Below are 72,089 nucleotides of genomic sequence, written 5' to 3' on the forward strand. Positions count from 1 at the left end.
ACTTACCGAGACAAGCAACTAAATGCAAAGCAGTCAATCTGTGAATCTGATTAATTCAAGGTACGTCAATGCACCGGTGCTGATAAAACGTTTATTCTCTCCACCCACAATTTGGACCAATAAATAGGGTCTACATTAGACCACCAGCTCTAGACTCCTGGCTTTGAAAAGAGCCACTGCTTGAGCTTCCTTCTCCTTAAAGAAGCCAAATCGTCCAGAAGACCACTCCACCTAAAGGCACCGGCTGCTCTTCTTCTTCCAGGAACTAAAAATGAGGTGGTTTCTGCTCTTCTCTGAATGGCTTGTGGACTGGGCTCGTGTACATACTGGTACCTGTTTTGGCAGGACGAAGTGAACTGTGCAAGGGGACCATCAGCCCTCCAGGCCCACTAGTTATAGATGAAAAGAGAAAAAACAGAGTGCTTCGAAAAGGTAAGCAAGCTTTATTTCAGAGGGATTAAATTTTAAAACAACTTGAATGCAAACGTGTAATACTAATTCTCCATTTCTTAATGTACAGAATTTGATGAGTTTGAAGTACCCAAAAACCTAGACGTTATTGTGATTGGAAGTGGTATCGGCGGTTTGACCGCAGCGGCAGTTTTAGCCAAACTAGGAAAGAAAGTCCTGGTGTTGGAGGAAGACAAGCAGGCAGGAGGCCTGTGTAAGACCTTCACTGAAAAAGGCTTTGAGTTTGACTGTGGTAAGATGCCTTCAGCAATGTTCATGGTGCTAAATGATTGCTTGAAGAAATACTGAATGTATTTTAATAACTGCATTGCAATTTTGTCATAAAGGCTTCCATTATTTGGGGCAACTTCATGAGAATGGCTTCTTGAAAGTTGCATTGGATCTGATCTCTGATGGCCAGGTGCATTTTTGCTGAGCAGGGTTCCCATGTGGACACCATTTGTTATTGGTAAAGGCACAACAACATAAAGAATACACTATCTACAGTGGCAAGAAGCAGATGGAGACTCATCTTAAAAAAAAGCAGTTTACCCCAATGATACTAAGGCGGTAGAGGAGCTTTTCAAAATCATGAAGGTGCTTATTCAATGATTTTTTGTAAATATCACTGAGTATGGCCATTAAAAACACTATGAATTATATATGAATATCTCAATTTTTGTCCTGATAGATCTGTTCAAAAAAGATCCATCTGCTGTGTATGCTGAAGATGGTCCCACTGTGGTTTGCTCGCTTCATTCTGTGTAGTGGAATCGCAGACTTGATCTCTCCAATTTTTAGATACTCCCGCACCAGTACAACAGAAGTGGTCAAGTCTTTCACCAGCAATCAAGACCTTCTCACTGTGTTCTCTCAAACATTTTATGGTGAGAGAATAAATGTCTATTGTGTTCCCAACTTATTTTAATGTTGAGTACATTTTTTGAGAAGTTTTAACTGGAATCACTGTTTTCCTCCTGAAGGTGTCCCACCAAAAAACGCCAGCTGCATGATCGATGCCCTCTTCCTGCACCACTCCAAGCGTGGCCGGTACTATCCTAAAGGTGGTGCCAGTGAGATCCCATATCACATCATCCAGGTTTTGGAGAAGCATGGAGGGAAAGTCCTGGTCAATGCTCCTGTATCTAGCATTCTAGTTGATGGAAAGCAAAATGTTTATGGTGAGTTTGTGGTCTGATCTGGAGAAAACAATAGATATTCAATAGCCCTAGTGGAACCCAAAATGGGTTCTCCATTACATATTGGCATTCTTAAAATGCATTGTTTTTTTGTCTGACCAGGAGTGGCTGTGAAGACAGCGGGTGAAGATGTTGAAGTTCGGGCTCCTGTGATCATTTCAAATGTTGGCATGTTCACCACCTTCAAGAAGCTTCTGCCTCCAGAGATTCAGGCAAATGCGGGTAAGCAAGTGAACACCTTCTACGTATATATGTGGTACTATGAATCAAGATATGAACTCAAAAGCCCATTAGTGGTCATATGATGGTGTACATCTCTTGCCATTTACAGACGTCAAGGGCTATCTTCATACTTTGAAACCAGGCAAAGGATTTTTCCAGGTGTTTGCAGGCTTTAATGCCACCAAAGAAGAACTGGGCATATCTTCAACCAACATGCGACTCTATAAGAGCAACAACATGGATGAAATGTAGGTGCACAAGTCCATCTTTCACTCTTCAATGCTGTTAAAGTGCTTATGTTAACAGTGATGAGAATAAACCGTAATAAGTGTTATATAATGATTAGGATGGAAGAATACTTTGCTTCAGACAAGGAGGAGCGCACCTGAAAACATCCCCATGATGTACGTCTCCTTTCCCTCTGCAAAGGATCCCATCTCACCTCGATTACCCCGCTTCCCAGGTTTCTCATATGTCCTTTGCTCTATTCTTAAGTTTTATACAGTCAGGACAAGGACTCAAAATTATTTGCCTAAATCTATTTGCATTTTTAGGACAGTCACGTATGGTGATCCACACTATGGTCAATTCAAAGTGGTTTGGACAGTGGAACAACATCAGTGAGACTGAAAGAGGACAAGAATATGAAAAAATACAAGATGAGATTTGCTTATCATCTCTTTGATTGGGCTTGTGTCCACTTCCCGTCCCCAAACTGAAAGAGAAGGTAAATTAGTCATGTATCATATTTGAGTGCTGCTTAATAACTGAACAGTAATAAAGTTTAAAAAGCAGAAAATATGTAAAAATTGATCTGTTTTTAGTTGGTGTTGCTGCATGCAGTCACTCCCATAAATATGCATGGGTTGGGGGCCACACATGGATCCATGCTGTCTGCAGAGCACAGTCTGGAGAGATACCAGCCTCTGAACATTGCCATGACCAGATGCAACACTCCTGTCAAGAACCTCTACCTGTCAGGTAATACTCTGAGTTTGAGTGATAAGACATTTCCTGAAGCACAGCAAAATGTAGGAAGTTGGTTTATTGGATTAGCTGCCATTATTAAGAAATATTTTGACTGTTAATGTTGTGATTGACCAGTCATAATTATCAGAAATATAACAGAAAAACCTTATAATAATATTAAATATTTAAGTGGTGTATTAAAGATAGTAGTATGATTTGCCTGGTCTACTTACAAATGTATTTTTTTGTGTTTCATCTCAGGGCAAGATGTTTTCTCTGCTGGTTACTCTGGTGCTTTACATGGTGGACTTCTCTGTGCTTCAAGTGTTTGTGAATCACTGTGTTTACCCTGACCTTCTGCTCCTCCAAAAGAAACTGAAGAGGCAGGGAGTCAAGAAACTAGACTGAAAAAAAAAAACTGAAAATGTCAAGATCTACTGAGATGGATATATCAGTCTTTAATCTATTTCATTCCCATTTTAATGTGTTTTTAAAATGTAAAAACAGCAACACAAACAGTGAAGGTTTTATCACTATTATTATCTTGAAGTAAATACCCTTATATGTTCAGCGATGTAACTGCTTGCTTGCTTGCTTGCTTTGAGTAAGGACCAAATGCTGTTAAACAAAAATAAGTTGAAGTACAAAGCTTGATCAAAAACATTTTGTTTTGATGTAAATTTGTCCAATGTGCTGCTGTTTCCCCTTGCATTAAAAATGTACTAATGATCAAACAGACAGTTTTTTGCCATTTTGTGTACCTGTGATCAATAAATGGACTGTTGGCTTGCCATCATCAATTTGCAGCCACCTGCAAACACATTATTTTTAATTAAATAATATGTATACTCACATATACCAAAGCAACAGAAATATCTGCAATGCAATATCCCCATACCCCAGCACACAAAAAGAAATATGCCTACTGATGTAACATTATGTAAAAAAAAAAAAAAAAAATTTAAATACTGATGCACTGACTCAGTTAAGGTCGTTTCACACTGAGTGCGATGCGAAAAAGTGAGGTGAATGAATCGCCGACGAACGTTGCTTTCAGCTGTGCTCACACTAGCATGTTGCCAGGGGCTAGCGATGAGGTTGCTAGTGGGCATTCTCCATGGCATTATCACTACTGGTTGCCTTTACAGCGAATCAGGTTTCTTGCTGCTAAATACAACATTTTGGGGGCAAAAGACTAAATATAATATATATGTATAAATCCGTACATACAAACAAAAATGAATGAGAAACAGAACCTACTTTTTTTCCGTTTGCAGATCATTTATCAACAGCTGAGAGGAGATCACATGAGCTCTGCTGTCTTCTTTCCTATTGGCTGTCACTTTCACTTTGTGTATTTGGTGTAATGCAATGTGTTTATGCGGTTTAAGGTTCAAAAGACATTAGTTTCCACATATTTTTTCACGCACATGCATGAAAATCACATAATCAGATCACATAATTCAGTGGAGAATTAACCGAAATTATATTAAGAATAGGGGAGAATAAATCTGTTCTCAGATACCAAAGATAACAAGAACTCGGCATCCACTCTCTTCTCTGTGAGAATAAATCTGTTCTCAGGGTGTTTGGTTTTACACTGGTTTTAGAAACAGCCCACTCTTTGGCTTTTTGTTTGCAACAGGCAGGCTGCTTCACGCAAATGATCTAAGCTCAAATCTGACTGGACGGCCCGTTTCATTGCGGAGCGACCGCGGAAAAAAATCGACACACAGGACGAAAAAAAATAATCTTTGCTTTTTCGCACCGCGAATGATTCTCAGAGTTTTCACTTAACCTCCTTTTTGAAACGGGCCCCAGGGGGTGTATTCCAGAAAGCATGGTTTAACTTAGCGTCAGCTAACCCTGAACTTTACGGTTGATTAACCCCAAACCCTTGCTTACTCGAGGTACGTGGTTCCAAAAACGCGACGCGTCCGCGGAGAAAGTTCATTCAACCTCAGAGTATGTTCCTGGTTAAGACTCAAGACATTCTCAACAGAGCGACGAATCATCGAGTCACTATGGACCGAACGCTAGAGTAAAAAGCGTGCCTTGCTGTTTCTTTCTTCTTCTTTTGTTCAGTGTTCCATTTTTACATGCTCAGTGCATATCGTCACCTAATTGATGGCTGTGCAATCATCTTTCTTTTTTCTGTTTACTCTTTAATCCTTGAGAATAAGAATTATATTGTTTGTTTTAAACTTATTACATATTAAGTCATATCAGATATGAAATTTTATCATAAAAACATTATTGTGAAAATGCCGATCCATGTGTGAGATGACAATATAAAATGTAATAAATATATATTATATAGTAAATTAACACATTACCTTGTCATAATAGTGTTTTATAATTTATACAGATGATATGCCAATAATATATATATATATATATATACTATATGATATATAGTAGGCTATAATATTGTGCGCTGGTCATGCACATTGAAGGCTCGTCGGTAGACTTGCTCATACCCCCCCCCCGCTAATAGCACTGAAGGGTGAACTAACCCTGAAACATAACCTGCTCCAGAACATGTTATCTTCCAGAGAGCAAGTTACTATGGTTACTGTTGTGCATACCCTGAAAGTCCCCTCTGATTTTGGAACCGAAAGGCTGAGATTGATTCACTTGCTTATCCTCAAACATACCAACCTGGGTGTCACATAACCTACTTTTTGGAATACCCCCCCAGGTCAAGCTGATTTGATTAGTATACTTCACCACAAGCCTGCACTCCCACATTTTATCATTTATGCAAACACAAAGTAAATCATACAGATACCCCGCACATGACATGCAAAAATAAAATAAAAATAAAAATAATAAAAATTGTGCACACAATTTACTTATTTGATCCCTCAATGTACTAAAATGTGCACACGATTACTATTGCATTCCCTCGATTTGCTAATTTGTTCCCTCGATTTGCTAAATTGTGTGCACGATTTAGCAAATCGAGGGAACAAATTAATAAATCGTGTGCACAATTTATAAATCGAGGGTATGAAATAGTAAATTGAGGGAATGAAATAGTAATCGTGGTGCACGTTTTAGTACATTGAGGGAACGAATAAGTAAATTGCGCACATGATTTAGTCTACTATTTTTTCCTGCATGCCATGTGCGGGGCTCTGTAAAATCATTATAAAGCACCTACTGCAAACAATCAGTCTGCTAAACTGATTGAGTCAAGTCACACCAATAGTAGTCAAGCAAGTTAATTATCTCCACCCACAATTTAGACTAATAAATAAATCCTTAACTCAATCACTAGCTTTAAACTCTTGGTGGCAGTCTTTAGAAAGAACAGCTCCTTGAGATTTTAATACCTTGTTGCAGGTTGTAGCGTTCAATAGCCAATCTTTAAACTGAAAACATCAGCTGATCGGTTTTCTAGCAATTGAAGATGTGGTGGTTTCTGATTTTCATAGAATGGCTTTTGGGATTGGGCACGTGGCACATACTGGTATTTGTTTGGCAGGAGAAGTGGCGTGTGCAAGGGGACCATCAGCCCTCCAGGCCCACTAGTTGTAGACCAACAGAAAAAGGACAGACTTCTTCGGAAGGTACGTAAGCTTCCCGGATTGGGAACCACAGAGTTAATGAGCTGAATCGGATGTTAAATGAGGGAGACATACAAAATATGCAGTGGCTGGGTGTCCCCCAGGACCGATCTGAGAAGCACTGGTGCAAGTAAACAATATCTGTTGCTAACAAGTTTTACTTTGTTCATAGGTTTGGTGAATTTGAAGTACCTAAGAACTTGGACGTCATTGTGATTGGCAGTGGTATTGGTGGTTGACCGCAGCGGTGATTTGGGCAAACTAGGAAGAAAAGTCCTGGTTTCTGGAACAAGATAACAGGCTGGAGGCTTGTGTAAGACCTTTAACTGAAAAAAGGCTTTGAGTTTTTGACTGTGGTAAGATGCTCTCACCTGACTCATTGAGCTGCATTAATGATCAAAACCTGAATCTCTATACCTACTCAAAGAACGTTTGTTGTCACAGGCTTCCATTATGTTGGACAACTTCATGAGAATGGCTTCCTGAAAGTTGCATTGGAATCTGATCTCTGATGGCCAGGGGGTGCACTTTGCGGAGCAGGGTTCCCATGTGGACCCGGTGGTTTATTGGTACACAGGAAGCCCGCGTAAAGAATACACTATCTACAATGGTAAGAAGCAGATGGAGGCTCATCTGAAGAAACAGTTTCCCAATGATACTAAAGCAGTGGAGGAGCTCTTCAAATCATGAAGGGATTGTGTGCTTGAAAGCTTGTGATTATTGCACAATTAGTGTATGGCCTTTAATGTCCTTTTAAAACGGTCTCTTTTCTCCTTAGATCTGTTCCAAGAAGATCCATATGCCTCGTGTATGCTGAAGATGTTTCCGCTCTGGTTTGCTCGCTTCAGATAGTGGGAGTGGAATTGCTGATTTAATATCCCCAATTTTTAGATACTCCCCACGCCAGTACAACAGATGTAGGTCAGTCTCCTACCAGCAACCTGGACCTCCTCACAGTGTTTTCTCAAATATTTTATGGTAAGAATGCCTTATTCCTGTTTCCAACAACTTTTGCAATCAGTGTGTTTGTGGGTTTACCTAGAACTTCCGGTTTCTCCAAGTTGTCCCACCCCAAAACTCCAGTTTGCATGATTTGATGCCCTCTTCCTGCACCACTCCAAGCGTGGTGTGTACTATCCTAAGGGTGGTGACCAGTGAGATACCATACACCATCATCCGGTTTTGGAAAAGCATGGAGGGAAAAAAGTCCTTGTCAATGCTCCTGTGTCCAGCGTTCTAGTTGATAAAAACGAAAATGCATATGGTGAGTTTCCTGTATATGAGCTAGGTTTGTAATTTTTAACACACTGCAGTCCATAGCACATCCACTACCTTGCAGACGCATAGTTTTATCACTGTGTTCTCTTTGACCAGGAGTGACGGGTGAAAAGTGGAGGTCAAGACTTTGAAGTTCGGCTCCTGTGATCATTTCTAACGCTGGGGCATGTTTACACTACTATCAAGAAGCTTCTGCCTCCTGAGATCCAGGCAAATCCAACGTAAGTGCTGACGCGCAATGTTTTCATACAAGCAATACAAGGTATTTCACTAACTTAAACTCAAAACTGCAGTATGGCTAAGATTTCTGGGGTAACCTGTGCATCTCCGCTTCTCCCAGAGGTCCAAGACTATATTCATAACTCTGAAACCCAGAAACGGTGTTTTTCAGGTGTTTGCAGGCTTTAATGCAACTACGGAAGGACCTGGGGCATTTCCTCAAACCAACATGCGACTCTATAAGAGCAACAAACATGGATGAAAATGTAGGCATCCACATCAATAACTTTTCTGTGTTTTAAAGTGCATCTCTGTGCACAATTTTACTCTTATTTTAGGATGGCATATAGTACTTTGGGGATTCGGGACAAGGAAGCTGCAACCTGAAACAACATCCCCATGATGTATGTTTCCTTCCCCTCTGCCTAAGGATCCCACCCTCATGCACTCGTTTCCCAGGTTAAATTTCACGACACAGCTGTGGTACGTGGCGGCCTAAAACCATCAGCCTAAATGAAGCGCAACTAAAGTGTTTTTGTGGGTGGTTTTGCAATCTTAAGGCGCGAGTCACACTTATGGTGATCCGATACCCATGGGTCAAAAATCCAAAGTGGTTCGAACGAGTGGAATTCAATGTCAAATGAGACTGAAATTAATGAAGAGTATGAAAGCATACAAGATGAGATTTTGCTAAAATCATGTCCTCGGTTTGAATGGGACTTGTGTTCCACTTCCCCAAACTGAAAATAAGAGTAAGGTGAACTTTATCAGTTTCTATTTGAGTGCTGGCTTGATGAGGCAGTCTGGGGGCAAAAAAGTGTTATACCATAGTTACTTGTGACTTTCTGATAGGTAGCAATGTTGCATGCAGATCACTGCTCCATCAATACTGCATGGGCTGGAGGGCCGCGTATGGATCCATGCTGTCTGCAGGAGGCACAGTGCTGGACCGATGACCAGCCTCCTAGAACAGTTGCCATGACGCAGGTGTTCAGGCACTCCTGTCAAGATACGTCTCTATCTGTCAGGTAATACGGAGTTTAAAGTATACGTCTTGTTTTTTTGAGGTTTACCCTTAGCTATAGAAGAGATCATCGTTTCCTCTCAGGGCAAGAGATGTTTTCTCTGTGTGGGTTACTTCGGGTGCTGGCTACATGGTGGCACTGTCGTTTGATGCTTGCAGCGGTTATTGGATCATTGTCCCGTATGTTGACCTGCCTGCTCCAACTAAAAGAAACTGTGAAGAGTAAGGGGTCAAGGAACTAGAGTGAGAATGAGGGATTATATTTGGGCACTCTTGCATGGGGTCATTCTTTTGCTTTATTGTTGCACATTTGTTCCTTTGGCAACTTGTGTGGGAAGTCAACAGAAATTTGAATACATTGGCATTGGGGGGGCCTACAGGCGTTACTTGTAAGTATTTGTGAACTTGTCTGCCATATTGCCAGAGCTAGAACTCGAACTTGTGGTTGACTTGATCAAGTGGTTGGCAATGTAAATACGTGGCACGCTTTGCATTGGGGATTAAATGAGCGTCTGACAGTTTAGACAAGCAGTTTTGCCACAAATTGGCCAAAAGAGATGGTAGGTGTAGGATCGAATATCCGTCTGCAATCAATGTCGTAACTTTAACTGATTTGACCTTAATCCAGTTAACCCCAGCCTATTTCCTATTTTGCCAAAACCAACAGTGCCAGTGACAGTCTAGATCTATTAATATTCTTTCACTGCGGTGATTCAGGTCAGTTTAAACTCACTTTGGACACTGATCACAAACAATCCCAACATGGACTGGGGCAGATAATGTAGGATGTTTATAAGTTTCATATAGGAGCTAAATTTCACCCAAACGAGCCGTCCCCCTCCCCCCAAAAATCAGCATTATTCACACCTCAAGGAAGTTAATTAAGAAGCTACTTTCATTTTAGACTCCACATTTCTGTTTTGCACTTGACCATTCCAAACCAGTCCACATGCACTATTAGCATGACGTCCTGACACCTACTGGCTGTTTTAAATTTTTTTTTTTTTTTTTTTTTTTTTTTTTTTTTCAAATAGTATATCTGCAACATCTTGTATATCAAAGCATTATTTCTGCAGTTGTAAATGCAGGTTGAATGCATTCATGTCCTGCATTAAACTGCAGTGTAAATCCATCTAAATGCCACTTCTGATGAAGCTTCTGTTTCCTCTGAATTAAAAGAGGAATTTTGTTGATTATGGATTTAATTTGCCTAGTAAAGCAACCGGGCCAAATTGTCTTTCTAACTGCATTACTTTAAAAAAAACACCTGTTTTGAAGATTTATAGGCTTTATCCCAGGGGTGTCAACTCAGTTTTGCCTTCCCTGGTAGAGTTTTATTCAACAACACCCAAGTCATAGTTTTTCAAAAACCGTAAATGATTAGATTAGCTGGATCTGATGTGTTTAATTGGGATTTATATCTAAACTGTGGGCAGGGTGTGGCCCTCCAGAACTGAGTTTGACACCGCTTGTTCATCCCATTCCCAGTAAGTAATTTTACTCTGAGTAAATTTTCAATTAGCTATTTTATACTTGGGTAGTATTTTTAGTTCTTGGTATTTTTACCTGTACTTCAAGTATCATTACAAGAATGCAATTTTACTTTTGAGTAGAGTATTTTTGTACTCTTCAAATCTCTGGTACAGAAAATCCCTTAAAACTTTAGCTCTTTAAATGTCTCAGACTCATTGGTTGGATACAGCTGTCTATGGTTTGTCACTAGATGGCAGGGTCATTATGAGGTGCCTGCATCTGCTTTATAACTATAGTTTTTCAAGGACTTTTCAGCCCCAGCCAGACTATGTGTGAAGTTTACACTTGGGAAATTTACGGCCATCTTGTTTTTATCCAACCCTTTTTGTGCACAGATAACACTAGCATAATGCAACTCTAGAATGTGCTGGTGCATTGTGTTCGTCCTTCATTTTGATCAGGATATGTTGTGGAAACTGGTTGTCACCGTGAAAATTAGTTTGCAGTGAGTTGGAATCTAGAAGAAAATGCAGGAGAAAAACAGATGTGCTAGTTAAACACCTGTGTGGTGCTGAAAAGCTTGTGGTAAATGTTTGCTGGTGCAGCAAAATCAGAGGAAATCACTGGCCTAGAGCGTTTAGCTATGACGTATGGACTCATCGGCTGGTCAAATTTAAGTGGTCTTTAGAGGGTTTTGACCTTGACCTTCTCATCTAATAAAACGTAAAACAAATAAAAAGCAGACGAGTCGCACTAGTGCAAAACTTGCTGTGGTTGGGTTGAGGTTTGAAATGCAGAAGGCTCAAGGTTTCCAAGTAAAAATTCTTAATAATCCCTTTTATTAGTTTTTTAATGTGCTTGCGCAGTTATTTAAATTCCCTGTTTAAAAAAAAGGTTTGTTTTGGAAATAAATATTGGTCAATAGGCTAAAAGGAAACTTGTTAAATTTATATTTAATTTAAAACTTGTAGCGTCACTTTTTTTCTCTCTCTCTCTCTGGCAATCACAACCAAGGCCAATGGAAAATCCTATTGGGTTTTTGACAATGGAACCTGATCTCTATACAAAAAATATCACTTCAGTACACTGGTCTTCCTTAGTGCTTATTCTTTGTATGCAGAAATATGCATACAATGCACAGTATACATTTATTATCCCATGTAGCACTTGATTTTCTCGAAGAAAAAAACATCGCTTTTTCACAATGGTAAAACCGAAAGTCAGGTGATTTCACTGCATTGTGAGTGTTCTGTATTCTATAGTCACTACTTATAGCCGAGCTGAAATAGTTGAAAGCATTTTCTGCCTGTTTCATCTCACTGTATGCATTTGTTTGTTTTGTGGCCAGTCTTCGTCCGCTTTTTTGTTCTTGCCACCCTTTGTTGTCAAGGTGTGTGAGAACAGATCAGACTGCAGTAAGTAGTGTGTATGAGTGCAAGCATGCATGAATAGTTTGGCTAAGGTGCGTAAGCAAAGCTATTAAAAAAGTCTGATGCTGTCTAAAATAGCTCCAATGCGTCAAATAAACACGGCGGACCTTCACGGACAGGTATTAGACTTCTAGTGTCCAGCTCTCGACGCAGGGAAGCTGTTGTAGATAAGCGAGCATCGTAATCCCATCTCAAAAAGAGAGGGTAATGGAGCCCTTCTGCACAAATCCAGATTTTAATATCTTTAAACAAAATACTGCAGTATGACTTGACCGTTGTTTAGTCATGCTCTTAATTACCAGGATGGCGGGCTCCTCGCTGCATATTTCAGTTAGCTGCCATGGATTACGTAGGTGTGGAGTATTCGGTTTTGTGAAACTTCTGTGCTCTGCTTTATTTTTTTGGGGGGGGGGGGGTTTTTTTTTTTGCTGTTCTAATGCAGATGGTGGCTGTTTCCCTGTAGCTACTGACAAAGAGGATATAATGACGCCGTTTCTGCCATTCTCCCCTCATCAGTTCGTCTCTCTCGCTCCAGCACACACACTGTTGTCCCACACAATACAAAACATCACTCTGATCTGGTGGCTTTCTGTCTCCTTCATACATAGCCTTCATCCTCTGCTCTGCATCAGTTTGCCTTCTAGCTTACAAATAATACTTTCTTCACTGGCATCACACGCGCCTCTCAACGCACTTTCGGCCATAGAGGAATGGGCCGAATCAGCAACCCGGAGATATTGTTACACCTATATCTAATTGTTTCTCGTAGTTGCAGCTTTTGTGGAAAAAAAGGGACAAATGATAAGCCAAAGGCAGCACAGGGTACTGCATGGGTGGGTCTTTTGTGTGTGTGTGTGTTGTGTGTGTGTGTGTGTGTGGTGTGTGTGTGGGTTGTGTGTGTGGTGTGTGTGTGTGGTGAGAAATAGTACTTTCTCTTATAACTAGTTTATCATAAATAAATCCACCGAATTGAAGTAAAGGCACGGTTGTCTCTGTGGTGCTATGCAACCGATTGGCTCTGTTTGTGTTGAATTATCCCACAAAATAACAGGCCCTTAGCACCGCGAGCCTCTATTGGTGAGCTATGGAAAAATGACTATTTACTGCCAAGCCTAAAGCAAGCTTTATTATTTTTTTGCGATAATTTGAGCAAATAAAGGTTCTTTATTGGGCATCTGGTTTCATGAAGGATGTGATTTCAGTTATTTGGGTATCACATCTATTTTGCTCACTAAAAACTCTTTTATGTTATATTTTAGCTAGCTGATATTGTTGGAACTTGGAGTCGTTGCCTTGGTCAGGTTAGTTTAAGTCTTTCTTTTTTTTATTTTGGGGTTTGGTGGATTGAGTATCAAAGCAATTTATTTATGTTTTGAGCTACAAAAATCTTATACTACCCTTAGATGTGCATCTTGGCACATTGATGGAGGAAAGGCATACTTCAAAAGGTATCTCCTGTATTATACAACACGAGTCGGAAGATGCTGAAATTGATTCTGTTGATATGTGCTACAACGCCATCTGTGGAATCTGGTCAGAAATGCTTCTATGGTGCATCCTTTGGTCTTGCTTAGATATTATCATTAGAATTGAAGGACAGGATTAGGAAATTCATTTTCCTCCATGTTGAGATGAATGCGTATACTGGCTATGGGACGTGCATCTTGGGCAGGAGGGCCTAGTGTACCTCAAGAGGGGCTTTTCAGTTTGAGTTTTGCCGTCATTTAGAAGAGATAATTTAACACAATATGAAGAAGAGTCTCAAATGTCTGATAATCAGGTTAGTGCAGATGCTTGCTTCTATTTAGCTATTTTTCAAACTCGTTCATACAAAAAATTCTAACAGACCACTAGACGCTTAAGTAACATGTTAGTTTGATAAGTGACTTTTTGTGGTCTTTGTTTTAGTTTGTTTTTTCTTGAAATAACAATGTCATTTTGTGGCCAGGTTTAAATTAGGTTTGGAATTCTATCGATTCTGATCTGTCTGTCTGTCATTCTAATTCTATATATGTCAGTCTATGACAAATCATCGCTTTTGAGGCCTGTTGAAAACAAGCAAGGCTTTGTCTACAGTACTCTCATTCAAGGTTCGGTCTTGACTAACTTTTGTATAACTTACCACAGTGCATGATCTTAATTGAGGTCTCAAATCATATGTTTATGAGGGCTGTGATTAAAACCTAACATCTACAGAGTGAAACTCTCTCGTAGGGCTGGAAATTTGGATCCTAACTCGTCTACTTACATTTTGTAATAATTGGCGTAAATATATTTCACTGTTGCTATATCCACCACCCTGCTACTGGGCTTATTATCCTTCAGGGCTTCCAGAATGGATTATCATCAAGCTCGCCGACTTAGCGTTGTTTTTGACTTGAACAGGAATTAGAAAATGCAATGTAGGATACTGGTGTTCTGCGAGCTATTATCCTTTCTCTTTTAATCAGCAAATCAAGATGCGGACTTATATAATATATTCTTTCTTTTCTCTTTTAGTGCTTTGTTGTTATGTCATAATATTTTCATACTAGGTTATTGTAAAAAGCGTGTCCAAAGCATCGGCACAATAAAACAAAATATATGGCAATGAATAACTGTCTGTTTCTTTTTAAAATGATAGTAAATGCATGTGCATTATCTAGAAATTTACATGTTAATGTGTATATGTCATGCTTGGAAACAGATTTAGGGATTTATGTAGCAGTATACTCATTAGTACTTTTACTACAACCAGGGCACATTTATGTTACACAATTTTGTACAGGCATATAAAATTTGATTGCAAGTTTTTTTTCCAGTGTTCATTGATGAACATACTGTAAAAGAAAGAAAAATAAAGCTTTAGATAAAGAAACAATGTACCAAAGTAATGGATTCTAGCATTCCTATTATAGATACTATGTGGGCAGCGGTTTTTTCTTAAACTGATTCATTATTGTCTTGTAGGTTTCTACACTTATTGTTATGTTCATTGTTAACATTCTAGCAGTGTTTTTTTTCCACATATTTCCTGCTATCTTGAAGGAGTTGCATTTTAAAAGAATGAGTTCACGTTAAAATTAAATGTTTTCACGGCGCTAATCGCATCAAAGTGGCAGATGAGGTTTTTTTCATTCATCAGAACAATCTGAGAAATTTGTTCACTTATCATAATTTGGGTTCAACAAAATGGATACTCTGCCGTAAATGGGTGGGGTCAGCTTTCAGAATGAGAGTCGCAAACAGCTGATAAAAAACATCGCCAACAATCCACGGATGTCAATCAATCAACATCTTGTGAAGATGAAAAGGCTGTGCTTTGTAAGAAACAAATCCGCCTCTTTAAATATGTTCTTATTCCTAGTAAGTCAATGGTGGAGCCTTGAATCAGGAGAGAAAAATTGCTCCATAAGATCAAAATGCTGCATAACAAATGTTAAACATCGAACATTAAACACATAGTTTTCAAGCGTTAGAGAAGACATTCAATATTGATGTACTAGCAGTCGTGTGGTATTACTTGTGGTTATTATGATGTTTTTAAATTCAGCTGTTGGACTCATTCTGATGCCACATCTTGATGTGCCTGACAGGCAATTTTGCATTTTTGGGGTGAATTATTCCGATTTTCCTATTTTGTTATTATTTTGTTTCTCTAATTTTTTTATATATAATTTTTATTATTTATGTTGTTTGTTTTTTTTTTGTTTATATTTTGGTTTTTGTGATTGGTCTTTTTAGGGTTCTGTGTTGCATTATTTGCCTAAGTATGCTGGTTGTAGCTTTCGTAAATCTCCTTCTCACTGGGTCCATGGAGCTTGCACTGGTGGCATTTTTTATTCAATTTTTTTGTTTTCTAATATTGTTTTCTTTTTGTTTTTTTCTTGGAAAGTATTTATGAACCATCAGACAGGGTGATTCTGAAGCATGGGTACTTAGTAACGTTTATTATCCAACTGTGCATAACCTCAATGTTTGCCTTTCTCGGAAATCTTTTGTATTTAGTGGGGCATTAATAATTCTTTTTTTCATCATGTTTTTTCAGCCGTACACCACACGTGAAATGGTCTTCACTCTATCATCACGCGCCCCGCTCATGATTGTTTTTCCTATTTTAATGGACTGCTTGCAAACTTTACCTTGGAGTCGTGTAACCCGCCGTGCTGGATTTCTTTTTGTTGGAGCGTGGCGCTGTTGTCTCTGGCCTAGAAGCATTCTCCGGATGAACAAGCATCCTGTCTGGCCGGCAGTGTGCGTGTTTGTCGCGCGGTTAATCTTTCTGAATTGACCATCACCATTAGTCCCCATTCGCAGTTCCCCGCCCTGATTGGTCTCCTCAGCAAACAAGTCAAGACATTTCGCGTCAGGTGCTCGCTTAACATAGGAATTCACATTAAATATTGCTGCAAGGTTCGTTAACACACAGGGACGTTTCTAATTATAATTAGTAGAAACAAAGGATTAGTTTCATAGGTCGCTAGAAAATGTGGAGGTTTTCCTCTCTCTTTCGAATGCACTGTGTTGACGAGAAGCTTCTCTTGTTTATTGCCCAGATGACTGTTTCCTTTAATTCTGTGTATTGTAATTGATTGCTCCCGATATGCAGTTATTTTGGAACTAATTGATGGAAAAATAGCTAGTGTACTTTAGTGTCCTTGTCCGGAGGGGGGTGGGCTATATTGATAGACCAATGATAACCCTGGTGCATTCAGTAGTAGCTGAGACTTGTAAAGTGCATTGTGAGTGCTTCTTGTACGCTGACATGGGGCTGAGATGGATAACCGATGTGTAGAAAACTCGCATATGAGTCACGTGAAAGGCTGAATATGGTGGCTAAAGGAAAGAAGATGGCCATTTCGGTTAGTCACCATTTGTGTAGGCAGAACTTTCAACTGTGTTTATGTATTGTATATGAGCATTTTTCTGATTGCTAAGTATCTAAAATTTATTTTTGTCTGATTTTGTTTATTTAAAATATTTGAAGACTCATTGGGCCTTTCAAGCAAAAACGAATGAGAGTGGTGAATGTATGGACCAAAATATGAACAAACAATGAACCTTCTTTGCATTCTTCATTCTCTTCATGCCTTCATTGTACAAAGCATTTTCTTTTTTGATTGGGTTTCTTTTTTTGGAATTCATCTTACTTCTTAATTTGAAATGCCTTTAATAAAGAATTTGTTATTAAAAACACAACTTTTCACTTCACAAGATGTTTAACAACTGATGTACTGGAGTGATGTGGATCACTTGTGGATATATTGTGGTGTTTTTTATCAGCTGTTTGGACTCTAAATTCTGGCGGCAACCCATTCACTGCAGAGGATAGTGAAAGTGATGTAATGCTACATTTCTCCAAATCTGTTCTGATGAAGAAACAAACTCATCTTCATCTTGGATGGCCTGAGGGTGAGTAAATCAGTAAATGTTCATTTTTGGATGAACTATTCCTTTAATATGCTTCTAACTGCCTCCAGCAAAACTGTACTCAGTGTCTTTCATAACCATTGACCGTTCTTGTGATTCATTTCTTCACAAAATTATACAAGCACTTTTGATAAAAACCTTTGTTTGCCAGGAAAGCCCTGATAAAATCCCGGTTCTGTCCTTGCTCCTAAAGCTGTGTTACGCCAGCCAATCAGATTGGATGCTTGCCAGATCACCAGACAGAGTCACGAAGTACTGTAGGCGGCTCTGCTTATAGGCTAGACTATGTGACAAGCATCGCACGAGAGCAAAACCCAATACACACCACCCCAGCTCCAAACAGCCCAAAGAAAAACCCCCGGACAAAAATTTACCCCCACAAGGCCCTCACAGGCTGAAGCCGCTAAGCTTCACCGGGAAAAATGGTGCTGCTAAACAGGTCCACACAAAGAAAAAAAGTTTAAAACTGACTTTTTGGCAAAAGGGGGAAAAAGGGGAAAGAGGGGAAAGGGAAACATTCCCATTCCCCTTCGGGGCCCTGTTTAGGTGAAAATGGTCACACTTAATTTGAACTGGGGGACATGTACAGTTTGATTGGACTGAAAACGGGCCTGGGCCTAAAATAAAAACCCAGTTTTCCTGTATTTTTCAGTTTTTAAATGGTTTAAAAGGGCCTTTTAGACTTCAACATTTCCTTATAACACACCCCAAACACGCAAACCTATGTTACTAGGGTTAATATTTTTTTTTGTCGGATTCCTTTTTTTAATAAAAAGTAATAAATATTGATTTTTAAAAAAGTTTTTTTTTAAAAAATATCCCTCCATTCAATATATTTTTTAAAAAAAATTTTGGGGGGGCGTTAATTTTTTTTTATATAACAAAAAATATTTTTTAATTCGGGAAAGGTTTTTAAAATTGAAAAAAAGTAAAATTTAAAGACTTTTATAAAAAAAAATTTTAAAAAATGCTGTTTTCTTTTGAACTTTTTATTCATAAAAATTCCTAAAAAAAGTATCAAGTATTTTCCAAAGAAATTTAAACGGGAAACCCTTTTTTTACAAACATTGAATAAATCCCCATTTTTTGATTGATTTAGAAGGATCATATATGACTGAAGATTTGAAAATGGCTGGAGATAGGGCTGATGAAAATTCAGCTTTGCCTCAGTGGGAAAAAATAAAATTTTAAAGTATTAAAATAGAACACAGTTGTTTGAAAATTTTAAAATGGGAGCCAAATTTTACTGTTTTTTTATTTTGAAACAAAAAAATGCAGGGGGTTGGTGATCATAAAAGGGAAAAATTAAAACATTTTTTTTTGGGTTACAACCCCTTTTTAACCAGTGTATACAGGGTTAATGGTTTTTTTGGGTTTATTTTTTTTTTTTTTTTTTTTAAAATTTATTTTAAATTTAGGGCCCTTTCTTCCCTGAAAATTTTTGAGATTTTAAAAACTGGTAAATTGGGACTTTATTTTTTACTTTTAAATTTTTTTTTTTTAACTTTCAAATTTTTTTTAAAAAATTTTTTTATATTTATTGCACCCTTTTCACAAACTAAAATACCATATTTTTTTTAAAATGCTAAAAACAGGTTTTTTTTTAAAAAAAATAAAAAAATTAAAAAACCCAAAAAAAAAAAAAAATTGGGAAACCCGTCCAGGCTTAGTCGGGGGGCAAAAGCCAAAGGTGTCCTTTTAAAAAAAATGCCTGGGCCCAAAAGAGCGCAGGGAAAAAAAAAACTTTTTCCCTTTTTTCATTCCTTGTCTCTTTTTCATGTCCCTTGGGGGGCTTGTTACTGGGGAAAGATAAACTCCCATCAGAGATTTTTTTAAATTTTCAATTTTTAAATTTCTGAAGCAGCTTCATGTGATCGCAGCATATTTTTTGGGACCAAATTTCATCCTTTTCCCCACCGCAAAAAAATTTTTTTTCTCTTAAAAAGTTTCGAAAAACATTGGAGGTATCTTTGCCTCTTTTGGCAGGAAAAGAAGGGCTGTTTTTTTAATAAATTTTTTTCCATTAAAATAATAGGGGGCCCCGGACCCAAAATTTAGTTTAATTTGGGTGGGTAAATTTGTAGCAAAAGGGCCAAAAAACATTGTTTTGGGGCAAAAATTTTAGATTTTTTTTTTCCATGGCAAAAATCAATTTGATATTAAATAAAGAAAAAACCGTTTCCCTGAAGATAAATTTTTTAAATTTTTTTTACCAAAATTATCAAAACCCCCCAATTTTTTTATTAGTAAAAATACATTGCTAAGAACTTTATTTTTGGGGACAATTTAAAGGGATTTTTCTCAATATTTAGATTTTTTTGCAACCCTCAGCTCCAGATTTTCAAAATTTGTCCACCATCTCGGCAAATATTGTCATAGATCCTAAAAAAACAGAACTCAAGGAAAGATTATTTATTTCAGCTTTCAGATGACGTATAAATCTCAATTTTGAAAATTTTGCGACTTAAGGTTTGTGTCCAGGCACATATATTATATTAAATTATATTATCCTTAGATTATATTATTTATATTATATTATAATTATATTATATTAAAATTAATATGATAATTATTTATATTATTATATTTATTATATTATATTATTTATGCGGGCAGGCTTAATTTGCTGCAGCTTCAATCTTTTTAGTATTTTTACTGTATCTTCCACCATCATACGTCTGTGACGTACAGCTATTAAAATTATTCAAATAAAACTGCCAGTTTCCTGACGATTTTTTGGGGGCATTTTTTCAACATTTCTGGCTGTGTTTTTATTTTTCAACACATCTGGTGGCTCCTTCAGCTTCCTTGTGGCATTATGGAGTAGCGCAAGATGGTCCACTTGGCTGCGCACGTCATTGCAATAGCTCGAGTGGATGGCCATTAGATCATCCACTGTACTGCATACCTAACCGTTTTCATGACAATACTGCAGCATTCATGCTTCTCAGTTGACATGCTTTTTGCATATACTATATACAGCAAAGTTCACGTTCTGTGGATCGGTTACCACTTTTTGTTGCATGGGACGAAATCCTAGTTTTGTGTAAAAAGGTATGGTGAGAAACAGAGATCTCGAGATTGTAGAATGCCTCCTTTCACTCTTCAGAGGGACTACCAAACTCAGATTGATAAATGTTTGCATGGGAAAATGGATTAAAAACTCTTAAATGGAGAGCGGCTTTGGCCCTGCTTTCTATTATGCTGGAAATGCTATGCTGAACTAGTCCTCATCACTTTAGTACATTTCAGTGCTCTCCCAAGGGTCGCGTCATTTCCCTCGTAAGCCCACTGTTCTCTTGCTGTCTGTCTTTCTCTCTCTTTCTCTCAGGGATGTTTTTTTGTCCAGCAGTGATTTGGCATAATTCCAAGTGGGTGTGTAATCCCTCTGTTCGACTCTTTCTCTTTTTATAGTGCCATTGTTTGTTTGATTTATGGAGAGGTCAGCTGTAGTGTAAAGCAGGCCCTTTATATTTTCCTCTTCCTGTAGTTTATATTACCTGGGCCTGCAGTTTGCTTTGAACTGCATGCGTAGGAGGAGTGGCTGATGGAAGGCAGAAAGTGGCACCGGCAGGCCACAGATCTGGCATTAAATGAATTGACATTTCGTTGAGAACAGATTCCAAGAGGTGTTTAGAGTAGTTTTGTTTCATTGAAGTATGTTGCCTTTGTTATCGTGGAATGTGAAAAGCTTTTAGTAATTGGTGTTAATGAGGGGTGTATATAGGTGGTGATATTAAGAAAAAAACTGTAAATATCTGTACAGAGAAATCAGAGCAGACTTAAAAAATATTTGAGGCCATGCAAATATGTAGATGAGTTGTTTTTCTTCATCAAAAACACATGGAGGCATTACATCATTTTGCTGCTCAGCAATGGATGCTCTGGCGGTGAATGGGTGGCCAGCAGAATGATAGTGCGTAAAACAGCTTGATAAAAACATCACAATAATCCCCAAGTTATCAAAAGGACGGCAGTCCATCATTTAAACATATTGTGAAGTAAATAGCTGTGTGTTTGTAGTAAATGCAATAAAACATTGAAATGTCTTTTTTACTTCAAAACTGTTGCTTTTAAGATATCCATAATAGTGCTTGTCCTCCCCCAGTGAAAAAGTCATCTCTGATCAGTAGAGAAATATGCACAGATTCAACCACAATTCCCAATCAGTTCTAAACATATAACAGTATGATGGTGAATTTTAGCAAAAACAGGGGATGGACTTTTTTTATTTTATTTTTTTATTACCCAGAGGCAGCAGCTTTAATGGTACTGTTTTTGGTTGAAATTGATGGTTTACTAGTTCCTCACTGTGGCTTAAAGCTAGGATTTTATTTTATGTTTTTGTTTGTGTTGCCCCCCCCCTACAAACATGCATGTGTTTACGACTGAATTGCATTAATTGATGTACTGGCGTCGTGTGGATTAGAGATGTAATGCTTGTAATTTCTCCATACATCTATTCTTGGATGGAGTAGATTTTCAGTAAGATTTTTCCCTTTTTGGGCAAACTATTTATTTAAATTGTTTTATTATAAACTATACATACAAGACCTTATTCAGAACGGGGTAAGAATAAAGTAAGAACTTGTGAACTTAAGAAGTTGTGTAATTTCAATGCAAAAGAAAAGAAATTCCTGTGCAAAGGTGTGAGGCAAAATCCCATTTTTAAATTAAAAGATTCCAAAGATCTTTTTATACTAATAACATTACTTGATTTATTGTATCACAATAAGACGCAGGAACCCGTTTTAAGAAACTAATATTATGTTTGGTTCTGTCTTAATTTGAAATGTCTATACGGATGATTTCCCGGCTTGGAAGGTGCGTCCATTTCGGCAAATGCCTTCTTTGCTGACTCAGCAGCTTCCTTTCCTCACGGCGCAATGTTGGGGACTGGCTCCAAGCGTGTAATTGCATCTGTTTCAGTCAGTAATCAGAATATTGCCAGTAAACACACACTTTAAATTGTTTGTCTGGTGTTTACAACGCACACTGTATCGCTCTGAATAGAAGGATTTGAAATCTGTGCTGGGCATAACACAATCTGGGGAGGACAAGCTGCCAGCAGTTGAGGCAGTGCTTTGAATCATGCATGTGCTAGAGGTCGTTCCTATGCTTCATTTCTATGGGCATGGACACTGCCCCCTCCAACCGCATATGGGCCGATGTCTTCTTGACAGGTGACATTTTTGGCTAGTGAAAGGGGAAAGGCATGTTCTCATTAATGAGCTCAGACAAAAAGTTTTGTGTCCTAGACTAGTGTGAAAATCATTTCAGTCTTATATAGGTCATATCATTTGCCGTTCTCAGTGGCAAGCATTTTCATCTGATTAACATGCCTCTAAAAAGTTCATGTTTTGTTGACACTGAGGTCATGTTGCATGCGTGTATTTTGCCATGTTTTGTCTTCGTGAAGCATGACGGCAACAGGACGAACTGCCTATTTTGAATAACTAACAAAATCTGTTTTCCCCCCTCTTTTTCCGGTCTACGGTTTTTTAGAAACTTGTGTTCTTACCTTCAAGAAAATTTGAATAAGGCGCACGAGGACACCATTCATGATTTGCAGTCTGGACAGTTTGACGCTTAGTTTCGCGCAAGTTCATAACGCAGTCTGGCAGATTTTGGGCAACTGGTACGAGATTGTTCTCAGAAAATCACAGGTATATTATGATGGGCTACACATTTGAATTTTTGAGCTTCCCAGACTCAATCCAGTCTGAAGGATATCAACATGTTTGATAATTTGGGTATGTTTTTTTTTTTTTTTGTGTTTTTTGGGGGGGGGGAGAGTTTTTTTGAGCCTGATTAGAGAACACCTGTTGTTTTTATTTGGTCATGAGTCAGGTTTCGCAGGTTTGTGTTGGTTTTGTGTCGCTTTTCATAAGCTTACTGTGCCGTATTACTGTGTGTTTATACAAAATTCCCATTTCTTACTCGTAGCAATACTCAGTCGGCCACTAAGGGTAACAGTGTTGTGGAGCACTTTCAACATCTATCCACTCATTACGTGTGTCCATGTGTTTTTGTCTCTAAGTCCAATGAGGTGCAAATATTTTTTGAGTTTGTGTTCGGAACAACTTGTAGAAGTAGTGTGTGCGTCCTCATGTCCTTTAGCTTTTGCAAACACCCAGTTTTTGAAGTGTAGGATGCCTTATGTAAAAATCCTATTCAATTTATGAAGGTTGTTCCTCTGAAAATATATCCTTGTAGATGTAATGATTTTAAAGAAACATTCATGAAAAGTTGCTTCACAAATGTTTAATGTTTATCAACACGCAACCACAAAATTTGATATATAGAGTTGAATTATAGCCAATGTTTCCTATAGGCCAGCATAACATTAATGCCAACCCCGTATAAAATGCGGTATTTTTTCAAGGATTTTGTGTATTGAACTGAAAATATAGCTGTGAAAATATTTAAACGAGAAATTTATAATTATTCTGAGTCATACTGAGTTACAATTGATGCCCACCTTTCAAAGGTCAGCCATACTTGCCTCATTTAGATTTTTTATAGAAACGTATTGTTCATATGTAATATGGGAAAGGAAAAACAAATGCATGCATACCTTTCCACTGCTCTGTTGTTTTTGCAATCGTTAATTTTGCAGACAATGCGTCGCTTTGCGTGTCATGCTCCAGTTGATTTGCTTGATCCCCTAATTGCTGCTTGCACCTATATTATGGTTAGGTAAATATTATATTGTCAATTCAATTACTGAATTCCTAGGAGACCATTTAAAATTAACATTCGGCTTCTTCATAAGCGTTTTCTCAATCTCACTGCTGCACATTTGCAATTAAAGTGGGACAAACACAATACAGGTCACTACCTCCACTGAGAATATTGTGTTCAGTTAAAACATGGCCTTTAAATATTAGTTTTGTCTAGTATATCTGTGGTTTTGTGTGGCTTGTATAGATTAGTTTGCAGTTTTTAGAAAATACACACGATTTAAATTCCATTATATTTATCTATTTAACCCCCCTTCAAAAAAATCTCAGACCACTTCATGTACATGTGTACCTTACTGTTTCTTTCACTATTGCAGTCTAGGATTCGTTTCACCCATCGTATAAAAACAGACAAATTGACCCTTACTGTAGGATAAGCAGCCTGCCACTAGGGGGGGCAACAGTGTGGTGCAAAGCTGTTTTGAAATCTACCAACCATAATATAGACCATGTGTTTTTGTTTTTCATTTCATGTCCTGCTTTCTAATCTTAACTGGTCTGAGGATCAGACATAGCTTTGTATCTGTCATAGTTCTCTTGTTTTTGATTACAGAGATCCTTTTTTTTGCATTTCCTCTAATTCGATCCATGTCTATTCAGATGCATAATGTTCCACACCAGTGTTATTTATTGTTTTTAACTAAAACTGCTAAAAATATTTTTCATTATTTGAAATAAAGGTGACAGCAAAATATTCATATTTAATGAAAAACCTAAACTTAAAAACTAAAATTAGAAATAAGTCTAAATCGAAGTACTAAAATCAATAAAACTGAAATAAAACAAAATCTAAATAGATGAACTAAATGAATAAAAAAAAAATGTAAAATATATTTTTTATTAAAAAAAAAAAACCCTATATAAATAATTGCAAAAAAGACAAAATCACTACAAATTCCCTAAAAATTAAATTAAAATTAAAGTTAAAATGAGAACTGAATTTAAAATATTAATAAATACTAGTATATGATTTATACTAAAACAACACTTTTTTGTGCTTGAAACAGGGTACTACTGTGCTACTCACAAAATTTTCTGCAAATATATAGAGAAATAGTAAAAGTAGCTTGGAAGAATGATAGACTCTAGCTTATGGAACTGTTGTAAGCAATTCAAATCAAATAATTTTCTTGCCCTGTAATTATAAGAATGAACTTTTCCTTAATAACATTCTCATTATCTCTTCTTGATTCCAGGTCTCTCATTTTATGCAATGCCGTCCTGCTTGTACTTATGACAGACAGTCTGTGACGAGAGGAAAATTGACAGGTTAAATGACAAGTGGCTTCAAGCTAGAGGATGCAGGTCTGTAAATAGAGAACTATCATTCTATCAGCAGCGTGCCGCGGGACAGACCCTCAGTGAGCGGAGGAAACATGATCAAGGCAAACACCGGCCCACCTGCGCTCTGGATCGTGTTCTGTGCTCTCCACTGGCGGCAGGGAGGTATGATAAACAGCTTCCTCCTGAATCCCTATCACTCCCGCTCTCCTCTGTAATGGTGGTATGCAACAGATTTTTTGTTGTCTGTGCTGCGGTGGTATAGATAACTTACAGCTGAAGTCTGCTTGTTGGTGGTCCGGGTCGCTTTCTTAACTGGTCACTGGGAGCATGCCACACATCCGCTATCCTGATAGTTGCAGAAAAATCGACCTACATTTAGATAAAAAATAAAAAAAAGCATGTGGTAGCCTAAAATTACATGACTAAAAAATATGGTCCATGGTCAGTGTCAATGTGAAATTTGGGCCTGGACAATAGTGTTATTGTGTTTTTTCTTCGTCCTTTTAGTAGATTGGCAATAAAAATAGCCATCCACAGTTGTTGTGGCAAAAAGCTACTTAAGTTTTCTTCATTCTCCTCCGGACAAATAATATGGGGTCGGAACAACATGAGGGTAAGTAAATGATGTCACAAATTTTCTTTTCAGTTAAACTATTCCTTTAAAAACTATGTTTTTTGGAGGCAAAGTTTTGTTGGATAAGTATTTTTTACGTAATTTCTAATTCAACAAAGACTCTTGAGAAAAATGCATCGCTGTTTTCACATATTAAGCAACACAATTAACATTTATAATTATATAATAATAATAATGATAAAAATTATTGAGCAGCAATAAAAAAAGCACATTAGAATGATTTCTTATGGATCATGTGACACTGAAGCTTTGCATATCAGGAATAAATTGTACTTTATAATATTTTATGATATTAAAAAGTTTTTTTGAATTTTTATAATATTTCACAATATTACTGTTTTTAAAGTATTTTTGATCAATAAAATGCAGGCCTTGATGAGCATAAGAGACTTTTAAAAACATTAACAAATTTTACTTTACCTCAAACTTTTTAACAATAGTGTACACACTCAAAGTTATTTTGCACAATATTTACGCCCCGTAATGCCTTCTTTGCAGACTTGCTATGGTTCCACAGACTGCTTCTAAACCTGGCATGATGTGCACTGTAAAAATGCAGAAATTTGATTTGATAAAAATGTAACTTGCTTACTGAATCCAAAGAAATGTGAATTACTTAGACACACCAACACTAAGACAAAACACATTTCCCTACCATGTAGGCCCAAAGTAGTCGCCTGGACTATTGAGCAATTTTGATGATTTGAGAGTCTCAGAGCCCCTGGCATACATTGTAACATGAATCAGATTATGCTGTTTTCTGTTATAGGATTATTATTTTGATTGTTAGTTTGTAGTTGTATAATCAAAAGCTAATCTTTTTACTTCTGCAATGTTCTCTTTTTCAAGTTGAGGTCACTTCATGTGTTTGCTAATTGATGATTTATTCTGATTTGATCTTTAATTTATTGGCTAAATGAGACTTTTTGCCTTTAGTAAACAATCAGCCTAGAATTCCTGACGACAGATACTGAAAAATCTCCTCAACTGGTATTTTACAAACTAATGAATGTTTTGATGCAAGAAGTGAGCCGGCAGTATTTTATGTAAAAAAAAAAAAAAAAAAAAGCAAACTGCTACATATCACAGCAAATGTTATTTTTACCCCAAACTGATGAACTTGTGGTCACGAATAGCACATATTCCCAGAGTTCTCCGACGCTGTCCATGACATTTACATGTTTTTCTTTGTTGGAGTCGCATCTGGGCTGTGACTTGTACCTGACTGCAGTGGCGGCAGCATGACAAGGTCACAGCTGAGGCAGAACACGGAGGCCTAACAGAGCTCTGGCTCCATGTCCAAAACACTGTCTGCCCCTGCACATTCATTATTCAGGAGCCGCAGCCATGCTCCGACAGCTCCACTAGAATGATAGCCCCGGCTCCTCAACTGGACTATTAATTTGAAAAACCTCCGCGAGGAATTCCTGTTAGGGGCTTTATTGAAATCTGTCGGCACAGCTACTTCCTTGCAATCTCCGCTGTTACCCGTTAGCCTGTCTCCCTCCCGGGCATTAAGTGGCTCTCTAGACCTGTATTGTATTCTTATTCCAGGTCGAGCCGGAGTATAAACCCAGCGGAATTTTATTCCCAGTGAATTTAGAAGTGATATCTGTGAGCATGATCATTTCTAATATGCATGATGAGATCAAATTTCCTTTTTCACAGCATGAGCTTATTTGTTAATATTGGTCCCTTTTGCTTTAGCATCAGTTTGGTTTCTCTAGGGTTGTATTTTCCCTGTAAACAGTGTCTAAAAGCCTCTCGGTGCATGTGTTTCAGTTTATTTGTCACTTAAAAAAAGAATCATTACCACATTTCATAACACTGCATGGGAGCGCCGCTCAGAAGATATTGCTAAAAAGCAGTCTCTCTTTTGGACCAATAATAAAAGCAAAGTGTCATTTTTTATAAATTACACAACATAAATATAATAATATAATATAATTACATGAAAAGGCTCAATAGGTGAATCTCATAAAATATCCAAGAACACTTCCAGGTCACATTTCATCCCTAAATGTATGGATTATAATAAGAATAACAAAAGAATACTAAAAAGTTTTTTAGGACTATTTTTGCAATTTTGAAATAAATGTGGCCTGGACATGTTCTTGACAGTTGTTTGATAAGATTTTACCCTCACATGAAGAAAATTAAATTAGCGTTCATCTCTCTCCATCTTTTTCCTTCTCTCTGCGGTCTTTCCTCTTAAACCCATTTATCAGTCCTCTTTTTATTCCCAGTGTGTTGTTAAAACAGGCCCAAAGAACAAGCTATTGATTGAATGACCTCTAAACATAATGAGAGCTCATATGCTAATGGTGCTTATCACTTTTTCTGTCAGTACCCTGCAGACAATTACAATTAAGTACACAGTCAGTGCTGTGTTCCATTACAGAGACAATGTTTCTGCTCCGCATAGTTTATATAAACATTATGTAAATCCACATATCGTCATTCAGTTTGTCTCCCTTTTGCATGGATTTCAGTCTGGGCTTCCATAATTGCTGTGTTTTATTTTGAAGAGTATATACACACTGATGTTGAGTTTATTTTCACAAAATGAAATGAATTTCTGGATGATTTCAAATGTAAAGCTACTTTAGGAATCAACATTAGAGTTTTATTAACCCTCCTCCCCTCTTAAGCTCCCCAAATGAAATGCCTGCAGTTGCTCTTGAACCCTTTTGTCTTCAGATACGATTCTGAATCTCTTTTGAAAGTCCATAATTACTAGAAGTTGCAGGAAAAGCTCAAGTAGACTGAAACTATTTTACTTTTTTCTTGTATGAAAAAGTAAGACTGATTTAACACAGGTGAGGGAAGCTAAAAGCTTAAGATTAAAATTAGTGCAGATAATCATGTTATGATATCCAATAAATTACTGGTATTAAAATTATGTACTGTTTTTTCTTATAGACAAATAAAACAAACAAAATAAATAATTTTTTTATAATGGTACAATGCCTAAATACAATATCTTGAAATGATTGCAGATAATTATTATCATGTTATGGCTGATACAATAAAAGACTGGTATTAAAATACTACAATGTTTTGTCTTTTTGAAATTAAATAAAATATATAAGTAAATGCATAAACAAATAAATAAATAATTAAAATATTAATTTATAAATTGTATTTAGACATTATAATGTACAAAATAAAAGATTTGAATAATGTATTTGATAAAGATTACATTTAACATTTAATTTGTCTTTGTATGTTAGTATTATGACAGTAAAGCTAATCTAAAAAAAAAAAATTTGTATGCACAATTAAATATTCAGTATTGGCTGATATGTATTCAATATCCGTACAATATCAATATCCGTGTGAATAAAAAAAAAAAAAAAAAATCTCTAATAACAGTCAATAACTGATGTGGTACCAATGTGTTGTGAATAACTAAGCATTATCATTGCATTCAAATATTTCATTGCTTTTTTGCTTTAATCCCGCCTTCCATTCAGGATAAAATTGGGGTTGTTATGTGTCCAGTAGGTTTGACCCCCAGGTTCAAAGACCACTATGATGCCTGGTCCTCCTCCTTCCTCCTTACTGTGTTTATCTTTATGCTCTTGTCTTTTCCACACTCTTTATCTTTTATTTAATATGTTTTACTAATCAGTCCTTGAGGATGTAATATTCTGTTCTGTGCCTCAGTGTGAAGATTTGAATTGCATTATGATTTGTGATTGTTTTTTCTTCTAAGTAGGCAGGATTTTATTGAATAACCCTTATGCCAGCATATCAGTGGAACAGAGAAATATTACACTGAAATTGTGTTATTTCTCGCTAACTTTCTCTGACTGTTTATATCTTTATTTGTTCCATCCATTTTAGTGTGCATGGGCTTTCCCCAAAAGGATAACTTGGAAACTTTGAGGTCTATTGAGCGGCCAGTGTTTAGATAATCAATCATACAACCCATGTCCCCGAAATGAGCGCTCTTATGTCACTGATGTGGAACGACACGGACTGAATTCACCATTGAGATTCCAGGGAGAAATGAGGTCATCTTCACTGGTGCTCCTGCATACGAGAATACAGCAATCCATAATCACACCAGGATATGATGCTTAAAAAACATAACACCCGGATATTAATGAGACACATATGACTCCCTTAAAGCGATAAAGATTCCCATTAAGCGATGCGATTATGCACCACTTATACTATGCCCAGACGTAATCTGCTTACTTTTATCACATTTATTACACTGATTTTAGGGGGAAATGTTAAATGTTAAAACTGAGCTGAGAGTGCTATATGCTTTCTGACAGCTGAAAGCATTATCAAATTATTGAATAATACTTCATAAACACATTGGATGATGAAGAAGAATTTCCACAGGGTCATGTTTTCATCTCATTATAAGGTACTTGTGAACTTGCACATGTGGATGGAGAAAATAAGATCCAGATATCTATATTATTTCTTGTCCACAAGTACAGCAACACAGGCTATCAGGAGAATCCCTTTGTTTCTGGTTTGAATGTTGTCTTTCTCCATCCTGGCTTTTGAATGTTTGTCTGTGCAAGGCAGCTGGTCGTTCGGCTGGTGTCAATTACTGTCTGTGTACTCAGTGAAAATTGTATTTGTATTGACTGCAAAAGAAAATATGGTGACTCAGTGTGGGGGGGGAATGGTTTGATGAAAATCATTTGACGAACCGAGTACATGTTCCTCTTGTTTTAGAGTTTCATTTTAGGTGAAATGCATGCTGAAGAAACAATCATTTTCAGGCTAATTAATCTTACAACCCAGTGTTTTTAAAATATTAAGCTGTGCGCAAAACAGACAAGAAACCGCAATCCACATTTTGTTCCATAACAGATGCAGAAAGATTTTAGTCAGTGTTTGCCATGTCCCTCTTATTATAAGCTACTTCAAGTTTTGTTTTCTCACAAAGTTGCTTATAAATATGGGTAGTTACAATATTTGAAGAGTTTATTTTCAGAATACAGTCTTATATCTTCCCCACTTTGCACAATGAAGTTAGACAACAGCTTACTACAGTTATCAAATCTTTCCACTTGATATATTATGTTATGGGGCAGCTGTGGCCTAATGGTTAGAGATTTGGACTTGTAACCAGAAGGTCGCAGGTTCGAGTCTCGGTGCTGGAAGGAGTTGTAGGTGGGTGGGGAGTGAATGAACAGTGCTCTCTTCCACCCTCAATACCCATGGCTGAAGTGCCCTTGAGCAAGGCACTGAACCCCCAGTTGCTCCCCGGGCGCTGGATATAGCTGCCCACTGGGTCCGGGTGTGTTTCACGGTGTGTTCACTTCTCACTGCTGTGTGTGTGCACTTGGATGGGTTAAATGCAGAGCACCAATTTTGAGTATGGGTCACCCATACTTGACAAATGTCACGACTTTCACTTTTTTTTTTTCACTTTCTTTCACTTATTATTAATCGCTTTTTTCCTTCCACATTTCTACCAATAACACATAATGCACTTTCCTTATAGATCTATGCACGCATTTACTCTTACAGAGATAGTTCTGTTGTCATTTACTCACCCTCAAGTTGTCCCAAACCTGTATGAATTTCTTTCTAAGAATACAGGTAACCAAACAATTGATGGTTCCCATTGACTTCCATGGTATTTTTTCTTAAACTACGAATTTTCATTTTTGGGTGAACTATCCTTTCAGATGTATTAACTGATTTAGATAGCAGTTTTACAGTATACATGAAACATTAATTTTTTGTTAAAGGATATAATTATTTGTAAAAAATTTAGATTAGGTTTTTAGTTGCTTTTTTAAATTATATTTCAATAGACACTGTTGAAAGAAGCTTTCAGTGAACAGTGCTTAAAAGAATTTTTTTTTTTTTTTTCTTAGTGTGAAAAACATATTAATAAAATGGAATAGAATGGTAAAGGTTCTTAATGGAACCATAGATGCTAATAAAGAACCTTTATTTTAAAGAGTATAGACCTTTTTAATGCATGTTTTAACACAAATACAATTACTGCCTTTTATTTTTTTTATGAGTAAAACAGAATGAATAAAACCCATTTTTCAATAATTCAACACCTAACAGACTTATTTCACACTCTTTTTTTTCAGACCCGGTTGCTCGTTTTTCTTCCAAGATCTGGCAACACAGATTTTAGAGGCCGTGAAGGAGAGACAATGCAGAAGTCGTGTCCTGTCCCTTGAGAGGGACATTTTTGTGCTGCCTGTGCATCCCATAAGAGTTCGATGCTCTGAATTATTGAGAGGAAGACCTAGGCAATCCATCACAAGAGAGGATACATGTAGACCGCCTGTCATAGCCGGTGGAAGTGGGTGGGGGACGCGTGAAAAGTCACCTCACGGCTCATCAACACGTTATTGAGAAACATCTTCACTCCCTTCTTTTGGCAGGGCCAGGAACCATCAACATCGACCCCTCTGATTGAAATTACTCAAACTATTCATAGATTCTCTATTGCTGGACTTTTTCACTAGGCTTTGAAAAGCAACATAATTCAAAGTACTTCAATGATTCTTTTGAGAAGTAATTAGCCACACTACAAGCCTACTAACAAAAAGTGAAAAATGACATTGAAGCTACTGAAAGAGCACAATTCATAATTAGTGTATTGTGCTGGCTAAAAAAAGGGTGATTTCGAATAAATAAATCTTGGTTTGGGTGAAAGCAATGTTTTTAAATAAACATTGTGGTGTGAAAAAAATGTGCACAGTGGTCACCCAAAAATTAAATTTGGTGATAATATACTCACTCTCAGGACTTCCAAGATGTAGATGAGTTTGTTTCTTCATCAGAACAGATTTGGAGAAATTTAGCATCACTTGCTCACCAATGGATCCTTTGCAGTGAATGGGTGCCGTCAGAATGAGAGCCTAAACAGCAGATAAAAACATCACAATAATCTGAAGCCAAAAGCTGTGGGTTTTAACTTCATTTTATTGCTTCTGACTGAAATATGAGTACTCTTTCCATAATATTTCTTTTACTAGTAAAAAAAAAAAAGCAGTCTTGTCTGAATCAGGAGAGAAATATGCACAGATCAAGCACCATTTATAAGTAAAAACCACAGTCAAAACCAATTCTAATCAAGTATGTCAGTGAATTTTGATGTGAGAAAACAACAGGGGAGGGACTTTTTCACTGGAGGAAGCATTATTATGGATTATGGACTTACATTTTTGACCAGAAGCAATGGTTTGAAGTTCAAACACTTTAATTATGGATTTGTTTCCTATAAACACATAGTTTTTCACCGCACAAGACAGTAATTGATGCACTGGAATCACTGGACTATTGATTTTTTTTATCAGCTGTTCGGACTTTCTGACGGCACCCATTCACTACAGAGGATCCACTGGTGAGCAAGATTTCTCCAAATCTGTTTCCATTAAGAAAAAAACTCATCTACATCTTGGATGGTCTGAGGGTCTGAGTACATTTCCACCAAATTTTCATTTTTGTATGAACCATTCCTTGCAGGCACAAAATGTAATGTTTTTGTCACACCACATTGCTACTTGTTTAAAAAAAATAAAAATAAAAATAAAATTGTAGATGGAAAAAGTTTATTAATGGCAAAATCTGAACTATTTTTACACTACTGAAAACTGTAGCTAAAATGATTTGCTGCTTTTGTGTTAGTTTTTCTCCAGCACTGGCCAGCTCATTGTTTGCAAGCATTTGCATAACTGAAGGTTGTGTTTGATTTTTATTTTAAGGCAGATGAATCTGTAAACTCAAATCAGACTTTCCATGGAAAAGATGTACTCACCCTTTCTGAAATTATTGTTTTCATACTTCCTAATCTTTTCCAGATGATATTTTCTGGGAATTGAGGATGAAGATTAATCTCAGCATTTCGTTTATTTGTGGATTGCATGCATCATTTGATTGCACTCATCCATCCTGGCAGAGCCAGCTCTGGACACAGTAATGGAAAAGGTGCGTTATGGAAGAGTACATTTTTGGCACAGCTTTGAAAAATCATGGACAGTACATAAAATTAACGTATATCATAAATAATCTGCCCATTTATTAATTTGTAGTCTTTCCAAGTCTGCTTCTTCCATAAAATTTCAATATGAAATAAATTGGGATGCAGGATCTAGAGCCATCAGTGTTACATTATGGCACCAACCAGTCCATCATCTCATTATTGGTCCATTATGCCATCAAACAGGATAATAAATAATAAAAATCCACATACACATTACTACTGGCGGTGTATGGTGGCCAGATCCCACAGTGTTCTTGAACTCAGGTAAATACAAACTCTTGTTTTGCTACTTTCTGCATATGCAGCTTACTTCTGAAGAGGTTTGGAACATTTTGAATATAGAAAATAGCATCATGTGTCATATAAAATAGACCTCTGAATCTGAAGTGCACAGAATTACAATTTATTTAATAGAGATTAGTGTTAGCATGTTGGTGTAGCATGTACAGTTTATTTAAATATATAGACACGTCATGCAAATATTGTGTATTTTTTAAATTATTATTACATCTAGCTAGATTTTATTCATACTTTTGTTACTGATAAAATTAGTACTGATTAAAAGTTTGGAGTCAATAAGATTTTTGAAAGAAGTCTCTTCAGCTCAGCAAGGCTACATTAATTTGATTAACAAAGTAAAAAAAGTAATATTGTGTACTATTATTACAATTTAAAATAACTGCTTTCTATATGAATATATTTTAAAATGTAATTTATTCTTGTGATGCTATGCTGAATTTTCAGTATCATTACTCTTATATGCTGATTTGCTGCTCAAGAAGCATTTCTTAGCATTATTTATGTTAAAACCAGTTTTGCTGCTTCATATTTTGTGGAAACCTTTTTATTTCAAGATTCTTTGATGAATCAAAAGTTTTCAAGTATTTATTTTAAATTTAAAGTGTTTTGTAACACTATAAATGTCTTATATATATATATATATATATATATATATATATATATATATATATATATATATATATATATATATATATATATATATACATATATATATATATATATATATATTTCTTTCCCACATTTTATCAGTTTAATGCATCCTTGCTGAATAAAAGTAAAAACCTTCCAGAATTTGACTTCAAACTTTTTAATGATAGTATATTTATAAATCTCTCTTGCTTCTTATGCTATTTTACTGAGCTTGTATCAATCCCGTCTACAGCTGTCTTCTCCACAAAAGACACATGCCTTGAATATGACCAAAAATAATATTAAAGTTAATATTCTAATCTTAAAATGCAGCTTATGTAGATGGGTTATCTGATTTTGAAAAAGAGCTCCACCATATTCTCACAATGGATGTTTCTTTTTTTTTTCTCAACCTTTCGTCCTGCTGCAGATGAACTATGCAGACTTAATGGGAGTAGTTGAAATGTGCAAATCAGTATGACACTGCACCTTGGCCTTATTTGTCTTAATTACCTTAGGCTAATTCACAGTGTCTTGCTTTAAATGGTTTCCAAATATGCTCGAGATAGAGGGTCCGTGGTGAATTACCTCACTGCCTGCTGCTTCAGATTGCTGCTGCGAGATAAAACTGCTCCTTAATTGCTGGTTTAGGATCAGCTTCTCGTACACAAACTCAAATCTAATATGTGCTTTAAGTGGCTATCTAAACTACTGAATTAGACAGTATTTCCCTCCAAAAATATGTTAGCTGGTTCTGTCAAAAATTAAGGCTCCAGAAGGGTTGGTTTTTTTGGCAGCAATAGAAGAACAATTTTTGTTTTCCCAAAGTACACTTCTTAAAAGAACCATTTTTTTTCTTAGAGTGAAGACTATTATAATAAACTAAGGAACCATTTTCCACTATAAAAACCTTTTGTGCAATGGAAACATTCTATAGATGTTAAAGGCTCTTTATGGAATCAATGAAAAAAAAAAAAAAAACTTTATTTTTAAGATTGTTGAAAAAAAATAGGATAAGAATGTTCCATACTATTAAAAATGAAGGTTCATTGTTGGCGTTAATGGTTCTATGAAGAACCTTTAACATCTATGGAACCTTACCATTGCACAAACGTTTCTTTATAATGGAGAAGTTTGTTTAGATTATGGAATGTTCTTCACAATAAGACAAAAATGTTCTGTTATTCACTGAAAGGGTCTTTGAGAAACAAAAAATGGTTCTTCTACAGCATTACTGGGGGGAAAAAAACCCTGTTTTAGAACATTTTTAAGATTGTAAAGGTTTTTCATGGAACCATAGATGGCAATAAAGAATATTTCTTTTTTAGCAAACAATGTTATCTTTATATTTCAGTGTCAATCTTAACCAAACCCATCAGTTGTTTGAAAAGCAGAAAATCCAACAAGTAAACAGTTTTTGCCCATCTTCTGATTCAGCTCTGCATCATCGCCAGCCTTGTTGCTTACTGCACAGATTAACATCTGCTCATATGTGAGCCAGTGCTGGTGTAATGTATAAGAGATGTTGCTGGCAATGCCATTGAAAGCTAATGACTAGCCTAGAGTATCTGCTCATTTTGAAGTCATAATTAGGCTGTGAACGTGAAGGAGGCTGAGCCCACTTGGAGGTGCTGGCATGCTAGTGTCCACACAGCTTGCTTTCTCTACAGCTCACAGAGCCAGACGTCCTGCTTTGCCCTCGCTACGCCAAAGGACAGATTGTGGCAAGTGATGACAGATGCCTCTCAGTATGTGAGTGATAGAGTTAGAGCACTTACACAAGAGGAGGACTATGTTATACTTGTGTATATGGTCAGGGAAAACAAAGTAATTTTATGTGATGTTCAGACTGGAAAACTACTACTTGCTGAATGAATTGGAGCACCTAAGGGGAAAAATATGAGATGGGAGGACAAATGATATTTCAATGCTTTTGAATTCTCTCGCAAAAGTATTGCATTCACCCAAGAAACTTTGCATTCTCTCTGAAAACATTTGCATACTCTCGCAAAAATATTGCATTTCCCGAGAGACATTGCGTTCACTTGCTAACTTGCACTTGCACTGAGATATAGTACCCCCACTCCCTCTCAGCTCATATTATTTCCATTACAAAAGTTTATTGGTTACAAAAAAGTTGCTTGTTGAAAATGATTCAGTTTTTTAAAAACTTTATTTCTGAGTTACAGAACATTAAATAAGATTAACTGAAAAAAAGAAAGCATAGCTAAAAATTATATGATGTTAAAAAGTCAATATAATAAAATACAATAAAATAACAAGGTGGCTTAACATAATAATAAAAATGCACATTTAAAGACTGATCAAGGGTTCAGCACACTGTAAACCCTAATGTTGTCATTAATAAAGAAATCAAGTTAACATAACTTCACATTACTTATAACACACAGTTTTGCCATCAAAACTTAAACAGGTGTGTTTAACTTACTCATTGGCAGTAAAAATCTTTTGAATTAAGATTTTTAAGTGTTATAAACTCAGAATTTCCATTTATTTAAATTATTCGCTACATCTCTGTTTAAAAAATGATTGGTCGTGCTTGAAAATTCTGCCTTGACAACAGCGCCGATTGGCCAATATAACACAAGGCGGGAATTTTTTTGTCGAATTTGCTGAAGACGCAGCACTGACTGCAGGCCAGAACGGAGTCATTTGCAGAGCCACCTGAAAGAAGAACTAAATAATAAAGTTAAATAGGTAAGTAAAGATTTAAACGCAACGCATAAATATACACACATTTTTTTGATTTTCTTATACGTTTTATTGTAATGTTATTTGCATGGTGAAAACACTTTACCGTTTTACTCTGGCAGCGGGCCAGCGGCACAAGTAGCCACACAGGCGGCGAAGCAGGCGGGAAGAGAGTCGTCGTGAAAGACTCCGCTGGTAGGTAGAATAATGGTAAAATATATATTTATATTGTGCTTCGTTGCCTTCGTGTATTTTCGCGTTATAAACACGTTTGTGTTACTAACTTTCTGTAAGAACATGTGAATTTCCCGTTTTTTTCCTCCCGCAGGGGACAGTAGCAGGCAGGCGGTTATGAAGCAGACGAGGAGTCGTGAGGCCACAGGAGTGACGTTCCGCTGGTAAGTTCATCTATAACACGCCTGTACATTTTGCTTTATTGTCTGTTAAATGTTTTATTTTTATACGGATGGACAAGGTATAAATGCGTTTAAGTTAGTATCACCCAACTTCCAAACCTAGCCAGTGTTTTACAGACTAGCGCTGTTAGTTTACAATAGGCCTAAGCATGATATTGCGGCTCAAACTTCGAGAAAAATCTATTTCCAGACACACTGAAATGTCTCTGTGTGTAATTTGTGAAATGAAGGTTTTTTTTTTTTGGTGTAAAATTGGGCAGCCGCGTGAATACAGACTTAGGCCTAACGTTAATCGTTTTAAGAATTTCTTTGGCGGTTCATGTTCACTAAAAACCGCAGACCCTTTTCCCGCCTGCGACACATTTACAGAGATATATTATTAATTAATAGTTATGTGGATGTAACGTGTCCCTGGTGCATAATATTAATTATTCTTTTTACAGTAGTTTTTAAATGCATCTATGGATTTTTATTTTTATTTTCTTCTTTAACAAGTTACCATTAGCAGAGCTGTGTCTATTTGCCATGTCCCCATGAGTGATTTGTAGACTATAATTTTCACTGTCAGGTAACAGATTGTCGTTTTAAATATTTAAAAAAAAAAAAAAAAAAAAAAAAAAAAAAAGTATAAAGGTGTTCATTTGAGAGTAAATACCCCAGTGACAAGCTGTGTTACCACTACAAGTAAACTTTGTGAATTTGTTAAAAGAAATATTTTCAAAATTTATATATTTATAAAATATAAAATTGTTAAAATATATATTTTTAAATTATTTAAGGTTTATTAAAACTCTAGTGGCTAATAGTGACTAACAAAAATAAAGTTTAGATTACCTATACCCCTCATAATGAAAAACCGTTTTAATTTGCTCTTAATTTACTCAACCTCAGGCCATCCAAGATATACAGTACTGGTCAAGTTTGGACGCATTACTTTTTTAAAAAATGTTTTAAAAGAAGTCTCTTCTGCTCATCAAGGCTGCATTTATTTGATCAAAGAATACAAAAACAGTAATATTTTGAAATATTACACTTTAAAATATGGTTTTCTATTTTAATATACTTTTAAAATAAATTATTTGTGCGATTTTAAAGGAGAATTTTCAGCATCATTACTCCAGTTTTCAGTGTCACAATATCTTCAGAAATCATTCTAATATGATGATTTGCTGCTCAAGAAACATTTCTGATTATCATCAATGTTGAAAACAGTTATTTACATTTTTATTTCATGATGCTATGATGAATAGAAAGTTCAAAAGAACAGCATTTATCTGAAATCTAAAGCTTTTGTTACATTAAACACTACCCTTCAAAAGTTTGGGGTCAGTAAACTTTTATTCATCAACAATGAGTTAAACTGATCAAAAGTTACAGTAAAAACATTTATAATGTTAAATATTCTATTTTAAATAAATGCTGTTCTTTCGAACTTTCTATTCATCAAAGAATTTTGAAAGAAATTTGTTCACAACTGTTTTCAGCATTGATAATAATAATGAATGTTTCTTGATCATCAAATCATCATATTAGAATGATTTCTGAAGATCATGTGACACCGAAGACTGGAGTAATGATGCTGAAAATTCAGCTTTGATGACAGGAATAATATTTCACAATATATTCCTGTTTTTGTTTGTATTTTTTAATCAAATAAATGCAGCCTTGGTGAGCTGAAGATACTTCTTTTAAAAACATAAAAAAAAATCATATATATATATATATATATATATATATATATATATATATATATATATATATATATATATATATATATATATATAAATAAAATGTGTGTTTAGTTTCTTGCATAGACTTATCGTTTGGTTTCTTAAGACACCAATGTATCGTCAGGAGCCACAGTTATTAATTTTGTTTTGCTTGTACATGTTTTTTTGACCCTCAAAGAGATGGTTAATGTTGGCTTGCGTTATATATCACCAAAGACAATGCTTTCAGCTAAAAATCTTCTTTAATGTTCTACTAAATAAAGTCACCCACATCTTGGATGGCCTGAGTGTGAGTAAATTGACAGCAAATTTTCAGTCTTGAATTAAAAATCCTTTTAAATGTAAATAATGAACCTTTTCTTTTTAGGTCAACACATTTTTGTAACTTGGACTGGGATGAACCTGTTGATATCTTAAAAAATAATCAAGCATACCATGCATGCATGTCATTACTTGCCCCTTCTTAATTTTTTCAGATCTACATGGAGTTTAATAGGATTGCTGGTAAGAACTTGAAAAGGTAATTTTACGAGACCCTTGACCAACATAGTACATGCCTCTTGGACATTTTCAGAGCCAAAAAGGGAGTTGCTGGTCAGCTCTTGATGAACCTTCTGAAGCAAACAAAGGTTAGTTAGAAGTCCCAATAATTTATCCTAGATATATCTTAGAAGAAAGTAGATTGATATGAAACCTGTATAAACTGCAATATACACTTCATAGTTGATCTCTGAGTAAATGTTTAAAGGCTTTTATGTATTAATATCAAGTGGTTGGATTTAATACGATTTTATATTTTTTCCACACAAGCTATCAGAGCCAACAGAAGTCCGAACCTCTGGTGCTTCAAGGACTACCCCTTTGGTTTGGAGATGACTCTACTGCTTTCTTTAAGATATGTTTGGTAAGTATTCCACGGAGAAAATGTCCAAAAGACACTCTCTCACCCTCTATACACACTCTCTCACACATTCGCGATCTGTCACACACACACACACACACACACACACACACTGTATTAATCTAAATTCACTCAAAAATAAATTCTGTCACCCTTGTCGTTCCATCTTTCAAGACACAATAGATTTTTTAATGAAATTCGGTAACTTTCTGACCCTCCATTGACATCCAACGCAACTACACTTTCAAGGACGATAGGAAAGACTTTGTTACAGTACTCTGTACTACAGTACTCCAGTGGTTTAACCTCAATTTTATGAAGCAAAACGAGTGCTATGTTTGTGCAAAAAAACATAATTTACCAGTGTATTTTTGAAAATATTTATCTGCAATGCCCGTTCATGAGAGTATAGCATGTGTGTTCAGATTCGCACGTGAGCACTACTCACATAGCACCACAATGCTTGAGTTTTGTGTTCATGCGAGAGCAGACGTAATTGCGTGAACGTGCGTTGGAGATTATATTTTGTAAATAAAGTAGTACTTTTTTTTTTGCGCAAACAAAGCACTTGGGTAGCTTCATTAAATTGAGGTTAAACCACTGAAGTCACATGGATTAATGACGTCTTTCATACCTTTTTGGACCTTGAAAGTGGTAATTGCATTGGATCTCTAGTAAGGAGGGACTAAAACCTCATGGGTTTCATTAAAAATATTTTCATTTATGTTCCGGAGATGAACGTAGGTCTTACAGATGTGCAACGACACAAGGGTGAGTAATTAATGACAGAATTTTCAATTTGGGTGAACTAACCCTTTAGATTGAGATTGATACAGTGTTTGTGAGAGATAGTGTGAATGTGTGTAAGAAAAAATGAAAATTCTGTCAGTAATTACTCACCCTCATGTTGTTCCAAACCTGTTACTACTTTCATTCATCTTCGGAACACAAATTAAGATATATTTCATGAAATCTTAGAGCTGTCTCACTCCTCCATAGGTTTCTATTGTAATTGTAACTTGCTGGCCCAGAAAGTTAGTAAAAACATTGTTAAAATAGTCCAAGTGACAGTGGCTCAACCTGAAGATTTATCAAGCGACGAGAATACTTTTTGTGCGCAAAAAAACAAAAAATAACGTCTTTTATTCAACTATTCATTTTGCTCTTTGTTTCTCTGAGTGAGTTCATGTAGTGTAACAGCGAAGTGCTTCTGGGTCAGAATGTAGGCTCAGCCCAGAAGCGCTGTGCTGTTACACTACATGAACTCACTCAGAGAAACAAAGAGGAAAATGAATTCTTAAAGTCGCTATTTTTGTTTGTTTTTTGCAAACAAAAAAGTGTTCTCGTCGCTTGATAAACTTCAGGTTGAGCCACTGCGGTCACTTGGACTATTTTAAAATGTCTTTAAAACTTTCTGGACTGGCAAGTTTAAATTACAGAGAAGCCGATGGAGCAGTGAGACAGCTCTCAGGTTTCATCAAAAATATTTTAATTTGTGTTCCGAAGATGAACGATAGTCTTACGGGGTTGGAACGACATGAAGGTGAGTAATTACTGACAGAATCTTCATTTTTTTGGTGAACTAACCCTTTAAGTTGCAACTTTTGAAATGTAAATTAGCTTGCATGTATGTGAATTTTAATTTGTTAATGTTTATTCACTAGATGTCTGATGATCACAGCTCAATTCTTGATGTGCCAGTGGGGATTGTGATAGTTGAAGATGGGGACGACTCTTAAGCCCCTCAACTCTCTGCATTCGTCTCCCTCTTCGATTGGAATAGTAATCGAGGGAAAATTAGTGATGGACAATCTACATGACCTTCCTGAAGCAATGTGCCTTCTGTTTGGACTAATTTATGCATTGCACCTGAGTTACCCAAAGTCGCTGAGATACACGTTTGACTTCATTCAGCGCATTCTACTTTCCTTGGGGCAGAAAGACCTGCAGCCTAAAACACAGTCTTTGGCAAACCAGCTGTTTGGTTAAAATGGAGAAATTGCTTGGCGCACTTTTAATAGCAACAGATTTACATTACACATGGTCTTTTGAAAATGAGACTGTTAAAAATACGAGTTTACTGTTTTACTCATGTGTCTTTTAAAAATGAGCTTACTGTTTTGCTTGTGTTTTTTGTAAATTGTGAGCTTACTGTTATGAATATGAGCTTACTGTTTTTTTTTAATGTGAGCTCAATGTTTTTGTAAAAATGTTAGCTTACTGTTAAACATGAGCTTATTTTTTTTTTGTGACTTAAAAATGCAGCTTACAGTTAAAAATGAGCTTACTGTTAAAAATATGAGCTTAAAGTGCCGTTCAAGTGTCTTAATGTGGCTTAAAAATATAAGCTTGATGTGAGCAATGTTTCCTAAATTAATGTAAATGTATAAACCAAATAAAGCAGTTTATGGAAATACAATATTTGTATTAAATTATTTATAAATCATTAAAACAAGTAAACAACCATATAAAACTCGAAAATTTAAGTTAAGTCTATTTGCCTTTTTAAGTTATCTGTACTTGAACATTTAAGTTAATTCAATGAAGAGACCAACATTAGGTCAACTCAATTGAATTGAGTTGTCAATTTTGCCATTACTCAATTTTACTTACGCAACCACTTTAATCAAATCATTTGAGTAGTCTTAACTTATTAGGGTTTACAGTGCACAAGTGAATGCTGGTGATGAGATTCAGTCTAGTTCAGACAATAAAACATGTCCACTCACATATAGCTTAAGTGGGTTCCAAGCTTTGTACCATTTGGAAGAGCCTCTTAAAGCCTATTTTCTATAGAAAAAAAAGAAGACATCTGAAATCTACTGTGTAAAAGTTAGACACCTAGGATCTTTCCAATACAAATCAATAGTTTGTCTAAGAGAATAATAAAATCATTCAATACAGTTAAAAAAATGAATTATAGTTATATGAATCATGAATTATTCCAAAAATAGCTGTCAGCACACTTGAAATGTGGAAAACGTCTTAATTTTATTTGGTTAGCCTATAGCCCATAATCAATGACTTACATATAAAAAAGGACAATGCAAAGCAAAAACAACCTTTTAATATTCAGGTCACACTGTGTCAGATAGAACAGCAATGATGTCATATCCTCAGGTGTTGGGTCCCTTTTCATCACATGACATTAGTATTCCTGCAGCAGCGAGCTGTGATTGTGATCTCTGTCAGGGTATTTCTGTTCGTCTCAATAAGAGAGTAGCACAGCGAAAGTGACTTCACTGAAGGAGAGCAGAGAAGGATGAAAATGCCATAAGGATCCTTGAGCGTGACTCTCAGCCACCCACACTGCCAGGCGTGGGAGGCAGAGGTAATTCTCCTGTGCCAGACACAGGGAGAGAGCCGTGCTGATGGCAGTAATGCTGCAGAACACCAAATACCAGTGCTTTCCTTTTTTGGATGTTCCCTGTATTTATTATTGCGTTTTTGGAGATAATATGCCCCTTGGTGCGAGTATTCTCTGGTTTCTTTTTGCTTGTGTTTCTGCTACCTGCCAGCTTTGTGTTTTCATAATGCAGCTCTTGACTGAAGCGTTAAACCCTTGGAGAAAACTATAATGGTTTAGTAAAACTTACACTCATTTCCTGAGGGAAATAATGATGTTTAATCACAACCTAATGCGATTTGTTTTCCAAGAATCTATTAAAGTATATTGTTAAATAAACAGCTCACTCAGGTGCTACGCTTGTCGAAATTTTGAATTAATTGAACCAATTGCATCACAAAATGATTCCGTTTCGAAGCGCTTGATGGCTAGTGATGTCAGAATGGTGTAAATGCAACTAAAACTCAACCCAAGCACAAACACATGCTTTAGAAACCGATTGCAGATGTTTTATTGAAAGCGTAATCTGTTAAATGCAATTAACATCATTTAATTCCATTAAATATTTATATTCTGTATAAATACGTGTTATTTTAATTAAATTGTAGGACTTGCTTTGTTTGTTTATGGAGACCTTAATCAGGCCAATAATAGACTATTAACTACAAATCTTTTATTATAGAAATGTGCCATTAAATCATTTACAAATGTACAAAAATGAGGTAAAAAGACAGTGGTTAAAATGTCACCTAACCACTGAAATTTTGAACAGTTGTGACGTATAATGAATCCATGTTTACTGAAATAACGTGACTTCTGTTTGACATGTGCTCTGAATTACTGGTTTGAAACATGATTCACAAAGTTTCGAACCTTTTATAAAGCACTATTTCAGTGCGTATCACTAATGTTATGTCTTATGAGCAGGTAAGTTAGTCTAGCTTATGTGCTGCTGTCATTTTAAAATAATGTTTCAGAAGTTTGGAAATGTTGACATTAGACATAATGATGAGATAACAGTGAAAACTGTAACTTGGCAAGGTTAGGCAAATATATCCAGCTAGTTTAGATATCGGCATTGTTACCAACATAAACATTGTTTGTGAACCTATGCGCAGCAAATGTGATGCTATGCAAACTATGTTGATTCATGTTTTATTACAGTTATTGTCACTTTCCTTTTACTCTCAAACTCTTTTCGGTTTGAGGTTCAGTTATACTTCTACTGCATGTGGTAGTGGCCTGACCATCTTTCCTTTATTTATGGATATTACGTAAACATGCACTGATGACAGATTAACGTATACAGTCTCCTGGAAAATCCATTCTGACAACTCTAAAATATGAATAATTTAAGGCTTACTGCTTTTTGGAATGAAAAATATTATGTGAAAAGACATGAGACAGGTTGAAAACATTGTGGGTCTTATTGACTAACAGTGCATTCAAATGCATTCATATTTTTTAACCATTTTAAAAATAAATCATTAATATTTGGGATTATTCCAAATGATTTATAAATTGAGTTTGTATATATATATATATATTAATGTCATTAATGTGATGGGACGGTATAGAGGAGACAGGAAAGCACTGGGTGGAGAGAGGGGAACAGGATTGGCAAGATGGGACAATATCTGTGTCGACAATATTATTGAAATGTTAACAAGATAAAGCATATAATATTTCTGTAGCTCGATCTAGGATTGTTTCAGCATGGAAAATGCAACCCATCATAAGTAATCTATGGCTATGTAAAAGGTTGTTTCGTGAATGACACATTTAGCGTTAATCCAAAATTTTGTCACTCCTCTTAAAAAAAGCATACATTTGAATAGTGACTATTGCTGCGTTATATACTGAGGGGCTCATTCCTATGCTCTAATCCCTTTGAAGGGTTTACCCTCCAGAGTGAGGGCTTTGAAGGGAAGAAGTGTGTAGGGGACCAGAACACACATCTGCGTCATCTTCTCAAGCCAATTAAGGAGGGGCCGTCTTTGCACAATTAAACCTGCGCAAAAAATCATGGGAGCTAAGTGTCCATCTGTTGTACCCTTCAAATTCTGAAGGGCCCATTGAAGTGCCCAGTTTTTAGCACTTAAGTTTGAAATGACCCTTCAGTATGGTCGCCATGATTGTTCTCTCTCCGAAATACTCTTTCGTAGGTGAATTTATCCCATTCAGCATATTATGACTTTATTAGATAGTCCCTTATATGGCGAGGGTTTGGGTGTGTTTTATGTTAATTATAAATGGCAGGCTCACACTCCCTCGTTTAGAATAAACTGTATTCATTAACATGAGAGCTAATTTATGTACAGACACACCTGTTGTGAATCAGGTGGAAGCTTTGCATGAGTGGTAAAGAGGAACGTGTGTAGTTCTCTGCAAAAAGTAATTGTTGTTTAGATTGTCTTGTTCCATTAACAAGCCCATGAATATGAACATGATGGCTGAATTCTCTTCTTCTCCTTATTATCTGCCATTGTTTAATACATTTGCTGACTTTCACGTGACACAAACATAAATCACTACAAGCATTCCTGGACCTATTGCCCATAGTTAATCTAAAAAGGCAATTTAGAAATTTATTCAGGCGTATCATGCTGTTATAGGATTATTCAGACCAGCCTCAGCATTTGGTCAGTATCCACATGACAAATATCATCTTCCTTATGCAGCCTTATTTTACGCCTTTTTTCACCTCAAACTTTTTCTATGGTGTTCTGCTGGTCTGTTGAGGAGAACAAATTCCAGCCCTGCCGATGCCGGATGGCTTCGGTGGGATAGATATTACTGTCTGTGTCACAATCTGTAATTACTCGTGGACAGGATCTGAATTGATCCGCTGGTTTAATTCCCGAGGGCTGTGACCGCTGTGTCGCTAGGGTGGGGTTCAATTCTATCTCTCAGAAATTCACTGGCTTTTGTCTAGATGCGCGTGTTCCAGTGAGAATGAAAAGGGCAGAGGATGAGTAAAAAGAAAATCTGATTCACTAGTTTATTAAACCGTTTCCTACAAATCCACAGGGGAAAATGAGGATAGAAGAGGAAGTGAAAAAGATGGGGAGGGGCTAATCTGAGTCCACTAAAAGAGCAGACAGATGCTCTAATCCCATTCACATGGAAAGATGACTTTGATAAACTGTTAGTCTGTGGTGATCCTTTGAAATGAGGAGGCAAATCTCTTGTTTGGGTTTGGTTTTATTTTTTTCTTCCATTTTTTCAATTCCATTGGGTGTTTTGGGGATTAAAAGCATATGAAATGCCATTTTACCCATTTAAAATTGCATGCACCAAAATAAAAAGTGTCATCTTTATGATTAATATGTTTCTAATTCAGACTGTTGCTGAGATATTACCATTTCAGTGGTGCTATAGACTTTTCTTTTCACTTTAGTGCAAAGGAGTCAAAGTGACTCAAAATGATGGAGCAAGTCACATATATGAACAAGTACTATTTAATTTGGTCGCCTACTACTGGCTAAATGTTTCAACCTGCTGGACAGACTACAAATCTTCCTTTCCCACATTCTTTGATTGATATCAAACTGTGTTTGCTAATTTAGACCAGAGGAGAACTGGTTTCTTTCAAGGTTGTGTCACTTGATGGAGTTTGGGTTTCCTGCCACTGTCATGCGGAATGCTTAGCTGGGGTTTAAAAGACACTTAATATTCAGTAATGTCATTGACTGCACTGACACCATCGTCTGAGAACAAAATTTGAACTGAATTAAGCTGAATAATGATACTGTTGTCTTCTGTTGAGCAGCTTTATAGCTGAATCACATCTCGTGGCATCAACAGTTATCCAACTGAATTGAATCAACATTAAACTGACTCAAGCTGAATTATGACATCGCTGGCTTCTGTAAAACTGCTTATAGCTGAACTGAACTTGTTCTAAAGTAGATGAACTTCTTTTGGAGCTGTTTTACAGCAGAATCTGAAGTGTCTCAATAGTTCAGTTTCCATAATTGATTCTGCTGTTTTCCTGTTTAGTACTGTGAAGTAGTGCTCAAAAACAGTGCTTAAAAGCATTAACAAGCATATTTTGTGTATCTTATTTATTTTTATTAGTATCTTTTTTTTTTAGAGAGAGAGAGAATTAGTAAACAAGTCCTCAGTAAACACAGCAAATGAAATGATGTGTTTAATTTAACCTAGCCGAGTGGCCACAAAAATCTGGTTCAGGGTCATTTAGTGTGAGTGAGGTGTTTACTCTGTAATTATATGAAGTCCTCCTGGGAAGATTCTACGTATGAGTTTGGAAATCATAACTGCATTAGCATGAAATGGACTCACTGGGCAATTTCATTTTTTTTTTTACTGACGAAAACGTAGCGTTTTAGTGCTAGTGCAGCATAATGAAGAGCAAAAGAATACATATTGGATGTGTACTTGATGCTGGATCTGTTTATTTTGTCATTCTTGTGCTGCCACATGAATTTTGGGAAATATAGTTTGGTCATTTAAACTATTCTTCATGTACCTAAAATGCGTACAAACTAAAAAAGATCTTTTACTTAACAGACATGTCCCCAACTAAGTTTCCCACTTGTAATTTTCCACATTGTTAGAACGTTATTTTTGTACCATCAATATATATATATATTTTTATTTTTTTGAAAATGCACATCTTTTTGTTTTTCTTTTTTTTCCTAATTCTGACTTTTTTTCTCATATAAACTCAAAACTCAAAATTTTGAGACATAATATATCTTGCAGTTCAGAGTTTTTTTTTCTCAAGATGTTATATCTCTCAGAATTAAAAAAAAAAAAATGAATTGTGAGATATAAACCCAGAATTGTGAGATAAAAGTTAAAAATTACCTTTATGTTTTTTTATTCAGTGGCATAAATGGACTTCCATAAAAATTCTCCAGCATATTCTGTAAATTCACTTTGCTAGTTTGCTATCTCACAAAAATAATCTTAATAATTTGCATTCAAACTATCCTGACTCTCTCAAATAAGTCAAAATTAAGTATTTGCCCAAAGCACCGTCTGTACATGGCCTTTTCTGTCTGCAGCACTCTCCTGTGTCTTCAAACTTAAAGCTACCAATCTCATAGCACTTTTCAGGCCTAATTTCTTTGATATCAGTCACTTGCAATCTCTTCTCTTCATTGATGTTATGTTATTTGCTACCTTGTCTGTTAAAAATAGCATGTGCATCAATTATACATTATGTAGGCTAGCATCTCTCCATTACATCCATCAGTTTGTTGCTTTCCGGCTTTTATCTGTGGCATCTTCTGATAAACACACTTTTCGTTTTATCTTATGGTGCACCCTTTTGAAAGCCCCATGTGGTGCTATTTTTGAGGGATTTGGGAAAAGCAGAGTGTGGGTTTAAGTGCATCCTTCTTTGCAAATGCAAAATCTGTTGTTATACAACATGTTCTCAAACAGCTAGTGAAAAGTAATATCCAGAGACATCCTGACTATTTATAACCACTTTTGCTGTGTCATCATGGACAGAATGTGTGTATCATGGCATTTTGCAGCACTGATGATTGAATTCACATACTGTAGGCTCCATTACAAAATCAAGCAAAGCGTTTGATCAATTCTTTCTCTAAAAGAGCTCATTGTGGCAGTCTGGTATATTGTAAAAACAACTTTGTTTCCAGGCGGACAAGTAACCCTTTGGCCCGTGATGAAGTGTGTCTGACATTGAATATTTCCTTGTTTGTTTGTAACAGCTGTTGTTGTTGTTATTTAATCGCTCACCCATGGAGTCAGTCTAGGTCTGTTAATTGCAATAATTACAGCCACTGTTCATTTGTCTGTGTGATTACATGTGCTATGGGGATTCTGGTCCTTTAGTCCTGTGATTTGTGAATCAGTGGTAGTTAGCCTTCAATGGAGCAGGATTTCAGCATTTTTATACTTAAGTGAATTTCATTAGAATATATGTCACATTTAAATTTAGGTTTGTAAAATGTAATAAAAAAAATACAATTGAATAATAATAATATCATCACAAATGTATTTAAATATGTGGGTTTTTAGGCACAAATATGTTGATTTATATATTTGTTAATTTTTCCAAATTTCATTCTAAAAAGCAAAAGAAAAAATAGTACATTTTGCATAAAGGAAAAAATTTGGAACACTTTGATTTATTTTTCAAATTCTCATTACTGTAATGCAACCAGTTGTTTTAGTTTTAATTTTCAATTTTACAAGTTCTTTTACTTCTCAAAAGTAGAATGTGGCCAGTAGGTGGCAACAGGTGACTGTCTTTCTGCCTATCAACTGACTGTGATCAAATGAGTCACTGAATCATTCACTCATCCGATTCATTCCAAAACACAGATTCGTAGCAAAACATGTGAGTTGCTGTCTTTATATGGAAGAAATAGTAAGAGTAGTATATGCTATTCCGAATTCAGGGGGTATTTACACAACTCCGTTTTCAACTAAATGGAATCATTTTTATGTGTTTTGGGCTGTTAATTTACAAGACAGCGGTATTTTTTGTTTCCTGAAAATGCAAACTATTGACAGGTTTCAAAACGCAGGTTTTTTGAAACTTATACTGTTATCATCTCAGTGTAAAATATAAAAATGCAAATGTGTAAAAACGGTGATGTCATGCACATACAGGTCCTTTCTCAAAAAATTAGCATATTGTTGAAAAGTTTCATTATTTTCCATAATGTAATGATAAAATTAAACTTTCATATATTTTAGATTCATTGCACACCAAATGAAATATTTCAGGTCTTTTATTGTTTTAATACTGATGATTTTGGGCATACAGCTCATGAAAACCCAAAATTCCTATCTCAAAAAATTAGCATATTTCATCCGACCAATAAAAGAAAAGTGTTTTTAATACAAAAAAAGTCAATCTTCAAATAATTATGTTCAGTTATGCACTCAATACTTGGTTCGGGAATCCTTTTGCAGAAATGACTGCTTCAATGCGGCGTGGCATGGAGGCAATCAGCCTGTGGCACTGGCTGAGGTGTTATGGAGGCCCAGGATGCTTCGATAGCGGCCTTAAGCTCATCCAGAGTGTTGGGTCTTGCATCTCTCAACTTTCTCTTCACAATATCCCCACAGATACTCTATGGGGTTCAGGTCAGGAGAGTTGGCACGCCAATGAGCAACAGTAATACCAGTGTCAGTAAACCATTTACCAGTGGTGTTGGCACTGTGAGCAGGTGCCAGGTCGTGCTGAAAAACGAAATCTTCATCTCCATAAAGCTTTTCAGCAGATGGAGCATGAAGTGCTCCAAAATATCTGATAGCTAGCTGCATTGACCCTGCCCTTGATTTAAAACACAGTGGACCACCCACCAGCAGCTGACACTGGCCACTCCCCCGAGAACCATCACTGACTGTGGGTACTTGACACTCGGACCTTCAGGCATTTTGGCATTTTTCCTTCTCCCAGCTCTTCCTCCAGACCTCTGGCACCTTGATTTCCAAATGAACATTCAAAATTGCTTTCCATCCGACATGAAAAAAAAAGTACGTTGGACCACTGAGCAACAGTCCACCGTGCACTGCTTATCTGTAAGGCCCCTTTCCTGCACAGGCCTGTGCACGGTGTGGCTCTGGATGTTTCTACTGCCAGGAGCAGTCCAAATGCTAAATCCGCAGGTCCACCCAAGGTCTGGAAATCGGTCCCTTCTCCACAATCTTCCTCAGAGGTACGGTCCCACCTCTTCTCCGTTAGTGCAGCGTTTTTTTGCCACCCTTATTTTCTTACCACAGGACTTACCACTGAGTGTGGCCTTGATTACAGCACTCGGGGAACAGCTATTCGTTCAGAAATTTCTTTCTGTGTCTTACCCTCTCGCTTGAGTGTTGTCAATGATTGGCCTTCTGGGTTAACCTCATTACACAGTGAATTGCGGTTTGGAGTAATGAAACCGGCTGGGAGTTTTTAAAAGCCTCCGGCCATCGTTGGCAGAGTGTTTTAGAGGTAATTAGTGTGATTCAGATGCTGAGGTTAAAAGCTCTGTTTAGAGAACCTTTTTCATGATATGCAAAGTTTTTTTGAGATAGGAAATTTTTGGTTTTTCATGAGATGTCATGCAAAAAATAATCAGTATTTAAAACAATAAAAGACCTGAAATATTTCAGTTGGTGTGCGATGACTCTAAACTATATTGAAGTTTAATTTGTATCCATTACCGTAGGGAAGATGTGCCCTTTTTTCACATAATGCTAATTTTTTGAGAAGGACGCTGTATGTACTACCATGTTCACCTCTTCGGAATGTGTATAGTTGCCGCAGGGCAAAATGACATCGCCAACTACGGGCCTGGCATGCAGAATGCAGTGTTTTCGTTGTTGTTGTTGTTGTTGTTGTTGTTGTTGTTGTTGTTGTATGTGGTTTATGCGAATCTGTGTAAATGGGGATCGGTTTTGGACAACTTGAAAAAAAACAGCCAAAGAAAGAAAATCATTTTCTTGTCTTTTGAAAAATCCTGCCCTTTTTCTTTCATTGATTCACATCAGCCACTTCTGGTCAAAAACACTGATTTTTTTTCCGTCACTGTTGATTAGAGAGGCAATTAATATAATGCTGTGGTGAATTTGTTGAAAACTAACTGAAGATTTACACCCAGTTTATCAATGATAATCTACATTATAATTCGCCACTGGAACGATCTCTTCTAGCCCCAAAAATATGCTTTATCATTATGGTCATCCCCACCTGAAAAAGGGCCAGGACATTTCAGAAATTACACAAAGCTGATAAACTTAGCCTCGTTATAAATTTTTTCTTTCTCAGTTTGTCAGTTAAGTTATAATGCTCACAAGATCCCTTATTCATTTCATATTTTAGCCAGAGTTCTTGAAGGAAGACTCGGAAAACGGGCAATTCCACTTAAAAATACTTATTAATTACTGACAGTGTTTTCTCCAGTCAATGGCCCAAAACCCTGCTATCGCAGGTGCTCTTTACAATGACTCTAAAATAGACTTTTCAAACAGAACGCGCGTTGAAACATTGCTATCCACCACATTACAGGAAGATGGTCTCGTGGAGGATATTTAGAAGAATACGTGGTGAATGGTCAATGTGGTTTGAATCATGGGGAGAAATGTGGTGCACCAGGGGATCTAGAGTTTCCAAAGAAACTGGGAGGTATGAATTTGACACATTCATCCTCTGTGATTCTCATTAAAAAAGCTGGGTTAGAGTTTAAGGGGCAATGTTAATCCATACCGTTTAATGCAGCTGAGCTTCTGTTACCTCACTGCGTCCCAGCACAGATGCCCTACCTCGCGGCCACTAAGGGCGCGATTACAGCCCATTACATAAATCAACGTTGACTGGATTAGTGCATGTATTAAAAGCTGTCCGTGTGATTCAACACTTCATTCTTCCCCTGCCAGATCTCTTTGAATTTGTTGGTCCCCAACAAACAGTATATTTCCTTGCATCATTAAATGGGCAGCACTGCCCAAGCACACTAACATACTAACTAAGAAACATAAAGAAAAAAAGTGTAAATGTCTTATTCAGGCCTTTATACCTCCAATTTTTCTATTCACCGATGGTGAACTAGCCACATCTAAGCAGCTCATAATTACAGTATTCACATAATTCCAAAAAAAAAAAAAAAAAAAGGGAAGGGGAAGACGCTAAAAGGTTGTGCAGTTAGCTATGGGCCAGTAATTGAGTTATGAAATCAGAGGTAATTACGGCTTTTTTATCGCACAATTCAGTCTTTTTTTCTGGCAATTCTGATGTGTATATTTTAACAATTCAGAGTGTTTTTCCGACATCACCAAAACTCACATTGAAATTAAACATGAAAATTGTGAAATTTGCAAATAAATGGTTATAGATAATGGTAGAGAAATTAGATTCAGATTTATTAGCAGTAGATCGATAGATAGATAGTAGATAGATAGATAGATAGATAGTAGATAGAGTAGATAGATCGATAGATAGATAGATAAGATCGCTAGATAGATTGCCGCTTCAGTTGAATTGCTCAGTGCACATTAGTTTTCACACCAAATTAATGACCTGAACCAACCAAACGCCTAGTGTGATGGATGGAGACCAAAGCAGCTGGTAGGCACGTTTTAACTAAAAAATTTAAGCCATGAGCACAGGGAGAAGAGAAAGTGTTGGATTAAAAAACGCCAAAAAAAAGGGGTGCTTCAACCGTCCCTGAGGACGAACAGAGTGCAGTAATTAAAAACGAAATAATAAAGGAGTGCACATTGATGTTTCTTAATTGCTTCACTGTTTATCCATGACAGGAGGCGAGTTGGCACCTAAACGGACCAGTCAGTTTCGCTACTAATATCAGTGGTTTTGACAGCTTCTGCCCATCCTCTTAGTGCGACCACAGGGGCTTGCATAAGCCCTGCACCTGGTTCGACTATGATCTCATTAAAAGGATTTGCTCTAATATCTCAGTTCCTGCTGGTTAACTGATCGTGGTAAATAGCTAATTTCATCCCAATAGGTTCCATGTCTTACCACATCTAGGCTTTGTATTTTGATGTTCGTCATCTCGTTAATCTTTTAGATTCCCACACCTCTATAATGGCCCAAATATTTCTTCCTTCTTCATGTCTAATAGCTGTTAATGTCACTATACTGCCCAGTTTGAGGCCCCCACCAGAGTTTCAGAGTCCGGCTTTGTTTTGTTTCATATCGGTTTGTTTATGCTTTGTTTCTGGTCCCAGCTCACTGGTGGGGCATCCTGGCCAGCCCATCCGCTGCGTTGCACAGCCGACATATGGGTACCACCCATCTGTTGAGTCCTCGCTCCTCCCTCTTTTCACGTGGTCATTCCCAGTCGTGACCTAGGAAATACAGTAGAAAACTTAAACACAATGGCCTTCCTGCATGCAACACAACACTTTTGAGAGGGTTTGTAGCGCTTCGGAATTCTGTGAGAATGCCTGAATGTGATTTGATATCAACCAGATGAAGACAACATCTTTTAGAAGGTTTGTGGTAGCTTAATGCCTCTTATCAAGTGTGTGTGTGTGTGTGTGTGTGTGTGTGTGTGTGTGTGTGTGTGTGCATATATATATATACACTAGGTGGACATCAAAACGTTACTTCTACCGGGCCAAGCAGTATCGCCCGCCCGTATGCCTGCAAAGATGCATTTGCAGCTTTGACCGCTGAGTGGCGCTTTTAATCAAGGTTTTCAAAACCAGCATCAAAGCACATTTTCAAGAAAATAGACGTCAGTTTTGCCTCGCTGATGTGTTACATTTGAACGGCTGCAGTCTGGGAAAATGAAAGAAAAAACACTATAGTTAAAAATATTTAATATTCACAGATGAAAGTTTGTAATTATGAAGTTATGTGCATTTCTTAGAACGAATTCAAGCAGGATAAAATGTCAAGCCTGTGCCTGAGCCAGTGCTTATATTTTTCTCTAAGCTACACAGTATTACACCATATTTCTAGATTTGACACATTTAATAGGTGTGCAGTATTATTTATATAATATGTGTGTGTGGGTGTGTGTGTTGTGTGTGTGTGTGTGGGTGTGGTGGTGTGAGTGTGCATATATAATACATAATTTTATAGTTTGTATTTTTAGTTTGTCTATATCTGTTTTTTCTATACATGATGTAAAACAGAGCTTCATTATAGACAACTTCATGGGGAATTTTAAAGTGAGCCGCCGTTAACTTTGCTCTACATAGAATTTAAGTAAAAAAAAAAAACTTGCAGCCGATTTAAATGCAGGTGTCTGGCGGCAATATATGTCGGCGCGAGTGATGCGTGATTGCATGCGCACATTTCTTCTTATTTTTTTATCTTCATTACAAATCGTTTGGTTTTATTTTGGATAATTGCATGTAATATATTTACGTTGTAATGCATATCCAATGCTCTGCAAATTATTCATATTTTTAAGTGTTGTTGCGAAAATTATTAATGCGCTCATGCAGAGACAGGAGGCGCCCTCTAGATCACTTGAATTTTTCCGGCTAACGAATTAACCTTAAAATTGTGGTGTCTCACATACACGAGAATATATCTACACCAAGCTTGAATGTCTTTTAAACGAATCATTCAGACTAAAGCAATTATGTACTTCTGTGAAGGTTGTATTTCTCGTTAAAGGCGCGTCATGTGGAGAGAGTCCAAGCACTGTGAATTTCATCTTGCCGCCGCAAGAAACATTGTTTTATAATAAATAATTAAAATCTCCTTTTTTACAATTATTGGGCTACTTCTGCCTGTGCTTGGGGCAAAACTTTAGTGAGCATATCATAGTTATAATGAATTGTTTAATGAGCCAGACCGATGAGCTATAGCACACCAAAAGTTTTGACAACCTGCTTTTATTTACTCCAAGGTCTTCACCAGTTGAGCTAGACAGCCTGGTTTGTGCATTGTAAATAGGCTACCAAAAAAAAAAAAAAAATACTAATAATAATAATGTCTCAAAAACCTGCAAAGATGCTTTTGTCATGTGTGTGTCTGTAAGGCATGTGTATTCCCAAATCTTAAAATCCTATAAAACATCATAGGCGGATCATACTGATGTCTGGACTGGTCTGATGTGTCGTTTGCGAATTTATTTATTTATTTTTTTGAGAGTTAAAGGTAACTTCCTCTGAAGTTATAATAACTAATAAACTATATTGCGCCTATACATTAGCCAACATTTGAAGTGGATCAAAACCTTTCTTCAAAGAGTTGCCTTAAACCAAAATGACGAAGTCCTACCTAAACCTTGTTCTGCAAGTTTGATACCCCCTCATAAGATTACTGTCCATATGAAAGAGCAAGAGGATTCACATTACCTTTATATCAACCCCCCACAAGCTATACAGAACTCCACCCCCAGCCCCTCCAGCTAACCTGAATTGCCCTGTTTTGGCTGTGCTGGTGAGTTAGCACGTTACTGGGGTGAAACATGCCTGCACTCACAGCAGCCCTACTCTTTTTTATTCATTATTTTCCTGCCAGCCCATATTATTTTTTTCAATAAGATATAATAATAACAAATTTTCAATTGATAATTAATAATTATTTTACTTAAAATCATTGTTATTTAGTGAACGTAGCGTTTGCGGAAGGCTTTAAGACCAAACGGAATCCTCCATCAGCAGCTCCCCTGCTCACAGCGCGCTGGACCTCAGCGTTAACTGCACCCAGCTTCAAAGTCCGCAAGTTTGATTTAACTAAATCAGTTCTGAGCAAGCAAAATACAACTTGTTGATCATGAGCCCAGCATTTAGCAAGGCAGGAAAACATTCAGTCTACTTGTAGTGAGACGATATTTTCATTGTAAAGTTAATGCTGTTAAATAGAGAGTTAAATATAGAGAGAATGGGGGGTTGAAGAGAGAGAGAGAGAGATAGATAGAGAAATAAATAAAAAACCGTGTTGGTTGAGCTCATTATTGAAGTACAAATCCTAACACCAGAAGCAAACTTCTCAGTGTTCTTTCATTGAAAAAGTATGCATTTTGTTTATTCACAGGCTATATGGTTGGAAATAATATTTTAGTTCAAAACTTTAAGTGCCATTGTTTAAAAAAATGCTTTATTGGCTAACGTTTCATAGACCTTCAGTTGTTATGCTTTAAAATCCCATAACATTTGTAATTTCACAGTATTTTCACACCTCCTAAATCACTAACCTTAAAGTCATACAATTCTATAATGGTAAAATTTTACTCAGGTCGACATGGCACTTTAATTACATTGTTTTTTGTTTGTTTGTTTTTTAGAATAATTGTGAAGCTTATATAAATAGGTGTGAAGCTAAAAAATAAATATGAATAATATTTGATCGTCCCTTATTTTTTTTTCCGTTATTTTCTTAAAGAATAAAACCATATTTTCTACAAGAATAAACATGATAACATATTATTAATTCATAGAAATAATTTAAGCAATTAAAACCTGATAACATACATATTATTAATTCATAGAAATAATTTAAGCATTTAAACCCTTTTTTTTAAACTTGAACTTCAATACTATTAAACTGACTTTAAAATCTCAAGGAGTTTATAAGTTAAAAAGGGTAAAATGTCACAGTGCATGTTAAATAGCCTAAATGAACTTGTGTTAACAATATAATTAGAGCTAACAATATAATTAGATTTTTTTTTAAAATGAACAATTCCTGTATAAAATGGGACAGCAACCTTTATATCAAACATTTTTAAATCGTTCCACAGCTGAGCAACATAGCGTGGCAGGTTGAGCTTGAAGGGTTAATGTAAGCTGCAGAAAGTCATTTTCAGATGCAATGAAAAATAAAAAAATAAAAAACCCTGGATAGCCTAGATTAGGCCCAGACTCTGTTCCTAAGTATATAAATAATTATAATTACCCCACAGTAAATAAAATTTAACCGATTAATCGCCTGTTTTCGTTTTATGCCTGTATCATGATGCAATTATGATGTCTCTATGGGCACCATTGTATCATGAAAAATAAATTAAGCTAGTGGAGAGGAAAAAAATATATAAGTCATGTATAAGTTGTATGCATTTTATTACATTCCAGAAATAATAACGGCTGGCCTAATAATGTTATAATGTACCAACAGGATATTTTTTTAGTTCTCTTCACTTTACAACAAATCCTTTAAATTTAACAAATTTATCAGAACAGAACAATAATTACAAATATATAAATCTAATGGATAAATGAAATTGCAGTATATAATAAATATAGGCTTAGCTATAAACAAACAAAAAATAAATGAATAATAATTTAAAGCGAACAAGGTTGGCTCTCATTCGAGAAAATCCAAAACGCTTCCATATTCGTGATGTTTCCTTTATTTCAAGCTTAACTATTATTCATTAGGAAAAATAGGCTTTGTAGTTCACGCTGTTTCAGTAATAAGTGACGTAAAAAAAAATAAAAAATCATAATTAACAAAAATATGCCAAAGTGGACTACGTGCCGTCAGCCGCCGCAATGGCGCACGGGTGAACGGTTACTGTTTCCAATGAATGCGCAGCCAGGCACCAGCGCGATCAAACAGCTGAAACAGAAAAATAAAAACTTTGGTCACACAGTAAAGGCATAATTCAAAACTGCAAAGTGTTAGCAGTTTGAAAAATCAAGAATAATAACAGAATTAATCATAATTATTGCTAAATGCTGGACCGTTTCATATTTCTATCTGCAAATGGAACCTGAAGGATTTTTTTTTTTAAACTAAGAATGAACCCGAAATGAAAACATTTCGCTTTTTTATCCGTATATATAGGCCTTATATTTAATGACTGTTTAATAACTATAGCAAGCATAAGATCCTTTGTGTAAAGGTCTTCTTTTAATTTTTGATGAGTAGCCTGTAGCCTAAGACTATCCTACATTTTGAAATTAACTCACTGTACATTTTTAATGGTTTTTAAAGATGTTACAATGTTATATCATAATGTTATTGTTGTTTCACTTCCTCCTTTAATCTCATTTTACAATTACATTCAGTTCGCAATCCGTCCCTTTGAGCTACCTGGCGGTAGTTTCGCTGAATGAATTTTAACACTTGACTGGATTTATAGTAGTTAACGCCACACTTGTTCAAAGTGGGCGTAATGCGCGTATGTAGTACCCATTTTGGTTGTCTACCATCTGTATATATATATATATATATATATATATAATAATTTTATAGTTTGTATTTTTAGTTTATAGTCTATATATTTTTTTCTATAAAATATACAGGTCTATATTATTAAATTATATTCCATATATATATACATTTTTATGAATGATGGTGTATATGCTGTAATTGAATTAATGAATTGAATGAATTGAATACATTGATATTTTAATATAATAACTCACAATCTTATGATTTTTTTTAGTGAGCATATCTAGTGCTCCTGTAGCTCAAGTGGTAGAGCATTGCGTTACAAACTGTCCACCATGTGTACAAAAGCCGCATTTTATTAGTATTTTGAGGCTATAGCACACCAAAAAGGTTTGCACAACCTGCCTTTTATTGACTCCAAGTTCTTCACATTTGAGGGCTAGACAGCATGAAAGATGGTTTTACAGGTGTCTTACAAGTTGTTTACTTACCCATGATGTGAAACCAATCAACTTTTTTTCCAATTGATTGCAGTGAATTTCTCTTATTCAGCTTCTGACATTGAAGAGGACATTCTTTTTCTGAATTTCCCCCAAACCACATTCTTAGCACAATCTAGAAAAGCGACAACCAGGTGAAACAGACCTCTTACTCTAACAATGACAGATTTCCCAACCTGGAAAACAGACAGAAAATCTTCGCGACAGCGTGAAGCTGATTCCATGTGTGTTGCTGTTACTCCGGCAGTGCAGAGTGTGTTTGACATAACTCCCGGAACCCACACTTCACCTGTTTGCACTCAGGTTTTAACAGCTCGATGGAAAGCAATGAGGCACCAAACACATGCTGGGAGGAAATTTAACCGCAGTGCGTTTGCGCAGGCAACAAGGCCGTAATGCTGAAATGCAGGGACATGGAGTTGGAGGAGAACTGGCCAGAGAAATTCAGGTGTTTTTGTAATCAGTGTGGGAACATGACAATCAGAGTAAACATCATGAGCTGAAGGCTTTAATGAACCTATTCATCACTGGCAGTCCATCTTTCATGGTACAGGGCGCAGGTGTTCAGGGGCCGAGATGAATCTCCCTCCTTCATATGTTTGGGGAGGAACAGTAGGGGACTAATTTCGTATCAAATGACATTCTGTACCTAAACATATAAGCGTGGACTTACAACCCCCCAAAAGCAGCCATATGTACATGCTGGTAGAGTTGGTGAAAGATGTTCCAGTTCCAGATCGAGCGTTTCTGGCGGCTTCATTATAATGAGTTGCTGTTCAACAAGAACATCTGAATTTACACTATAAGTCCATCGTAAATAAAACCAATGTACACATGTGACCCGGCATTATGATTATTGCATCTGTACCACATAGACTGTTATCCAGACATGGCAATTAAACCATATTCTTAAACTGCAATTAGTTACGTGACTTATTCATTCTATTAAGGTTCTTACTACTAGGTTAAATCATAAGATGTTTTATAAGAGTGCCGTTTACCCAGTATGTGTTAGAATAAAACAAATAGACAGCAAAGCCATTTCTCAATCTTCAGTGTCAAATGATCCGTTAGGAAAATCATTGAATGATTTTTTTCTTCATCTCTCTTTCTTTCTTTCTTTTTAACAAATAAATGCGCTTTGGTAAAACTTAGAGACTTGCTGCAAAAAAAAAAAACAAAAAAAAATCATAGCTATTTCAATGTTTTAAAATATATGTAATTTTTATCTTTCATTAAAACAAAATTAACACAACACAACTAGAAGCACAATCACGTGCACAAAATAAAAGCAATGTTCTGCTGCAGTCATCATCTTTACCTGGCATCAGATCCATGCGTTGGCCTTTCTGGTGTTACTTCTTCCACTGTCCCCCATCTGCCTGTCCCATTGAAAGATGTCCCTGGAGGTGCCACTGAATTTCAGCAGCACACTCCTCAGGACACTGTGTATGAGACCAGACCCTTCAGGTGCCAGCAGGCTGCCGTGAAGTAAGAACAGATTGTATAACCAGTGGGATGACCATTTAGAGATTTCAGCTCTTCTGAGTCCTCATTAGTGGGGGTGGAGGGAAGGGTTGTTCTAATATACTGTAATACCAAAGACATTTATTATAATCAGTTTCAGCAAGTTTGTCCTTTATGAGTGAGTAATTTGTGAATCATACATTCAATGATTTGTTCAGGAATGGAAGGCACTGAATCCATTTGCTCAGAGAACCATTTTGTTCAACTATTATTTGTGCAAAAGCTCCTCAAATGAACCTTTTGTTTATTGGCTTATGTCAAAAAAGTAATATAATACTTTTAATGTGATTCATCAAAGAATTGTACCAAAGCATGTCAAAAAAAAAAAAAACTTATTCTGTTTCCCTTGTTTAACTTTTTTGATATAGTTTTAAATGTACACTACAGGTAACATAGTTATAAAGTAATAATAATAATTATTATTATTATTTTTAATGTTTTTGAAGTCTTGTGCTCACCCAAGAGGCTGCACTGAATTGGATCCAAAATTCAGTAAAAACAGAAATATTGTGAATATTTATTACAAATTAAAAGGATGTTTTCTATTTCTTCATATGCTTAAAAAATAATTTTCATATTATGTTTATGTTTTAAAAAAACTGTATTCCTGTGATGAAAAGGCTGAATTTTTCAGCCATCACTTACTTCAAGTCTTCAGTGTCGCATGATCTTTCAGAAATCAAAAATATTCTGATTTGCTTGCTCAAGAAACATTTCTTATATTCCCTCAATACTGAAAAAAAACCATGTTGGAAATCATAATGCATCATTCCAAGCTTTGTGGTAAGAGTTTAAAAAAGGATTTTTTTTTCAGCAATTAACTTGATCAAGACATTTCTCTATTCATCAAATCATCCTGAAATAACTAACTCTTATTCATTTATTTCAACTTTGAATCAAACATGTTTTTTAATTGTTTTTCCATTTGCAAAAGTAGAACGTTGTTTCTAAATGGTATTTAAGACGGTCGGTTCTGGCTTCATCATTTTGGTCCTCTAATGTGAATTCAAGGAAAAGCCTGTTGAGCGGCACCACACCCGTCTGTGGACTTAAATACGTCTGGAGCCCCAAGAAATGATTCGGAACCGAAATAGTCCCGCCGTTCGGCCTGACTGTAATGATAATGCTTTCAAAAACCAGCATACTACATGGCAATCCAAAAACCCAAATAAACACCAGCACTTTTTTTTTTTCCCTTATAACTCGGGCCAAGAATCGCCATAAAAGGATTCTTTATTCGACTCAATATTTTATATTAGTTTAGGAACATAACTGGAGGCCATGGCATTTTCTGAGGTTTGACCGTGAAGATACGACCAGTCATTACCATCATGGTGGTAAACCTTATCTGTTATATTATCTGTAATATACTGCATTTTTTCCAGACAGATTCCTGGCTTATGTGGGTAGATTGTGTGGAACCTTGATCCTCATGTTGGTGGCTTGCACCACATCAACAAACCGATTCACATTATCCTGTCTTTTTCCGTTTCCAGCTTATCAACTGGAAATTACTAAAAGCTTTTCTGGATTTTTTCAATGGCTCCTTCAGTTTCTTCTTCTCAGTTGTATTTTTCCTTTTCATTTTAAAGTGAAGGTGTTTTTATTTCTCTCTAAACCAGTGGCGTCAGAAAATTGAATTACAGTCTGTTGTAGGATTTGATTTATGTGATGGTTTGCAAAGAAAAAAAAAGCCCCATATTGACAGCAGTACTACAGTCCTAATAACAATAATACGATCATGCTAACCGGCTAAACCTTGATTTGATGAGCCTGACTGGGACCATCTTTGGCTCAGCCAATGGCATTAATCACCAAATTAATTAATGCGGGACTAGACTACCTTTTTGGTTCCAACAATGGAGAGGGAGGAAGGGTTCCAAAAAAGTTTTTTGCATTTTTCAATTATCTATTGGTGCTGCTAGTGGACAAAAAGTACACACTTCATCTTTTAACATTTTTATGAGAACAGCTTCATTATATTGAGCCATTTTCACCTAGAAACTCTTTTTTTAGATTAATGCACTGAAAGAAAAAAGTCTCTGCTTTTGAATGATATGATTATTATGACTCTGTTTCAAAGATAATATGTCCATACATATCAATGTCAATTTAAATGTCATTATGTTGTTTTTATTTTTTACTGTTTAATATAAATATACATATATTAAATGGTAAACAGTTTATTGAACCCTAGAAATCTAAAAAAGCGTGTGTGTGTGTGTGTGTGTGTGTGTTTTATTAGCAGCCTATTTTTAACATGATTTAAAAAAAAAAAAATCTGCTATAGGGATATCAAGTAACCTAAAGCTGATTTCCTAAGCGTGTTTCTAGTAAATGTTTGTCTTAAAATATTTTTACATATTACTAAATATTACTAAACATCAATAAAGGTTTCAGAGGAAACGACACGTGTACCACAACCTGAAGGTGGATACTTTTAACAATTATACTACAGCCTCTTACAAAAAAGTTGATCATTTAGAGACCATAGAAATTAAAATATCAACATGATTGCTGTATGCCATATGGGGTTAATACATTCATTCTATAAAACAAAAGTTAAATATCATAGTTGAGATTCTGATGACTTAAATGTAAAAAGTAAAAGTAATATACTAATATTGTGCATATATTTAACAATGTAGAAATGATTTTACAGATGCACTTGTTTTCTGCATACAAAAAAAATGCTATTTTAAATGACTATTTATTTACTTTTCTATTTATTTATGTATTTATTTACTTTTACAAATTCTAATTATATGTCTTTTTCTTTCATTATCATTTTGAAACAAAAGATCCATTTGTTGCAAATTCGTTCCATCTGCTTTGAGGTTGAAAACCAAACTCTGCTGGAAACAGTTTGTGGTGGTAAAGCTGTGATTGTTGTTGATGTATTAAAATTCACAGCGCTGATCATTTTAGATTGCTGGTGCATAATCAGAATTCCTGCTGTGGCGAATTGGAAAACAGTTTTCTGAGTTTGTTTTTTTTAGAGGATATCCTTTCTACTTTCCTCCACTTCAGCTTGACCTCAGGCCTAAAATCACACTTAAGGCTGATGCACATTGTCATGCGTCACAGGCAGCATACCATGCCTACATCAAACAGAACAGCACACAGAAAACATCACACAAGGTGGTCCTTCCATAAAACACCTCATGAAACATCTTTAGATTTTTATCTAAAAACCTTATGTCTGAACAGGGAGATCATGCTAGAGATGGCTTGTTAAATCTCAAGGAATTAAGACATATCTCTTTTGTAGCTGTGTTGATCCCTGCTCAAGCCTGAACAGTTGCAAAGAGGAAGTATCACTTCATCTCTCAGTTATTTGAGACCTGAGGATTTTTGGCTAGACAGATGTATCTCAGCACTGTTTGGAGGAGACTTGGACTAATTGAAGGGGTAAAATGCAGGGCAGAGGATTCGGCGTCTGATCTGTCAGTTAAGCACAGTGAAATAGGCAGGGATTTAAGAATCTACGGCATGAAGCTTCTTGTATTTCCTTACTTTAGAAAGGGAGATTTCAGCTCTGTCAGATCATTTGTTGACATTTGGAGCAATTTTGGCCAGAAATATTCATGTAAGAGTATGCTTGGTTAGGGCATTGCAAGTCTGTCTCAAGTCGTGATCTTTTGAACACACCATTTAAATGCATGCTTGAATTAACAAACCTCAGTAATCAAGGGGGCAATAGAGATTTACCTCACTTTTTCTGTTATATAGCCAATTTTGTTGTTATTTACTGTATGTAGCTTGTTTAAATACTCTCCTCAGTCTGTTGCTTCACTGTGATTGGGTCTAATGAACGAGAGAATAGCTCTGAGACATTTCAGTACATCTCTAAATAATACATTTTTATATTGTTTTTTGTAGGAAGATTTGAATAATGTATCATTTTTCTCTGGACTACATTTAAGGATTAGGGTTGATTGCTTACATGTTATTGAGCCATAAAAATTCAAATGTATTTGGGGTAAGAATAATATTTTTTTGGCTTTTGGTGTGAAATAGTTTCCTAATTGCATTTTTCCAAAAACCAGCCAGTAATTTTAAGTCTCAATAGTACAATAACATTTTTGTGCAAGCATTTTGAGAACATATATTCAAGAGCAGATAACTTTGAACGAAAAATTCTATTAATGTTACTGTAAGAATGTTGTTCATAGATTTAAGAGAACAATGCCAGAATGTTCTGAGAATGTTTCCTATTAATATTAATGTTTAAATTAGGGTAAACTATTCCTTTAAATTACACTACAGAAGATTTGTTTTTTTTTTTTTGTTTTTGGTTTTGATTTAGTTCATGAAATTGTGTTGTGTTCCAAATTCAAAATTGGGTGGGAGGAACAAATTATTTGTCAGTGCTTTTGCATTCTCCTGCAAAACTTTTGCTGCTGCCCAAAGAAACTTTTTATTTTCCCCTCCGGAGCAAAACTTTTTTTCTGAAGGAAATAAGAGGTGGGAAGAAAAACTGTTTCAATGATTTTGCATACTAATGCAGGCACAATATTTTTGTAAGTTAAAGGGTTAGTTCAAAAATTTAAATTCTGTCATCAATTACTCTCCCCCAAATTTCATTCCAAAACCCGTAAGACCTACGTTCATCTTCAAAACACAAATTAATATATTTTTGATGAAATCCGAGAGCTTTCTGACCCTGCATAGACAGAAATGCAGCTACCACGTTCAGAAACATAGTAAGGACAACATGTATTACAAAACAACATAAACAAACATATATGAAAATGTAATACTTTAGCAACAGAAAAGCAAATGTTTTGTGACAGATCTCTAATATTTTGTGAATTTAATGTTTCAAAAGCATCAAAATAGAATTTGAAACTTTTATGAATTTATAAAAACTATTACAATCCAGTTGCTCCAAGGCAGCAGGGTTTTAGAATGAAGCTTTGTTAAATTTTTCATTGGCAAAACTAATTTCGCCCGCATTGAAATGTTACCATGTTTTAATCAGCACCATGTCCTCAAAAAAGCATCCGCCTCCACAACATGCGTTGGTAACCTTTCTCTTTAATTATATCTGCATGCACCTGACTAGATGTATAAGAATGATATGTCCCAACCTTGGAGGGAGCATTAACAAATTTATTGTTTTTAATCTTTTTAGCACACAACCGTGAGTGAAAATGAGTCCCCCACTGAAGCCATCAATCAACGTAATGGATACGAGGCAGGACACCTCTAGAGATGCGGCACAGTGAAACTCTGACCCCTCTTATTCCATCAACCGCTGCTCTGCAACGGCAGCCTAGGGAGACCAGGATCAGGACAATACCAGCCTTTCACTTGAGCAAGGTGAATACTACCAGACCTTTTGGTAAAGAAGCACAGGCTTTTGATGATAAAAAGAAGAGTTGACTGCTCTTAGCTGCTCGGTTTTTTCAACAAGAGAAAAGACATGGGGGAACAGGGTATCGCCCATTCAGCTACCCAGACATGGCTGTCCAAGGACTCTGGCTGGCTAATTACAAAAGCTATCCCATCAACGTCCCAAAATAGGCTCACTGGAGCCCTGACACTTCATTTACCAAAGTCAGGGAAATGCTGAGGATATTGATTTCAATTTGTCTTCCTCAAGCCAAACGCGGACAGGCCGATGTTAGCTTCCGCAGGATTGGATTCTCTAAATCAGATCACTTTTAGCACATTTTTATATATAATTTACTGTTTTTCAGGTTGACGAATGATTGAGCATTTAATGAATATGGTATATAATGATTTTCACACAAAACTCTTTTGCATGCGTGAGCAGAGATCTGACAAGACTTTTGACAAGCAGAGTAGGGCCTTTTGCACCGCTTTAGTTCCAGAACTAAATGTACAGTACTAAAGTAGCTGGGAGATTTGCACGAACGAACTATTTCAACCAGTGCCATGTTAAAGGATTGCATTCACACCGACCGTGTGTAATAGGAAATGACGTAAGCTGGTCGACAGCAACGTCATTTCTGCATGCCGTTCAACAACGAAAACCAAAGAAGAACAACTTTAACAACAGTAGGATGGCAGACGCTGTGTGATTCTATCACTGTTCTCCATACTTGCGAAATAAGTTGACACAATGTTTTTTTTTAAAAACAGTATTTTACACGCAGTTTTTAAATCATGGTGGGTCGAAGGGCGCCTTTTTAACGCGTCTGGCGCCAATCATGTCTACTTACAATCCACAGGTAGTACCAGTTGTGCCTGGCTATCCTTTGGATTTCTCGAGGCAAAAGGTAGTCCGGTACTAAAATCGCATCCAGTTCTTGCGCCAACAAACGCCAAAAAAGTGTAGGTAGTTCCCACAATTAATTCTGGTACTACTGACGAAAGATTGCTGCGGTTGTGAAAGGTGGGCCCTAGTGGTTTTACCTTAAAGGTAGAGCTAAACTTTTTTGCGATTTATTTGATGCTGCAAAGCAATTCTTTGAAAATAGAACCCATAAAAATGTCCACAGCACTGAAAGATGTCACTGAATTGTGTCCTGGGAAATCACCTCAGTTTTCTGACAGTACCTAGGCTCTGTAAAACAGCAAAAAGACTCTTTAATTTGGATGACTTGTGGTTGAAATTAGCAAAATGGCATAAGTTTAGCAAAACTCTATAGCCTTATAGCCTTCTCTCATTTTAAACTGGGGGGGGGGGCTGTTGTGACTGAAATACTGGTCATATTAGTACAGATGGCGAAACACATGGTCATAGTTCCTTTCAATAAGGCCTCCAGACACAAAAGAAAAAAGGAGGAAATTAAAATAACAGACAAAAATAGATGACACTAATTATCGGGAAACATATTATACAAGTTTATATGATGCATGTCAGGGGACTGTTGACACATGATTAATAATACAGCGTATGTTTCACATATAAACGGAAAAAGATGTTAAACTAGATTTAACAGGCTTCCAGAATGTATATAATTCACAAAAACCACATATAAATATCAGACCGGGAGCAGGTAAGATTATTAAAAGCAGGTTATGACATTTATTTAGAAACAGTTGTTTTATGCATAATAGGGGCATATTAAATCATCCCTGGACAGCTTAGACTTAATCAATCTCCAGTCCAGTAGGTAGTGGTTAGCACTTAAGTTACAACCTGTTGGTAAACACAATGAGGCAGAAGAAACTAAAAGAAGGGATACTACTACTCAATTTAATTTTTCAGTAGTTTGCCATTAACCTAAGCCACTATTAGTGCCACTATTCCAACAACAAGCTACTTTTTTCAACTAAATATGGCATGGGCTCTACTTGGCTTCAATCAGTGACTAGAAATGTGTTTTCTAAGGGTCTTTTTTATTTTATACAATCTGACAACACTCAAAATAAAGATTTTCATAATATTGATAGATATAGACATTAATTTTGTTGCTTGTATTTGTAATGCATGTTTCTGAGGTAGAAATAGTGAGAGGTGTAATAAGTTCTCATTAGCTGAATTCAGAACCGCATACTACTCTTACTATTTTTACCATATCTTTCTATGTCTGGAATAGTAAGAGAAATGTGCTAGTATGCAGTTTTCGATTTAGCATTGGCTGTTCAAGTTTTAAAAGCATTATGGGTAGATTCTGTTCTCACGCTCTACAGAAGTGTAGTGCCTTTGTAATGGGGTGTTTTTGTGAAGCATGTTTTACACTCAGTCCTTGTGATATAGGTTGTTCAGTCACTTTTGCCATCTCCTGTCATCTCTGAGACATTTCTATTCTGCTGTTCGTTCGGACTTGTGTTCATCAAAGAATGTGACATTGAGACTGGAGTAAACGATGCTGAAAATAAAAGCTTTTTAGGTTTTTTTTGTTTTTTTTTTTTTTTTTCGCCACACTCCTCCATACTTCTGCGAGATGTCTATACAGACTTTGTTTCGCAATGTCCTGAGTACAAACGAAATGAGGATCTGATATTCATATTTCTAGGTACACACAGTCTATAAGCTTGTATATGTTGAAGATGTCTCCCAATATGATTGTTCCCCAACTAGCAAATGATCGAGAACTTAATCTCAATGCGAGATTAAAATACATTGGGGATCGGGAAAATATCCTATACTGAACTTTGATCAAGAGTAATGCCACTTTTCTTCTCTGCTTTCCTGTGTGAGCGGTGTCATCACTGCAAAAAGCAAGATCAATAACAAGGATCAAAGATCCAGAGCTGTAGATTGGGGTGAAGATTTCTGGCTTTAGAGAGAGGCACAGTGTAACAGAAAATAAAACCTTTAGTCCCAGCCCCGTGGTCCTTGTCATGTGTTGACTCAGCATCCCGTGTTATCATTGTGAATTGAGCCACACATAACCTTTGTGTCAGACATATTCTAATCATAGTGTTTAAGCGGTATTTCATATTTTACTCATCCTTATGTCATTCCATACCTGTATGGATTTTTTCTTCAGATGAAGACAGAAGCTTTTTTTATTAATCAGCAGTTTTGTTGGTTAAAAAAAAGGCAAAATCAGATCTTTGCAATTTATCCTTTGAAAGATCCTTTTCATTATTAATGCTATGTCCGACAAGCCCATGACACTCTTCACGTAACACCTGAGTAAAAAATACATTGCAGAGCAAAGAGGAAACTGACAATGTGCCGACAGACAAGACTAGGTTACTATGAAACAAAGTTTTAGCTTTCAAATTTTTAAGAAATTCAAAAAATAAATACCATTTTGTGACTCTTTAATATGTCCTGACATCACTGTAGCGCCTTTGTTGTAGTGTCACTTGTGTTGATTTTCTGTTTCTTTTTGCTAGTTATATGATGTTATATTAATATTTACTTAAGAAGGTAGCTTTGTTTCAAACACGGAACAATGTTCGATCCCACACACCATTTTTCAAGTTCAAGTCCACCAAAGTTAATCTACTCTTTCTGTCTGGGTTTGTTTGTCGGACGCAAAATGGCAGATTAATGCATTATGATTTGTGAGATCACCTGTCAATCAAACTCCCTGCGAAAGGTCAATTGGAAATTCTGATCTTTTTCCTCCTAATTCTGCATGTGCATGCAGTCAGGTCAAGTGTGTAAATATTTTGGGGAAAAAACTAAACAGCAAGATATAAACTCAATTACAAGAGAAAGAATTGTTAAAATCATGAGAAGTAAACTTAGAATTTTGAGAAAAGAATTGTGAGATGTAAAAACACAATTATGGGTTTATAACTTGCAATTTGAGATATATAAACTTGGAATTGAGAGAAAAAAGTGTGAATAATGAGTTTGAGCTTGTAATTCGTGAAGAGTTGCAAGTACCTTTTTTTGTATTTTTATTCCATGGTATGAATAAACCTGCATACATTATTATTACAGTGAGTAGATGATGACGGAATTTTCATTTATAGTTAACCAGTATATTTTTAACCCTAATTTCAGTAAAACGCCAAAAACTTTTATTTCTTTTCACACAAATTATGATTACAGGGGCAGATTTATCGATACCACAAAACATATTTCAAAGCAGTTACTTGCACAATACTATGTTATGACCTCAAAACATTTTTACCAGTGCATGATTGGCAAAATGTCAAATTGTATTAGTTTACATTACATAGCAACTCCATTTGAATGGCTTTTTCTGGGTAGTAGTAAACTTGCTCATTAGCTCACCTGGTACAGCATTGAAACAAGACAAAATGCCATGCAAATGATTTTTTAATTGCGCATTTGCCTTTGTTAACATTATCGGTATGGTGTAATGAAACATTGCCAGATTCACGTTCAGTTGTTTTGGATAAAACTGAACAATTTTTGTGCCACTACTGGACATTTCACTTTGAAAGTATCAATGCAATCTAATTTAGCAGAAATGCCACCACTTGTATATACTTATAATGAGCCTGGGTTGCAAATAAAATATTTTATTTATTTTTTTCACTGCCGTGCCTCAAAGAAACACTCCCTTTGCACGTGAAATGAGCAGCAACGTTGAATGTGTTTTCTCCCTCTCCGATTTTTAATCACATGTGTTTGCTGTGGTGTCAAATATAGTTAGTTAACTGAGCCATTCTTCAAAAATAGTCTATTTGGAAACCTTGAATTGTGACAGATTCACAAAACAATCTGGGCCACACTGTGTAACATGATCAAGTTTTTCTGTCGCTCAGTTTTAATAAATGGCCTTTCTGGGAAGGAAGTTTTGTTTTGTGTTATTTAAGTTGTGTTTTGATTTTTCATGAAGCTCTTTTATCTCGAAAGATCAAGTGAAATTTGATTTGTCATGATATGGCCCTCTGTAACTGGCCAATCCGTCAATAACAGGCTCTTTTTAAAGCCTGTATTACATTGTGATGGGATCACAAAACAATCTGTGCTGAAATGTGCCACCCAGACTGTGAAGGTCAGCCTGAAACGATCCGGGCCCTTGTTAAAAGAAAAAATCACTGCCTAGTTAAATGTATAACTTTCCTCTGGGAAGATATTCCCACAGAGACTGGAGATAGAAGCGCAGATTGCAGATGTTTTTTTGATTTTTTTTGCATACCTCAGAATATATGGCAAAAGTTGCCAAGTCAACAGTGAGAGAGCCTTTAAAAGTGATCATCTGTTTCATATGTAAGTGTTTCTTCGACTACAGGCACTTCAAA

At 36.2% G+C, this 72,089-nt stretch overlaps 1 long non-coding RNA gene and 2 pseudogenes across 1 annotated transcript; all 3 read left to right on the forward strand.

Moving 5' to 3' along the window:
* Positions 1-248: 248 nt before the first annotated feature.
* LOC109066428 lies at positions 249-3,248 on the forward strand (annotated as a pseudogene).
* Positions 3,249-6,148: 2,900 nt separating this feature from the next.
* Positions 6,149-32,327, forward strand: LOC122138356 (annotated as a pseudogene).
* A 5,539-nt stretch (positions 32,328-37,866) lies between these two features.
* LOC122138522 lies at positions 37,867-42,676 on the forward strand. Its single transcript, XR_006155647.1, has 4 exons — positions 37,867-37,936; positions 40,161-40,313; positions 40,495-40,588; positions 42,250-42,676. It is a non-coding gene; the product is annotated as an uncharacterized LOC122138522 (long non-coding RNA).
* The last annotated feature ends 29,413 nt before the right edge of the window (positions 42,677-72,089 follow it).

The sequence above is a fragment of the Cyprinus carpio genome, chromosome B9 (assembly GCF_018340385.1).
Source record: "Cyprinus carpio isolate SPL01 chromosome B9, ASM1834038v1, whole genome shotgun sequence".
Classification (NCBI taxonomy): domain Eukaryota; kingdom Metazoa; phylum Chordata; class Actinopteri; order Cypriniformes; family Cyprinidae; genus Cyprinus; species Cyprinus carpio.